At 53.9% G+C, this 70,135-nt stretch overlaps 1 protein-coding gene across 3 annotated transcripts; it reads left to right on the forward strand.

The window, feature by feature from the left end:
- Nucleotides 1-5,840: 5,840 nt before the first annotated feature.
- On the forward strand, nucleotides 5,841-57,196 carry SBK1 (SH3 domain binding kinase 1). Of its 3 annotated transcripts, XR_013760752.1 has the most exons (5): nucleotides 32,993-33,826; nucleotides 51,408-51,640; nucleotides 52,621-52,823; nucleotides 53,547-56,104; nucleotides 56,241-57,196. XR_013760752.1 is itself a non-coding variant. In XM_079121451.1 (4 exons), exons 2-4 carry the CDS (start codon nucleotides 51,415-51,417, stop codon nucleotides 54,372-54,374), a joined length of 1,257 nt encoding a protein of 418 aa, XP_078977577.1. In that variant the 5' UTR covers nucleotides 5,841-6,630; nucleotides 51,408-51,414; the 3' UTR covers nucleotides 54,375-57,196. The 3 variants fall into 3 exon arrangements, 2 of the variants coding, with proteins under 2 accessions (XP_078977577.1, XP_078977576.1); XM_079121451.1 differs by lacking the exon at nucleotides 32,993-33,826 and adding an exon at nucleotides 5,841-6,630 and having other exon boundaries at nucleotides 53,547-57,196; XM_079121450.1 differs by having other exon boundaries at nucleotides 53,547-57,196.
- Nucleotides 57,197-70,135: the final 12,939 nt, after the last annotated feature.

A 70,135-nucleotide genomic window follows, 5' to 3' on the forward strand; every position in this document is an offset into this window, starting at 1 on the left:
GTCCTCCAGCCCAGGGCATCACACATACTGGGCAAGTGCTCTACCACTAAGCTACACAGCCCAACTCTCCAAGTCAGAGTTTTTACAAACTTCAAGGAGCCATGGGGATCAAATTCAAATGGGGATTCAAATCACCTGGGAATCTTGTTAAAATACATTAGTGGGGGAAGCAGGTCGCTGGGGTTGTAACTTAGCTGTCTTGCACAAGGAGGTGCTGGGTTTGATCCCCAGCATGACATACACACAAATACCAAATGAGTTTTGATTCAGCAGGTCTGGAGTAGCTTCCAAGATTCTGCATTTCTAATAAGCTCCCAGTGATTGCTGATGCTGCTGGTCCATAGACTATTCTTTGAATGGCAAGAATCTAAGTAACATGCTAATACAGCTACTTCTTGACTTTCCATATTACTTCCTCCTTCTGAAAATGAAAACGTAGTTCTCTTATACCCTCGCCTTTCCCCTCCCACACACAGGCATCCTGTCTTCATCTTCCTGGTATGGTCATATATCCTTTTGGGTTAAAATGATTTGTAGTATTTATAAGATTACACCTTTGTAGATGATTCACAGTTCAGGTACAGAGGAGTCAATGATTACGTTCCCTTTCTTGTGCAACTCTTTGTTTTCCCTGGAGTTTGTTATTACTTCGACTTTGTTTTCTATTCGCCTTCATCAATGCATTTGCAAGACCTCCTGTCAAAACTGAAAATCTCCTCTCAGTAGATTCAAATACATCATATAATCTGTGTTTTTGAGCTTTTATTTTCCTGGTCCGATATAAACTCTTAGCTTTATACATTTTCTCAAATAAAACTACCAAGAGCCAGGCACGGTGGGTCATGCCTGTAATCCCAGCTGAGGCAGGAGGATCATGAGTTCAAAGCCAGCCTCAGCAACTTAGCAAGGCCCTAAGCAAATTAGTGAGAGCCTCTCTCACAATAAAATATTTGTAAAAGGGCTGGGGATGTGGCTTAGGGGTTAAGCACCCCTTGGTTCAATCCCCAGTACCAAAAATTAAAAATTAAAAAAAAAAAACCAAGAAATGGTTAATAAACCGTTTGCGGCAGAAAGCAGGGGAGCAGGGGGCAGAGCCTCAGTTATGAATGAATTAGACCTTCTTGACTGCTAGCTGACTCCCTTTCTCTCCTCCTACTTTTATGTTACCCCACCTCTGCCCCAGCTTTTAGCGCTGCCTGTGGCTGTGCAGTAGAAATGGAATCTCCAGTCTCCCTGTGGCTAGGGACCAGCTCTTGTTGATAGAAATGAGTGGGAATGAGGGGCAGCACCTCAGTATCACTCCACCTTTCCTCCTCAAGGACTAAAATGAGAACAGGATGTTCTTCAGGCCACTTTAGCCAAGAGGAACCTTCACCTGAGAAACAAACCCCTCCTGTGATCAGGAAAAAACGGTACCAAACCCCGTTAGGGACATAACTTCCTTTTTTCAAGATGGTATAATTCCCAAATGCTTTCTGGGAAGACACTGGCATTCCTGACCAAAGGTTTCTAGGAAACCAGTTTCCCCTCCACTTAGCTGTCAGGCAGGGCACTCGAATGATCTGGAATCAGACTTTTTTCTTGTGCCTCATCAAACAAGGACTATCTCACCACTCTCTATAAAGGGGAAGGACTCTCGGCACCAGCTGGGTTAGAAGCCTTTCTCCTCATGGCGAACCTGAAATAAAACTTTGCCATGTGCCGCTGAGTAATTTTTTAGATTTTTTTGAGTCGCTGTAAGGTGGGGCCTCTTCCTTACAGCAGCTTAGCTGCACCTTAAATAATAGAAAGAGAAATGTCTTCTCCCACTCACCCACCTTGGACTGAGAATTCCCCATGGGTGGGACCCTTTTCTCTCTGGGTATCTGGGCTCCCATGTGTACTGCCCAGCATCTTGTCCAGTCTGGAGTGAGCAGCCAGTCGGTACCGGATTTGAATTTGAAATGAGAGCCAGGGCTGGGGCTCAATGGCAAAGCACTTGCCTAGCCTATGCAAAAAAAATAAAAAAGACCGGAAGCCCAATAAATGAGAGCTGGTCATCTCAGTCTGGGCTTCTCCCTCCAACTACGAGCAAGCTAAGGATTCTGTCCCGGGTGACCAATCGGTTTTTTAGGGAAAAAATTGTAAAAATACTGGCCATACTTGGCTGTGCCAGGGGGGAAAGGGTCTTATCCAAGCCTCAGAGGGGAAAGACCCGCCCCAGAGGTGGAATGGGACCTTTTTTTTTTTTTTTTTGCGGTACTGAGGATCGAACTCAGGAGATATCTCCCCAGCCCGGAATGGGACCTTTAAGTGGTCAGTGGTTCTGTGCTCCGTGCCATCCTGGCATTTTAAGGGCACAAGCTCACACAATATTCTTAGTGATCCCACGATATGGGGATATGGAGGAACCTCAGTGGCTTTTGCCTGCCAAGTATTCCGGTGCGGGGGGGAAAGGGAATGGAGACTTGGACAGAAATAAGGGAGAACTGTGCATGGACCAAGATAACAATGTGTCAGGAAGTGAGGAGAAGGACAGACTCAGCCTCTGCACACCTGAGTCTGAGAGGGGAAATCCAGGCTGTGGGGAAGCTTAGGTGTCCGAGGGACTTCAGCCAGGTCTGCACCCCAAAAGCTCCTGGGCCTGATGTCTGCTGGGGCCTGGGTTGGGAGGGGTAGAGGCCAATGGGGCTAGGTAGAGGCCATGAGACCTGGCCCAGGAGACCTGGTGGTCAATACCCTTTAAGTCCAGACTTCAGGTTCCAGAGGGTCATAGTCCTAGGCTTGGGTCCCCACAGACATTCCTTCTAGGTAGCCAGAACAATTTCAGGCTATATTAGGTTTTGGAAACATTGAGAAATCATGTATGTTAAATGCTTACCTTGCCTAATTAACACTTTAAAAACATACACACCCATTGCCATGGCGTACATCTGTAATCCCAGAAGCTTGGGAGGCTGAGGCAGGAGGATTTCCAATTTGAGGCCAGCCTCAACAATTTAGCAAGATCTTGTCTCAAAAGGTAAAAACGGGCTGAGGATGTAGCTCAGTGGTAAAGTGACTCTTGGTTCCATCCCCAGTACCAGAAAGTAAATAAATAAAAATAATAACTCACACATACAGGACCATCAAGTTGTTCCGTTCACAAGATAATTACGGGAATCATAAAGGACACCAATTCAGGAAGTGGATGTGGTTTGAGATGAGATGAGTGCCTACTGAACATCTCAGCTCTCAGTCCTGCAGAGAAATTTTCATGCCTGAATATATAACTGCCCATAAAGAGAACATCAGAAATCTACCTTTAAAACTCTTCAGGAAAGTGGGGTTCTGGCCAGACTCCTCCACACACACACACACACACACACACACACACACACACACACGAGGAAGTTGACCAGAGCAGACCCTGAGTGGTGGGTAGGAGAAGACCCCCCGGGTTCCAAAACCCCAGGGCTGCGGGCCTGACTCCAGTCCCATCCAAAGCCGTCGGGCTACCCTGCCAGCGGGTACCCTGCCAGAGACTGGAGGAGCCACCGTCCCACTTGGAGGGCAGCAAGCAGCCGAGATTCAAGGACTCGGTCTCTCCATCGTGTTTGGGACAGAGTTTGAAGTGGCCTCATGACTCTAATCCTCCCTCCCCAGATTAATGGCAGAAGTGGGTGGTGGGTGGGAGAGGGAAGTGGAGTCCCCGCCGCCTGGAGAGCCAGCCCCCCTGCCACCCGAACAAGAGACAGACAGAGCTTCACAGCCACTAAGAATTAAAACCTATCGATTTTCCCCATTAGCTGGAGAACGCTATCAGAGTGCATTAAAACCCGGCAAAGCGCAGCCTCCTGAATAATTCACATCGGCAAATGACAGCCCATGGGGCCTGGGGGGGGAGGGGCACCTAGGGGCCACCCTGGCCCCTTCTGACCTCCACCCTCGGGAGCCTGGGCAGGGCTGCCCTCCTCTCCTTCCCCTCCCCTCTCATTCTCTGTCCTCCTCTTGAAGAAACGCCAAGTCCCCAGTGACCCATGCTGCCACTGGAGCAGGGCAGGTGGGACGGTGGGATGGGGTGCTGGCCCTGTGTCACTGCGGGACTCAGGGGAGCCCTTTTTGGGCTCGTTCTCCTCTGGGCTGTATGGGGACTGGACCAGCTGAGACTGGAAGTTGGTGGTGCTAGGGAGGAACCGACTGATCCGAAGCCACACAGCAAGTCCGTGGCACTAGAACCTGGGGCCCCTTGGTCATCTCCCTCAGTCTGGGTTATGAGGCCCCTTTGAACCTGGCAGGAAGAAAAGCACCCCCTTTGGGGGGAACAATTCAAAAAAGGTACCCCGCTAAGGGGACCAATTATATAAAAGCAAGCTCTCTAAACAGTCCCATTAGGAAGATGCACCCCTCTTGGTGAACCAATAGGAAAGGCACCCTACGAGCTATTGAGTAAAAAAAAGGTAACTTTTGGGTGGATTATTTTTTAAAAAGGCAAACCTCCACTCTGTCACCATATAAAATACAAGGCTTGGCAAAGCAGAGGTAGGAAAGACATCACCCCCACCTACTACCTGCCAGCATGTCCTGTACAGTGTGCAGCCTGAACAACTGTACATGGTGGCTCTGTTCCCATCTCCCAGCGTTTCTTGGCCAAGGAAGCACAGGCCTGTGCATCCAGCCAGTGGAATCCAGGTCAACAAATATAGACGGTTCCTTCCAGGCCTCTGTCTCCCCCGTCTCATATGCCTCAACTCTGACCCAAGTACCCACTTGCATCTTCCTCCACCTAGACTGTCTCCTCAGAGTCCTGAGAGGAGCAACTCTGGGACAAGCAGCTCCTAAGTCTCTGACCACATGGCTTCCATCTCTGTCTTCTTTCGACCTCATGGTACCACTCAGCCCCTGGAAAACCCTACTCCCCCTGCAAAGCCCACCCCAAAGATCTTTTCCACTCCTCACCTTCTCCCTCAAGTGCCAACTCACTCTTGCTTCTGGGTTTCAGCACCTGCTGGTCCCTATTTCTGGAATGTTCTCCCTCCAGATCTGCTTCCTCCTCTTCCACCTCATTCTCTGGCTGGTGGAAACCCCATCCAAGTCCCTTCCCAGCTGCACTTGTCACAGTCTGGATTTATGTTTCCTTCATCTCCAGGGGCTCCGGGGCCACTGTGAATGATCGTACTTGTAACTTGCAGCGGAGGCGAGCGGGGCTAAAAACCCAGCCTGGATCCCCACCGCAGGCTGGTGCTCCTGCACAAGGACACCAACGACCTCCGGCAGTGACTAGCAGACCTGCCAAGGGAGGAAGACCACCTGCGCTCTCCCTTGCTGCGTGCCCAGCACATAGCAGGTGCTCAGTAAACATCTCTCAAGCAAATGCGTTCCCTGCTCTGATTCCTCAATAGGCTCTCCAGGCACTGTATCAGCTTCATCTCTGGGTCCCACAGGAAACTAGCCATGGAACTGGACCCAGAGCTGCCAGTGGTGATTTTGGGGGGAATGTGGAGGAACTCTGTGAGTTGAGTGTGAGAGGGAGGCGGGGGGAGCCCTGATCACCCCAGGGGTGCCACCCTGAGCCCTCAGTCCCAGCTTCCTGAAGGGTCCCGGTGGTCTGGGAAGTCTGACCACGATCAGGGTGCGCGGGGCTGCGCAGGGACTCGCGGGAGGGAGGCGGTACTGGGGGTCCCACTGGGGCAGCCCTGCTCAGGGCGGGTGCAGACCGAGGCACCGTCCCTGTCTCCACGCTGTGGCCAGTGCGGCCCCGCCCGCGCGCCTGCTTGCCTCCCGTGCTCTGGCAGAGAAGGAGTTAACCTCCCGGCTTCTCAGCGTGAATGTGGAGCTATTAATACCCACAGCCTAGCCGGCCGCGGTCGCGAGCCGCCACTGCCACTGGAGCGCAGGGAGCGGAGCCGCGCGCCCAGGGAACCTCGTCGGGGGAGCCGCACCGGACTGCGGGGGCGAGAACTTTTCCTGGGGCCAGCGTGGACATCGCGCCAGCCTCACCCGGTCCTCACCCACCTTGCGCTTTCAGGTCTCAGCCTGATCTGGAGGCCACCGGTGCCACCCACCCCAGCAGAGGAGAGCGAACTTTCTTAGGGAAACCGTCCCTGCGCCTGCTGCCTGGATAGGGAGGAGCAGACAGCTGGACAGACAGATGGACAGAAGGACAGATCCTCTGCAGGCCTGTCCTCCAGTGCTGCCTCTGACAGACAGCTGCAGGGTGGGCGGCTGAGGGGCTGAGGGCTCCAGGAGGGGCAGGGAGGGGACCTGTGGCCACCTGCCAGCCACCTCGAGTCCAGGCAGCAGCTTCCCAGGCCCAGCACGGTGTCTGGAACCCCCTCAGGGGTCAGGACAGGAGCTCCTGTGAGACAGAGCCACGGGCTCTTCACCCACCGAGGCGACGGGCAACCTGAGCGAAAAGGCGCAGGTGGCGGGCAGGCAGGTGCGGGGCCCGGAGGCCGACAGGCTGCTGACCCTGGAGCATGCCGGCTCGGGGACCCCTGCCCTGGCCAGGGATGATGCTGCCGAGGCTGCCCCTGGCCACCCCTGCCCTGTCCTGGAGCTGCCTCCCGCCTGGCCCCTGGGCTGTGGAGCCGACGAGGTGCCCGCCTTCTGCCTGGTCTGCTTCCACAGGAAGGAGGAAGAGGAGCTGCAGGACGAGGTCCCTCTGCGGAGGTCAGTGTCTGCGGTGGGCAGCAGGCGGGCTGGGTGGGGACAGAGCCCTCGGCCTGGAGGTGCTGCCTGCCAGTCTGCCTGTCCGCCTCCACCATCCTGCTCAGGCTCAGCCCTGTTGTCACCAAAGCCTTCTCCCCGTCTCTCCCACCCTAGCCCCAGAGGGACCTTCCTGTCCCCCTCCATGGTCACACCTCTGCTCTGCCCAGGGCCCTCCGTGGCTCTCTGGTTCCCACAGGATGAAGTCCTTTGGCTGGGCGTTGCAGTCCTGGGGAGCCGGGCTGACCCATCCCCTCTCATCCCCCTGGGCTCCAGGGAAGCCCTGTCCAGGCCTCCCCTCCCGCCTCCTCCACCCGCCCGCTGCAGCCGCCTCCGCCGGGAAGGCCTCTGGTAGCCCGGGCCGCCCAGGTCTGACGCCTCCCTTTCTTCCCACAGACACTGGCACCCAACAGATGTCCAGCCTCTGTTGAATCAATAAGTGGAAGTTGTGTGTGTGTGTGTGTGTGTGTGTGTGACCAGGGTACAATGATGAAGGTGCTGCGCTCTGTGATCCGGTGTTTGGGGGTGAGTGTGTGTGACTGAGTGTGTGCACAGGTCTGTAGGTGCAGGTGTGAGCTCTGCGTTCCTGAGTCGGGAGAGGGGCTGCGTGCAGGCCCGTGGGGGTTCACAGCCTAAGGACTCTGATTATCCCTTTGCCAGCACTCCCCACCCCCACCTGCAGGGAAACCCAGCCTCCAACAGAGCGTGTTCCCCAGGCTGTGCCCACGAGCTCTGGGCATGGCTGGACAATTTGACAGGAGTCACCTCTGTCCCAGGCCAGGCCACCCAGCCTCCATCACCACCTGAGTCAGCACCGGCTTGGGTGGGGAGAAGGGCAGGTATGGGGCAAGTCGGGCGTCCCCGCCCCCGGCTCTGGCAGGACAGGAGGGCAGGGTGGAAGCTCCTGCAGCCTGGACGGTTTCCTCCTCAACTCCCTGTGTGGGGCCCGCGGCTCATATTTCCCTTCGGTGCGCCTCTGTCTTCTTACCTGTGAAATGGGAAGAAGCTCCCTGGCCTGGTTATTCACCTACTCTGTGATAGTGACTGGGCACCCAGAGAGCTGGGAGACTCAACAGAGAACTGGAGCCCTTGCCCCAGCACTCATGGGGTCACGGCCTGGGGTAGAGACACAGGAGTGGGCAGAAAGATTGGGTGCAGAGTGACAGGTGCCCAGAGAGCTGGGAGGAAAGGTAGGAACCATGAGACCCCTCCAGGTCTACCTCGAGTGCAGATGCTTGCCAGGTGCAGCGGCCCGCGCCTGTGACCCCAGCCACTCGGGAGGCTGAGGCAGGAGGATGGCAAGTTCCAGGCCAGCCTGGGCTACTTAGCAAGACACTGTCTCAAAATACAAAGGGCTGGGAGGTTGCTCAGTCACACAGCACCCCAGCGTCCAATCCCCAGGACCAGTTAAAAAAAAAGTGCCAAAGCTTTCCCAGGGGTGACAGACACTCGAGAAAGGACATCCACCCATACCAGGCTAACTGCTAGAGCGAAGGCTCAGGGCTTTGAAAAAGAACTTGGGCGGGCATAGACGAGGACAGGGTGGGGGTGCAGATCACAAAGGACCTTGACTGCTGAGCAGAGGACTTGACCCGCAGGCAGCCGAGCAAGCCATGGAGGGACTCGAAGGCAGACAGGGGCACGTTGGGGGCCCAACAAAGTCAGCTGTGCAGGCGCACTTACTGAACTCTGGACAAGATCCTGGTGACAGTAATGTTCGCGTGCATGGGCGCTCAGGAGGCCCAGGGAACGGATGAGTGAATCGCTGGACTCGCTCGAGGTGACTGCTGTGGACACCACTCCAGGCCCTGCTGAGTTTTGTGCCACAGGTCTCAGAGGGGATGGATGTGGTTTCCAACTTGAGCAAACCAGCATTTGGGAAGCTCCAGAAAGGGACAGGCACCGGCCCAAGGGCCAGGCAGCCGTGAGATCCTGCCCCCTCTTCCCTCCTCCCTCAATTTCCCACCCCCAACTTTGGGGACCTCTATAGGGGAGGCTCCTCTGCCTCCTGCTCTGGGGGTATAGCAGCCTGTATTTGCAAGAGTGGGTCTCCTTTCTAGCTGGTGGACGCTGGCCCTTTAAGGCCTAAGGAGGGGATACCGCCAGGCTGGGCTGGACAGAGTCAGTGACCACAGGTGCCAGGTGGTGAAGCTAAAAATACTGACTGATGTGGACACCCAGGCTGCCAGGCATACTGGCCGGAGGGTGGAGGGAAGCTCTGGAGTACTTCTCTGCGGCTGGAGGAGGAGGGGCATTGGGCAGCGAGGCTGCTTGAGGTCACCTTGGGGGCTCAGGGGCATCTGTGGCCGTCCCCAAAGACCCCCTTCCCACCTCTCCTAGCCTTCCTCCAGCCCTAGAGGGCACCAGGATTCACTCCTGAGCAGCCCGCTGCCCAGCGAGCAGCCCCAGGCACCACCTCCTGCCTCCGTGTGACCTTTTGGGCCTGACAGAGCTGGATTTTCTTGGCCACTTTTAGGGACAGAGAGGCAGTGAAGGTGCAGATGGTCGCTCTCTCCTACATGGGGTGAACTTGCCCCGAGGTCTCATAGGGACTGGAGGCTGAGGCCACTGAGATGAAGGCGAAGGAGACACACACCTCCTCAGAGGGGCTCAGGGCTTCACGGGGACAGAGGGCTCTCCCGAGAACATGCAGCGCAGTGTGTCATCACGGAGGCATGAGCACAGTGCCCTCGGCTGCTGCTGGGGGTCGAGGCAGCAACACATCTGCATTCGATGGAACTGTGTCGGCAAGTGTTCCCCGCGGTGTTCACCAGCCACCTGCTTGTGGTGAGGACAGCTCTCCCAACAGCAGCCTAGGCATGGCCACTGACGCCAAGTCCACAGGAGCTTGGCGGCAGGGAGATGACTCTGCCCCAAGTGTTCCTTCAAGGACCCAGGTTCCTCCCGTCTTGTGACTCTGTTGTCACCCAGGGCCTCAGAACTCACTGCTGGATCCTCTGCCTACAGCTGGCAGATGAAATAAGAGTGTAGATTGCACAGGAAGGTTTACATGAGCCAAACCTGAAACCGGCTTCTTCCACTTCTGCATGCAAGCATTGGCCAGAAGGGCTCCTTGCAAGGGAAGTTGGGAAATGTAGTCCAGTGACGACCTCAAAGGGTCTTTGAGAAAATGAAAAAGTACACATGAAAACAAGTAACTGGCACAGGATCCGTTCCTGCAGTGTTCATTCATTCATTCAGCAAAGTTCACTGTGTCCCTACAGAAACTGGACTTTGGAACTAGATGAGGAACTAGAAACAAGACCCTCCCTGCACCCCTGGGGCTTAACTCTAATGAGAGAGTCAAAAAAAAAAAAAAACACACAAGTAAACAGACAACTATGATCATCAAGGTTCAAAACCTGCTGTTGAGGAAATAAACAGGGATGGTACAGGAGACACCCACTTTGCACAAGGTAAACAGGGAAGGTAGGGACATCTGAGACCTGGGGAGTGGGAAGGAGCCAACCATGGAAAGACTGGGGGAAAAGGCACCCAGGCAAAGAGAACTGGGGGGTGCAAAGGCCCAGAGGCAGCTGGAGTTTGGTGATTGCAAGAAATAAGAGATCAGTGTGGCCAGGGCAGGGCAAATAATAGGGACAGTGACATGGGGTGAGTCATGGGGTGAGACAAGAATGGACCAGATCACTTAAGCCTTGTCAGCCACACTGAGGAAAATGGATTTTATCCTAGATGGGATTGGGAAACCTTTGGAGGCTTTTAAGTGGGGGAAGTGATATAATCTGATTGACATTTTAAATGATCCCTGGGGCTGCTCTGGGGAGAATCAATAGCGCTGGGCCAGCATGGACAAAAAAACACCAGCAGGGAGGTCACAGTGGTGCTGTGTAGGGAGGGGGAAGCACAGGCAGGGCCTGGACCCAGGGAGAAGAGATGTCTTCTGCTGTGTTTGAACCTGGTTTGTCCCCCTGAACTCATGTAGGCGCTTAACCCCAAAGTCTTATGTTAATATTAAGAGGGAAGTAAAGGAATTTGATGATGGTGTTTAGAGGTAAAACCATTGGGAAGTAATTAGATTAGGTCATTAGGGTGGAGTCCCCATGACTGGATCTTGATGACTTCATAAGGAGAAGGAGAGAGACCACACAGATCCGGGGAGATACACATGCACACCCACCATGATGTAATGCAGTCATAGAGACCTTCACCAGAGCCCATGCAATGCTACTTGGACTTCTAGCCTCCAAAACGGGGAGCTAATGAAAACTTTCTTCTTAATAAAGTAACTTGCTTCAGGTCTTTCTTTATGGCAATGAAAAGCTGACTAATTGCACCTTCTAAACATATTAATGAGACAAAGTCTACAGAATTTGCTGATTGGTTAGGGGAAGAAGAGAATCAAAAGTGAAACTGGAGCCTGGGGATTGGATACATATATGGATGATGGGAAGTTCAAGGGAGGGAAGAGATTTGGTGACACTCAAGAATCCTGCTACACAGACTTGGGGCACAGCTCAGTGGTAGAGTGCTTGCCTAGCATGTGTAGACCCCAGGTTCCATTCATGCCCAGCACCACAGATATTTTTAACTTGAGAAGTATGTTATTCAGCTTTCCCTTACTGTGGCCACCTGGGATAATAAACTTATAAGGAAGATTTATTTTGGCTCACAGATCCAAAGTTTTCAGTCCATGCTCCATTGCTTTTGGGCCTGTGGTAAGGCAGAGCATCATGGTGGGGAGTGCATGGTAGGACAAAGCTGCTCACCTCATGGTGATTGGGAAGCAAAGAAAGAGAGTTAGGGGCTGTGGTTCAACATCACCTTCAAGGGCATGCCCCCAATAGCCCAAATTCCTCTCGCTTGGCCCCGCCTCTTAAAGGTTCCACCACCTTTTGCCTGGTGATCAAACCTTCAACTTTTGGACCTTTTCAGGACATTCCAGACTCAAGAAACATGTGACCCCATAAGATGACATTGAAAGCCATGAGATCACACTGGCAAGAGAAGGGACAGAAGAGGCTTCAGGACTGAGGAACACCACACTGTTGAGATCATGTGGAAGAGAATCCAGGAAGTCAGCTGAGTAGAGCAGCTGGTGAAATCCAAGGATACATGTAGCCAAGGGAACCAGAGAATGTCTCAAGACAGAGAGAAGGAGCAGTCAATTGGCTTAAAAGAGGACTGGGGTCCTGGCTCATTGGTAGAGCACTTGCCTAGCATGTGTGGGGCCCTGGGTTCGATTCTCAGCACCACATAAAAATAAAATAAAGGTATTGTGTCCACCTACAACTAAAACAATTTTTTTTTAAATTGGCTTAAAAGATGTTTTCAAGGAAAACAGGAACAGGTTTAGTGACATAAAAGTCAAAAGTGACTTGGATGAGAACATGTCATGAAGGGCTAGAGATGACAGCAGGTCTGAGCAGTGACTTCTGATTAACGATGGTCTAACTTCTGTGTCCTCAAACCATATTTAGATCATTGTGAGTGAATTTTTTAACATAGGTGTATTAGCTTTCCATCACTGTAATGAAATACCTGAGATAAGCCATTTATAGAGAGAAAAGGTAGCTGGACTTGGTGGTGCATGCTTATAATCTCAGCTACTCAGGAGTGTGAGGAAGGAGGATCTCAAGTTCAAGGCCAGCCTGGGCAATTTAGTGAGACCCTTTCTAATTATGAAAAATGAAAAGAGTCGAGGGTATAACTCAGTGGTCCTGCACTTGCCTAGAATGCACAAGACCCTGGGTTTGATCCCCAGCACCACAAAAAGAGTGAGGAAGAGATGGGGAGGAAGGGTCTCCTTCTAGGGTACAGCCCCAGTGATCTACAGACCTGTCACTGAGCCCCATCTCTTAGAGGTCTCAGACACCACCCTGAGAACCAAGGCTTATTTTAAACCCATGGGTCTTGGGGGACAACATCCCAACTCTAGCTCTATGTTCATTGGTCTTCAATCGCTTCCATAACAAATCACCACAAACTTAGTTTCCTAAAACCAAACTAATTTGTTTCCCTACAATTCTATATACCAGATCAAAAGTGCTGAGCTAAAATCAAAGTGTCAATAAGCAAGGTCTTTCTGGAAAAACTTTCGGGACGCTATAAGGGAGAGTCCGTTTTCTTGACTTTTCCAGCTTCCAAAGGGCACGTGCCTTGCCTCTGTTGGCCCTCAACTGCCTGCGGACTCGGCAAGGTGGCATCTCTTTGGCCTCCTCCCATCCCATCACTCTCCCTGACCACAGCAGGGGAAGGTTTGAATGATTCATGAGATTAGATTGGTGTCTTAGTCCTTTTTTTGCTGCAATAACAAAATACCAGAGACTGGGTGATTTATAAAGAAGAGAGGCTTATTTGGGTCATGGTTTTAGAGGCTGGGAAGCCCAAGAGCATGGTGCAGCTTCTGGTGAGGGTTTTGTGCTGCTTCAACACATGTTGGAAAGCAGAGGGGAAGTGGGCGCGTGGGAAAGAGGCATAACTCGGGGTGACTCACTTCTAACAACCTGACCTCACTGTTGTGGGCCTTCCAGAGCAAGAACTCACTCGGGAGAGAAAGATATTCATCCCCTGGTGACCCTGACACTTCCCGCTAGGCCCCACCTCCCAGGGCAGGAATTTAGGTTCCAGCACGTGAACTGGGGGGACACATTCAAAGCATAGCAACTGGGGTTCACCTGAATAATCCAGCATCATTTTCTCAACTCAAAGTCCTTAACCTCAACCACATTCACAAAGTCTCTGAGGCCAGGAAAGGTAACAGAGCCACAGGTTCCCTGGACTCCGACGCGACTCTGCAGGGCTGGGGTCCTGCCTCCCAGGGCACCCCTGCGAGTGCCCCTCCACAGAGGAGGGGGCTGCAGCGGCGGCATTTGGGGGCATGAGCGTGTGGGAGCTGACTAAATAGATGGAGGAAGGTGCTCTTTACGTGAATTGGACGCCGAGAGTGGGCACGCCAAGGAGGCCGTAGATCCCCCAGCAGGCACCTGTGTTCAGGAAAATGAGAACAAAGCTGGAGCCAAAAGCAGGGGGATTGGTTTGAGAAGGGGTTTAATCCTCAGAGGTCCTTGTCCACCAGCACAGCTGGACTGGACGGTGTCCCTCCGCTCTACAGAGCCTGGAGGTTTATTCCCCAGAGAGGACACACAGGGCATCTGGGCCTGGGCGCTCTGGGCACCAAGGAGGGCAGCGTTTGTACCCCACAGGTGTGGCTGCTCCTTCCTGAAGCGGGGAGACCCCGGGCCTTCATCCCCCTTTGGGTCTCCAGAATCAGAGGGTCTGCTCTTGACTCTCTGAAGTCTCAGGAGGGCCTAAGGCGGCCCCTTCCCTCTCTGGATATATGAGTGATGAGTATTTGGTTACGGTTCTTCTGTTTCCTCTTCTAGTTCTGCTCCCTGCATAGTTTCTGTATCCTCCAAGTGGCCGTGTGTGTGTGTGTGTGTGTGTGTGTGTGCCTGTTGGTATTAGCTCTTTATTTTATTATATTATATCATCTTATCTTTTGGTGTTGGGGATGGAAGCCAAGGCCTCACATAGAGCTCTACGTTGGAACTACACCCCCAGCTGACAGTCTGAGTTAACCAAGAAAAGAAAATGCAGATACAGCGACCTCAGGGATTTCCCAAGGAAACGGCGCAGCCCGAACTCCCCATATTGAACCCCCAAGTCAACTGGCCACCAGTAGGTTTCTCATCAGCTTGCTTTTATAAATCATAGTTTTAAAAATTGAGATAGAGTCTACTTAAAGTGAAATGCAAAGGTCTTAAGTGATCGATCCGTTTAAGGAATTTTGACAGACGTGTACGTACCTGTGTCGCCCACACGTGGATGAAGGTAGAGAACGTGTCCATCGCCCAGAAAGTTACATCACGACCTGGTCCATCCAGCTCCCACCTCGCCCACTGAGGCGACCACTGCTGTGATTTCTATTGGCTTTTGAAACTTCTGAAGTCTGAGCAGATAACCAGGGAGGCACATCTGAGGAAAGGCTGCCTTAGAAGAGGAAGAGCCCAAACGCACAGAATGAGGAGGAGATGGCCCCTGCAGGGAAAACGAGCCTACTACTATGACTTCAGAGATCTAAGAAGAAATATCGAATGATGAAACGAAAGCTAGATGCTTTGGGGGCAGTGAGGGGCAGGCTAGGCGCACACCTCCAAGAATGAGCGGGGGAAAGAAAAAGGCGGGCTTGGAATGCAGCTCATTGTGGATCATGTGCTTAGCTGGCATGTGCCAGGCCATGGGTTTGATCCCTAGTATGTGTGTGTGGTGTGTGTGTGTGGAGAGAGAGAGACAGAGACAGAGACAGGGAGGGAGGGAGGGAGGAAAGAAGGAAGAAAGGGAGGGAGGGAAAGAAAACCTTTTGGAAATTAAGACTATCAGCAGAAATGGTAAAGGGTTGAAACGGGATCAGCAACTATAGTCTGTGGGCCAAGTCCAACATGTCTTCTGTTTTTTTTTTTTAATTTATATATATATATATATATAAATTTATACATATACACATATATATATTTAATTGTAGATGGACACAGTACCTTTATTTTATTGATTTATTTTTATGTGGTACTGAGGATCGAACCCAGTGCCTAACACAGGCTAGGTAAGTGCTCTACCCCTGAGCAGCCCCAGCCCATGTCTTCTGTTTTTAAATAAAGTTTTATTGAAACACAGCTACAGGTATATCTCTAGAGCTTATCCATACTGTTCAACTGAAACTTGATGCCCATTGATTAGTAGTTCCCTGGGTTCCTCCCCACCACCCTGGCAACTGTAGAACCAACGTCTATGAATTTACCTCGTGTAAGTGAAATCCAGCAGCACTTGTCTTTCTGTGTTGGTTGATATCACTCAGCACAAGGCCCTTCTCCAAAGTGTCCACTTCTGCAGAATGTTTTATTGTTGAATATTACAGTATTGCAGAATTTCCTCTTTTTTTTTTTTTTTTTTTTTCATACTGGGGATTGAACTCAGGGGCACTCAGCCACTGAGCCACATCCCCAGCCCTTTTTGGTATTTTATTTAGAGACAGGGTCTCACTGAGTTGCTTAGTGCCTCTGCCCTGCTGAGGCCGGCTTTGAACTCGAGATCCTCCTTCCTCAGCCTCCCAAACTGCTGAGATTACAGGCCTGCACCACCACACCGGCCAGAATTTCCTTCTTTCTAAAGGCTTCAAGGATTCCATTGTATGTACACGCCACGTTTCCTTTATGCATTCATCTGTTGATAGCGCTGGGGCGCATGCCTGTAATCCCGGTGGATGGGAAGGCTGAGGCAGCAGGACCACAAGTTCAAAGTCAGCCTCAGCAATTTAGCAAGACCCTAAGTAATTAAGTGAGACCCTGTCTTAAAATTTAAAAAGAGGGCTGAGAATGTAACTCAGTGGTAAACACACTTGGGTTAGATCCCAAAAAAGACACTTGAGTTATTCCCATGGCATAATTATTGTGGATAGTGTTGCAGTGAACACAGGGTCACTGATATCTCCTCAAGATCTTGATTTCAATTTTTCCAGGTAAATACCCACCCATGGGATTCTGGACCCTGTGGTAGTTCTGCTTTCAGTTTTTGAGGAACCTGCGTGCTGGTTTACACAGTGGCTGTACCACTTTGAATTCCCATCAACAACTTACAAGAGTTCCAATGGCTTCAAGTCATTGCCAGCACTTATTTTTTCTTGAAAATTGCCATTCCAAGAGGTGTGGTTTTGATGCACATTTCCCTGATGATTAGTGACACTGAACATTTTAAAAAATACCTATTGGCCATTTATACGTCTCCCTTGGAGAAATATCTATTTACATCTTTTGCCTTTTTTTTTTTTTTTCCCCAGTACTGGGACCTTAACCCATTTTTAATTAGCTTACTAGGTTGTTGTTTTGTTTTGTTTGTTTGTTTTTTGGTATTGGGGATTGACCCAGGGATACTTTATCGCTGAGCTATATCCCAGCCCTTTTTTTTTTTTTTCTCTCTCCTTAGAAAAAGAAAAAAAAAGTTTTATTGCTTTGCCAGCAAAGGAGAAACACAGGGGACTCCTGTCCCAGAGGCTGTGATTCTGCCCATCAGTAGGAACAGGGGGCTTTTAAAGAGGTGACTACCTGGAGTTGTATTCACTTGTTAATGTGGGAGACAGTCATTTCTGAGATCTTCTGGTGCTATCCCCAAAGTCTGAATTACTTCCTTCCTTTGGTGGGTGTGCACTCAGGGACAGGTAACTGTCTAGGATGGAGAAGAAAGTCAATCCTGCTTCCCCTCAGCTAAGCTGCTGAGGATCTCACTAAGTTGCCCAGGCTGACTTTGAACTTGGGATGTTCCTGCCTCAGCCTCCCCAGTTGCTGGGTACTCAACCATGCTCAGCTAAGTTTTTTGTTGTTGTTGTTGTTTTCTTTTTGCTATTAAGTTATATTTTTTTGGAGATCACCTCTTAATCAGATGTATGGTTTGCAAACATTTTCTCTCCTTCGCAGGTGCCCTTTGTGCTGTTGATGGTTTCTTTTGCTCTACAGAAGGTTTTAGTTTGATAAAGTCCCAGGTTGTGTTTTGCTTTTGGTTTTTAATTCCAGTACTGGAAATCAAACCTGCGACCTCGCTCATACCCTGCAAGGGCTCTGCTACTGACTTACACCTCCAGTCCTTTTTATTTTATTCTGATCAGGCTCTCACTAAATTGCCCAGAATGGCCTCAAACTTGCAATCCTCCTACCTCAGTCTCAGTCCCGAGTAGCTGGGATTAAAGGCATATACCAATTCACCTGGGTTCTATTTCTGGTTCTGTTACTTGCTTTTAGTGCTATGTCTGCGCATGAGTGTGTGCAGGAGCTTTACTCAAAACTTGGAAGCGAGCACACTGTTCTTCAATAGGTATCTTCACGTAATGGGCTGAGCAATCAAAGAAATGAGCCATCAGGCCACAAAACGCACTAGAAGAGCCCTAAGTGCATATTGCTAAGTGAAAGAAGTCAGTCTGAAAAGTACTGTGTGACTCCAACATTATGATGATGTGAAAAAACCAAAACCATAAAAACAAAAAAGATCAGTCTGCCAAGGACTTGAGGGGAGAGAGGCAGGGATGACTGGGTGGCACAGTGATGCTATTCTCTTATTTTATTTTATTTATTTAATTAATCAATTTATTTATTTATTTACTTAGGTACCAGGGATTGAACCCAGGGGCGCTTAACCCTGATCCACATCCCCAGCCCTTGCTTTTTTTTGGGGGGGGGGGGTGGGGAGGGAGAGTACTCGCTAAGTCGCTTAGGGCCTCACTAAGTTGCTGAGGCTGTCTTTGAACTTGCCACCCTCTGTTTCAGCCTCTTGAGTCGCTGGGATTGCAGGTGAGCGCCACCACAACTGGCTGTGATACCATGCTCTATGAAGCCGTCATGGTGGATCCATGACGGCTTAGGACATGCTATGACAAAAGCATAGGCTTTTGTCAAGTCCCATGCAAACTCGAACTAACGACAGTGCATCACTCCTGGTTCGTTAAGGGTAACGAGCATGCCACACTAATGCAAGATGTTAATAATAGGACCTGTGGGGGAAGGACTATGTGACAAACCTAAAAGATCTCCTCTTGGTAGATTCAACCACTTTCTGCTCAGTTGTTCTGTAAACTTAAAGCTTCACTGAAAAAGAAAGTCAATTACAAAAAGGGAAAAAAATCAGAGGATTCTACCCAGAGCTGTAACTGTTTCCACAAGATGTAAACATAACCAGTCTGATCGATATTACGATACCACTGTATTGTGGGGTAGGAGACAGGAAGTGGAAGTGGGCCAGAGAGGGAGAGGACACAAAAGAGCTAAATCCTCACCTCCCAAAGTGGGAAATTGTTCTGGAGAAAACATGGAGGTAAAAAAAAAAAAAAAAAAAAATTACTAATGATCAGTTAAAGGAGTTGAAATGATTGTCCTTAAGAGGCTGGAAAATGGCCAAGTTTGGTGGCCCACGCCTGTAATTCCAGAGACTGGAGAGGCTGAGGCAGGAGGATCTCGAGTTCAACGCCAGCCTCAGCAACCCTAAGCAACTCAGTGAGACCCTTTCTCTAAATAAAATGTAAAAAAGCGCTGGAGATGTGACTCAGTAGTTAAGCGCCCCTGGGTTCAATCCCTGGTGCCCCTCCCTCCAAAAAGCAGGTCATGGCCAGGTGTGGTGTAATCCAGCTTCTCAGGAGGCTGAGAGAGGAAGATCCAAGTTCAAGTCCAGCCTGGGCAATTTAGCAAGACCCTGCCTCAGAATAAAAAGGGCTGGGTGGTAGATGGCTTGCCTAGCACGTGCAAAGCCCTGGGTTCAGTCCCCAGTACGGCATGGGCGGGTAGGGGGAGCAGAGGAACCAAGAAATGGGGAGAGACGTGCGTCAAGGAGGAGACCCCAGGGCTCAGGAGGGTGCCTCTGGGGAAAGAACAAGGTGACCGCCCAGGAGGAAACGAGGTCCCTGCGCCCGTGTACAGTGCGGTTGGCCCTACGGGAAGGGCCCTCCTCCCCCAGCGGTGCCTGGGAAGAAGCCCCGGAGCAGGGCGGGGCCGGAGCACTTGTGCTGATGGAGGGAGACAATGGAAGAGAATCGGATCCATCTGTTTTCCCGGTGAAGTGGGAGCGAAGGCTGGCGGAGAGAGGAGGTGGGAAAAGAGTGAGCCGAGACCTTGCTGTGCGGCTGGGGTCTGCGGACCCACACTGGCAGCACCTGGGGCTGGCGAGACGTGCAGAGCCCCTGGCCTCTCCAAGATCCCTAGATTTATTCACAAGTGAAGGGGAATCTGAGAAGCGCTGCTGAGAGAGACCAGGAAGGAGCGACGGCAGGCAGAGTGGGGCTGCGCGCAGCGACGCGTGCCCCTTGGAGGTGTGCCCCTGAATGAGAAGGGAAGCCACCAGCCTGGCGTGGGGCTCGCTGAGTGCGGGCGGAGAGCGGGCTGGGCTGGTGCTGAACCGAGCAGGTACTCAGCAGCAGCAGCGGGGGCGCGACTGGCAGCGGTCCTAGTGTGGAGGCGGAGCCCGGGCGGGCTGGGTGGACAGTGGCAGGGGAGGGTGCTGGGTAGGAAGAAGGCGAGGTAGGGGTGGGTTGGCAGTCTCTGTGAGGTCAAAGAGTCTTCACACGCAGGCCTGGGCAAGCGATGAAGAGGACAGAGGGACAGAACAGAGACCGAGATTTCAGAGGGGCGGGAGATTAGGAGGTCCTTTGGCGGGTGCCAAAGGAGTGGAGAGCTTTAAAGGTGCCGCCAGGATGCCAGGGCACTGAGAGGCCAGCTCCAGACTGCTTGAGATCTCCCCCGCCCTCCCCCGTGAGCTCTGTACCCCCAAAGTCTAACGGTGGCGGGAAGGACACTGAGTTTTCTGACCTGGCTGGAGATTACAATGTGCCCCAGTTTGAGAACCCCAGTGTAGACAGAGACCCAGGTTCTAATAGAGAAAAAGAAAAACAGGAACAACAAGAAGGGCCACGGGGATGGCACAAATGAAGACCTTGAATTCGTTAAAGGGCCTTGGGTGGACCCGCTGGGTAGGGGCTGCAGGTTCAGGGCTGTGAAGAGCAGAAGATGGAAATGTGAGTGATCCAGACAGTGAACCGGGCTCTTCCCACCGCCGTCCCTTGGTCTGCCCTGCACTGTAGCAGATCGGCCACTAGAGGGAGCGCTGCGCTCACACAAGCGGGAACTGGCACCGCAAAGTCTCTTTCTCTGACAACTTCGGTGTTGGAAGTTGGGATTTTGCAGCCTCATACCCTAGGTTTAACCCCAGGCCCTCTACTTCGGGTCTTTGAACTTGGCCACGTTACCCAAAGCCTCTATGGCTTCATCAGTCATAAAATGGTCACACCAGGCTAGGTGTGGTGGCACATGCCTGTGATCCCAGTGGCTCAGGAGGCTGAGGCAGGAGGATCAAGAGTTCAAAGCCAGCCTCAGCCACTTAGCGAGGCGCTAAGCAATTCAGCAAGACCCTGTCTGTAAATAAAACATAAAACAGGGCTGGAGATGTGGCTCAGTGGTTAAGCAGCCGTGGGTTCAATCCCTCCATACCCCCGCCCCCCACAAAAAAATGGGCACAGCACTAATTGGTTCTTCTGAGCCATTCCAAGGATGGTTGAGAGGAAGCAGCACCAGAGTGAGAAGGCTGGTCTTAGTGATGATGGAGGAATGGAGGAGGTTTTGCCATGGCCGCTGCCTCCTGATTCTCTGCAGTCCCTCTGCCCAGCCTTGTCCCAGGCCAGACACAGGGAGAGAGATGGAATCCACCTCTGGGGTACAGGAGAGCCGGGAGGGAAGTGGCCCCGGAAGTGCCACACTCCCTCCTGCTGCCCAAGGGGTCACTGGCGTGCCCTTGCCTGGCAACCACGTCACCCATGGAGAAATGTCACTGCCCAGCACCCAAGCTGCTCCCTCCTAGCAATTCTAACTGGTCCTCACGGGGCTCCTGCCCAATCCAGCCAAGAGCCAAGCTATCAGCCAGACCCCAAGTGGCATCTACACTCCCAGGTATTGCAGCAGGCAGGAATCAGAGACCCGGAGCATGGAGGCCCCCTCAGCCCTTGGTCCCTCAGAAGGGTGACTTTCAAAAATGATTTGCTGATATTTAAAAAGCAGGTCATTGTGGTCTAAGATCCAGATTTCTACCTTCCCTGGAAAAATTAGAAGCTCTGAGAATCTGAGTCTACATTCCCACGAACAGCAGAGGATCCCTTTCTTGGTCCAGGGCTCTCCGGTTGACCTCTGTCCCTGCCCCAGCCAGTCCCCTGTACCTTCCTGGCCCCTGTGGGCATCTCAGCCTGTGATCCTGTTAGGAACTGCAGAAGTAGGTCCATGGAGGTATTTCCACATTGCAGCCACTGGGCCAGGTGGGGTGAGGAAGTGGGGGGAGGGCACCCCAGGAGGGGTGAGGAATCCTGGGAGCCAGACTGGGAGAGAGCACCGTGTCCTCAAATGCCCAAGGGACTCCATGGTCCAGGCGCCTGGTGCAGAACCCTGCATCCCCCATCCTCCAGCCCCAGCCTCCTGCCCTGTGTACCTGCCAGCACATCTGGGTGACTGAGAATCCTATTTGGTCTGACTGCTTCTCCCCGCTCCACTCCTGCCACCCTGGTCCAAGCTGCTATCTTCTCCCACAGTCTGGGGCCGTAGCCTCCTCCCTCTTGCCTCCCTTTTGCCTCCCTTTTGCCTCCGTCTTGCCTCCCTCCACAGTCTGTTCTCCTCACAACAGCCAGAGGGAGCCTGTTAAACCTGACATAGCCCTCCTCTGCTCGGGACCTTCCCACCTCACTCAAAATCAAAGACCTCACAGTGGCCCTAATGAGCTGTCTCCATCACCTCTCATCTCCCATGCTTCTCCAACCACACAGGCATCTTCATGGTCCCAGAACATCCCAACACACTCTGACCACAGGGCCTTTGCACTGGCTGTTCCCCCTGCCCGCCTCCGCCTATCTTCTAGGCTCCCTCCCTCACTTACTTCGAGTCTCAGCTCAAGTGTCAGCGTCTCTGTGAGGACTTCCCTGCAGCCACCCCGTTCTCTGCTTTACTTCTGCTTTTGTGCTAATCCCTTGAAGCATAATCATTTACTTATTCATCTTGTTTGTCGTCTTGCAGAGGCCCCATGAGGACAGATTTTTCTCTATTTTGTTCATCACAAACAGTGTTCAGCACACACTCAAGAAATATCTGGGGCTCGAGGTGTAGCCCAATGGTGGAGTGTTTGCCTTGGGTGCCGGGCAGTGACATTTCTCCATGGGTGACGTGGTTGCCAGGCAAGGGCACAGCCAGTGACCTCTTGGGCAGCAGGAGGGAATGTGGCACTTCCGGGGCCACTTCCCTCCCGGCTCTCCTGTACCCCAGAGGTGGAATTCCATCAGCTCTGGGTTCCCTCCCCAGCACCACAGTAAATAAATACATAAATAAACAAATAATCGGTAATTGAATGTGTGAATAACAAATATGTACAAGGAGGGCGGTAACTGTACCAAGCTCACGGCGTGGCCAGGAGGCTTTGGCCAGGTCACCTGGGTCCAGCAGGGTCAGTTTTGTGGGTATGCGGCCAGTAAGGAAGCGTGGGGTTTCCCGCTGTCTGGTTGGTGACTGGAAATTCTTCCTGGGTACGGGGGACTGAACCCAGGATGTCCCACTGAGCTACGCCCTCCATCCTTTTTACTTTTTTTGTTTGGAGGCAGGCTCTCGCTAAGGTGCTGCCGAGGATCTCTCACTGAGTGGCTGAGGCTGACCTCTAACTTGCCATCTTCCAGCCTCCACCTCCCAAGTGGCTGAGGTTACAGGTGTGCACCACCACACCTGGCTGATGTCTTGAGATTCTTAAATCAGTTCATCTTTGAATTTGTAAGTGTAGCCCCAAGGGACAGCAGAGCATGCGCAGTCAGCTCCAGCCCCACCCCACAGCTTCTGGACGGCCACTGCCCCTCAGGGGGCCTGGGTCGGGTGGATTATCCCTAGGTGTTCAGCCAGGTGGCCCAGGCTCCTGTGAGGGTTTGCACCTGCTCAGCTAGTTTCCGTGCCCAAGGGAGCGTGACATTAAATAGGAAATAAAGCCACCACAACAGACTGAGAACAACCTCGGGAGGAAAGAAAGGGCTTTTTTTTTTTTCCCTTCTGCTTTCGGAACAAGGGACTGTGCCCTTTGTTCCGTAAGTGACCCTGGTGGCAAGGGCTGGCACCTCACAGGTGCTGAGTGCTCTGTCCTGAGGAGCCGTTGGTGTTATTTAGGACTCCGCAGTTAGAACCAGGCCAACCAAGAGAAAGTCCTCAGGCTCATGGGACAGCTGGTGGCCTGCAAGGTGACTGGCGCCAGGCCTGGAAGAGAACATTCCCTGCCCACCCCATGACTCCGCATCCCAGGCCTGAGCAGCAGGCTGGGGTGGAGCCAGGTCAAGCCCCTTCCTCTTCCCTGGGCCCCAACTGTCCCCTCTGTGAGCTGGGAGGAGGACCTGTGGCCCCTGTCCCCTGGCAATGTTAGGGCAGCTGACTTTGCAATCCGAGCCATGAGAGGGGTGGGGTGGCTGCCAAGGTCCCCGACAAGTCCCAGGGTTTGTCGCTGTTGCTCTGAAGGGTCCTGGGGGGCTCAAATTCCATCCTCATCCTCTGACACATTCACAGGGATCTAGCTTGCACAGTTGGGGACTGGGTGACGAGAGACTCCGTGTTGACTTCGGGCCCAGGTGTCAAGACCAGACATGGCCGGTGAGGACTCCAGACCCTGCCGGCAACTGCCAAAGAGACCCCGGGGGTGGTAGTGGCCTCAGTGGCCTCAGCCCCCAGTGGTGGCCACAGACTTCCATAATGGCCTCAGACAAGCCCTGGTGACACCAGGGAGCCTACTGGCGTCTGTCCCCCTCCCTCCATCCTGGTTGAGCCCCTGTCTGTCCCCAGCCACTAGAATTCAAGCCATTCTCAGGGATCCACTTAATTAGCCAGGCTCATTAACTCCCACGAGGCCGCCCCCCCCCCCCCGCCTCCTAATTAACTCGCTTAATTAGGGCTTGCAGGCCCGCTCCGCCCAGCCCCCTCCGCAGCAGCCCCTGCCCGCCTCCTCCAGCCCCTCAGCCTAGTCCCCAAGAGCTGGGAAGGGAGCAGGTGTGGCCTGGGCACCCAAGCTGCCCGCTGTCCTTCCTCCCAGTCCCAGGACACCAGGACAGTGGCCTCCCCGGCAGCAGCCCATAGGCTGGAATGGAAATGGGGACGGGGAGGTGCATGCGGAGAGAGAGGGAAATGGGATCAGATGGAATCGAGGGCTCAAGAAGACAGGAGGCAGCCGGGCGGGGCTCGGACCAGGAGCGGGTGGGGACCTGACCAGGCGCCTGCGTGGGCTCAGGTCCCGCGGATTACAGGATCCTCACAGGCTCCTCCACTTGCATGTCTGTGATATAAGGTGGCAGCGCCATGCCAAGGGTCCTGGCGAATTTGAAGTAGTTACAATGTATACAGTGTTTCAAATGCAGCCTGGCACAGATCCAGGAACTAAATAAGTGGGTGGCGTGAATGGAAGCTCCTAGGGCGAGCGGCTGAAGGAGGGGAGGGGGCAGCCAGCGGTGCCATCTCCCAGGGTCTGGGGCTGCCAGGGACAGACTGGGCTGGAGGCTGCAGCTGGGTGGGGCTCTTGGTCTGGGGAGGGGAGGAGATCGGTGGCAAGAAGGGCTCGGGACGGAGTTCCCTTCTGCTCCAGGGGTGGAAGACACTGGCCCTGTTGGTGCAGGGCCTGGCTCTCTGGGCCTTGGTTTCCTCATCTGGAGGAAGGTTCTCTCCTGGTGAAAACACCTGTGCATCCTAGATGTCTACTCAGCCTAGAGACTCATGCCTGAGAAATGACTCAAAAAACATTTGGAGAGAGGCGCTCAGCAGCCCATCATCTCCCCTAGTACCCATGCAAAGACAGTAGGTGGCACAGGCAGCAGGCAGGATGCAGGTTAGACATCAGGTAGAACTTTCCAGGGTTGAGGAGTGCAAGATCTCAAAGGCAGGAAGGAGAAAGAGTATGTTCCAATTGCAGGGACTGGGCTCTGGGGAGAGATGGCCTTTAGAGCCCATTGTGGGGGAAGAGGTGAGAGGGGCCTGAGCACTGGTAGGGCCTTGGCCCATGGTGCTCCCGCTCACCCTGCAGATCTCAATGCAGCCATCACTTCCTCCACCTCCAGGAAGCCCTTAGCCTTTGTCTCTCTTTGGTACCCTGGTCAAGGTCAATTTTGTGTGTCTTGGTCTGATGAAAGTATGTCTCCCCCAACACTCAACTGGAAGCTCCCGCGGGCCAGGACGGGCTGTTTAGCCCATCTTTATCCCAGCACCTTCCTACCATGGGTGCCTCTGAACACACGCATGCCTTGGTGCCGAGATTCTTGGAGCTTCCACAGGCAGCCCCGGCAGCTGTCCAGCCTGCTGAGCCCTGACCAGACCCAGCTCCACCCGTAGGGACAGGAGCTGGACTCCAAGGACTCAGACCTCTTCCTGGCCGGGCTGAGCTTCCTCTGAAAAACCCCCTTACACAACCTGAGACGCTAAGGAAATAGAGAATGCGGGAATAGTGAGTATACAGAGCAGATGAGCCAATGTTTCACTTATTCCTGCATTTTTAAATGCTTTAGAAACCCGCATGTACACCCAGTGCAGCGAGCTTGGGGTCATAAGTAATAGAGACCCAAGTCTCTGACTTAAACACAAAAAAGAATTTATTGGGTCACAGAACTAAAAAGTCTTCAGGTATGGCTAGATCAAGGGGCACAAGCAATGTCAGCCTTCTGACTGTCTCCATCTCTCTGCTCTGCCATCTGCTGCGTTGGCGTCTTCCTCTGGGAGGTTCTCCCTGCTGGTGGAACTCCAGGCCTACACCCTGCCACCTTTCAGTGCAATGGAGAGAACCCATCCTATTCTCCCGACTGGGGGCACAGACCCATCTCAGAAACCATCGCTCTACCCAGGGGATGTTATCCACTGATTGGTGGGAGCTGGGTCACAAGACCAGCCTTAGAGTTGAAGGTAAGCCCCCTGTGGGGCCCCCTATTATCAGGACCCCTAATGAGTACAGCGGGCTATGACAGGGAGTGTAAATTCCCAAAGGAAAGCAGGGCTCTGTTAGCAGAGAGAGCAGAGAACGAGCTGAATAAGAGCCTCCGGCACTCCGCAGACGTCGTGGCAGGTCTAGGGCCTTGTTCCAAGCGCAGGGCGTTTGTGGCAGACCCACCCTCCCATACATCCTTGGCCGGCTTCCCGACTTCCACTTGCCTGCATCCTCATCTCTTTTCCAGAGCCTTCTGGCTTCAGCCTGCTCCGCCGCTTCCGCAGCCCCGCCCAGCAGCTCCAGTCCCGCCCCGCCCAGCGCCCCGCCAGCCCTTGTCCTCGGACCGGGTAACTCAGAAGCGTGATGGAAACGGTCTCTGAGAGGTCCCCAGCACACAAGTGACCTGCTTGCGTTTTTCCTGCAGCGCAGACTTGCTTGAGGACACACCCCCCCCTCGTCACCGAATTCCTGTCCCCTACCTGGGTTCACCTATCAAACGACTTGCTCCTGACTCCTTGTCTCAGGGTCTCTTTCTGAGAAACCCAAACTAGGACGTGATCAGAGCCAGACCCCGTGGGATGTGTGCTAGACAGCTCTCGGATCCTGCCAGGTGTCTGCAGCTCTCTGGGGTGACTTCAGTGACCCCTCCCATGGAAAGAGCTGGGACTGAACCAGCTCCAAGAAGCCCTGCCTGGCCAGGAGCAGTGGTGCAGGCCTGTAATCCCAGCGGCTCTGGAGGCTGAGGCAGGAGGACCGCGCGTTCAAAGCCAGCCTCAGCAGCAAGGCACTAAGCATCTCATCCAGACCCTGTCTCTAAATAAAACATAAAAAGAGCTGGGGTGTGACTTGGTGGTTAAGCACCCCCAAATTCAATTCCGGGTACAAAAACAAAAACAAAACAACAACAAAAACCTGCCTGGCGTCCAGAGGCATAATGATCAAGGGCAGCAGAGGTCAAGACCTATCAGATCTCATTCTATAACTTCCCTGGAGAAAGAGCCACACTCACCAGCCCTAAGGAGCGCAGAGACACAGGACCATCATGAGCAGTAGGTCAGGGTGGCGTAGCCAGGGCACAAACCATAGCCCATCCTCACACTTCTCAGAGTGCGGTGGATGACATCATCTTGGACCTTGCTTTAGAGAACAGAATCCCATCCTGGAGAAGTTCTTTCTTCTCTTCCCATTTCTTGTTAAGATCCCATTTAAGGGTTTGGGGTTGTAACTCAGTGGTAGAGCATTTGCCTAGCACACGTGAGGCACTGGGTTCGATGCTCAGCACCACAGAAATAAATAAATAAATAAATAAATAAATAAAACAAAAGTATTGTGTCCATCTACAACTAAAAAAAAAATTAAAAAGATCCCATTTAAGACTGGGGGTGTAGCTCCATGGTAGCATGCTTGCATGTGCAGGATCCTGGGTTCCATCCCCAGCACTGCAAAAATGTAAGGAAGGAGAAAGAGGAGGAGGAGGAAAAGGGAAAGGAGAAGGAGAAAAAGAAGAAGAAAGAAGCTGGGCATGGTGGCACACACCTGTAATCCCAGTGACTCTGGAGGCTGAGGCAGGAGGATCGCAAGTTCAAGGCCAGCCTCGGCAACTTAGAGAGACCCTCTCTCAAAATAAAAAAGGCTCAGGATGTAGCTCAATGACAGAGCACTTGTCTAGCGTGCGTGAGAAGAGAAGAAAGAAAAGAAAGAAGATCCCATTTAAAAACACTCCCACTGAATAATTTTTAATTGTTTGGAAAAAAAAAAAAGTGAAGGAAATTACAAGACCGTGTAAACCTGTGCACAGCTACCACGAGAATCAATGCTAACATTTTCTCATCTTTGTGTCAGATATTTTTACTAAAAAAAGACGAAACATGACGGAGAAGGATGAATTCCCATCACACCCCCTCCCGATCCCATTTCCTGGGTTCCATCCCCGGAAACAGCCACTGTCATGATTTTAGAGATATTCTTCTCGTAGGACCTGGCACACCTTCAGTGCAAGGAGCAGAATTCCCCACTCAAAGCCACTTCAAGTTCAGCCCAGCAGGTCGGTGACACCAAAGAGAAGCAGGTCTTTTGCTCTGACCGCCATCACAGCGGCAGTCTGCTGGCCACCCACAGTCACAGAGTTGTATTTCCACGTGGGGTGGGGGAGCTCGTCGGCAGTCTCTGGAACACTGTGCCTCTCGCTTCAGAAGACATTCTCCAAAAAGAGACTGGAGACTCGCCCCCTCCAGCTGCTGCACATCCTGGCCTGCCGAGCTGTCGCTCTCCGATCCCCCTCGGGTTCTGGAGAACTTCCTGGCTCGCCTAATCAGCAATAACTAGCTTCTGGAGGCCCTGGATGCTCCTGTGCCTGTCAACTGCTTCTGTACTCTGGCCCCAAATGTTATCGTTTCTGTCATCTTAAACCTGATCAGCTCTCAAAGCTACCCAGTGGCCAATGCTACCAGGGTCCATCAAGCTGTGTGGGCTGGTCACCAGTACCAACGTCTTTGGCGTACTGGTGGCCATTTCGGGGCAGGGGTTCTTCCTGGACAAGACTGTGGTCATGCAGATGAGCAGTCAAGAATGCCTCTGTCAAGACGGCTGTCGTGAGGAAGAAGAAGCATCACAGAATGCTCTGGGGAAAGCCCCAAATGCCATCATTTCCCCAGCATAGGGACCATCAATATGGCCAGTACCATATCCTCAAGGACCACTTTTACTACAGCTCTTGGAACAACCCAAACTCCATCTGAAAGGTTACCATGTACAGATTCTAGTGGACAGGGAAAGACTGCAATTTCTTCCCCACCCCACCCCCAACAGTGCAGAAACTTCCGCCACATCAGTGCATATAAAATGCAGCCACAGCTGGGTGCCGTGGCATGTGCCCATAATCCCAGCGGCTCAGGAGGCTGAAGCAGGAGGATCGCAAGTATGAGGCCAGCCTCAGCAATTTAGGGAGGCCCTAAATAACTTAGCAAGACCCTGTCTCTAAAAAAAAAAAAAAAAAAAAAAAAAAAAAAAAAAATATATATATATATATATATATATATATATATATATATATATGAAAGGCTGGGGGTGTGGCTCAGTGGTTAAGCGTCCCTGGGTTCAATTCCCTGTACCTAAATAAAAATTGTAGATGCAGCCCATAGGGATGGTGCATCATAATCAGAAGTGCCTGGGGTTTGTGGCCTCCTGGTTACTTGAAGCAAGCAGTCACTAACCTCCCAGGGGCATACAAATGTGTCGTCACTGTAAAGGGTTGTGGGCTCTGGACAGAGAAAATCTGAATGGAGATGATCTCTGTTTTCCAACTTCTCTTCTATGTGACTGTGGAAATCATGGCAAAGTTTGATCTTTGTGTTCTGCTATCCAAATGATGCCCATGAAGACCCCCTGGAAAGGCAGCATTGCTGGGGAAGCAGCTTGGAGCTGGCAAGATGGTTTATCCCTAGGTGGTCAGTGACCAGGACCCATAGCATCCCAAGCAGCTGCTTTAGTTCCTCTCTCCAGATGTGTCGTGTGGTTCAGTCCTCTGAGAGGCAGGCCAGGGTGGGGTCAGCAATTTGTTGGAGAAAGAGCAGGAGCTAGAGGGGACTGGGAGAACCCTCAGGTTGCACCAGACTCAGCACTTGGAAGAGAGAAGGACTCAGGCTGCGGGGCTGAGGACATTTTGACAAAGCCAAGGGGGAGGCCTTGATTCAAGGCTGCTCATTAGCAGGTGTCTGTGTCTCCAAGTAACAGGTGTGCTGTTGTTCCTTGGCTGGTATCAGTCCATGGGAAACAAACTGGAGCCTCTTTTGTGAGCCACAGATGGGTTTCATAGCTACTAACCTTGGTGCATGACTTTTCCTGATGTCTGAGTGGCACAAGTTCATGGTCGCCATCTTCCTCCCCTTGTGCTGCAGAGCAGTTTCTCGGACCCCATGATCCTCGTAGTACTAGAGATTGAACCCAGGGTCTTGCGCATGCGAGGCATGTACTCTGCCACTGAACTGCACTGTGAGTCTCTTTGTAAGAGGAAACTTTGAAGAGTTAGTCGAATAAACTACCGCCTCCTCTCCCCACTGCTGCAGTTGTCTGGGGACCCAACTGGACACTCACTCCTTCCCCTTCCACTACCCATTCCAGAAGTTTCTACCACCTTCCTATATCAACCTTCAGTCCTAAGGGACCCAAACCGTTGGTTCTCATAAGCAGCGAATCCTTAGATTTCACTCGTATCTCTGTCTGTTTCCACTCTAGAAAGTGGCCTGCCTTCTTCTGCCAGGACAGTGACTCCTCTTCTTGTCTGTTGACCGCAGAACACATAAAGTCTAAAGTTTCCTGGCAGCAGCCATAGTTTAAATATGGTGGGACCCTTGCCGTGTCTCCTGGCTATGGCGCTCCCTCTCAGCTCTGCAGAGTGGGAGGACAGGGTTTTATTTCCCACAATGCATTTTGGCAAACTTTTACTAATTGCATTGTGGGTCATCACAGCCCCAAGTGAGGGATCAAGGAAGGTTTCTGCAGAAGGGGCCTTGACTCAGCTAGCCCTTGATAACTGCGTTAGTCAGCATTCCGTTGTTGTCCAATACCTGACACGATCAACTGATAAAGAGGAAAGGTTTATTTTGGCTCACCATTTTGGATGCTTCAGCCCATGTTTTCTTGGCCTCGTTGCTTTTGGGCCCATGGTGAGGCAGGCAGTACAGCATGGCAGGAGGATGTGGCAGAGGAAGCTTCTTCCTGACATGGCTAGGAATGAGAAGAGAGAGGAAGAGCCTCCTGGCCCCCAATTCCCTTCAAAGGCACTCCCCAAGTTACCTAAGATCTCCCACTAGACCTCACAGAAAAGGTTTCTGCCACCTTCCAATTGCACCAATCTTAGAACCAAACCTTTGATGGCCTTTGGGGGATTTAAGATCCAAACAATAGCAGTAACCATGGCTGGGAGCATGTCAAGGCCTGAGTCTACCCCTGCCTTCTCCAGGGCTCAGTTTCCTGTATAAAAAGTACTCTCGAAGCTCTAATGTCCTGGGACTTGGTTGTTAGACACAGGATGACATTCTTTCCCAAATTCCTCCCTCTTCAGTTCCTCTCTAGTATGTACCCAATGACTCAAACCCTTATTAGTTTGGGGGGCACCGATGCCTTCCTTGGAGAGCATTAGAACCAAGCCAGGGTAGAATTTGACACAGGTAGGACAAGAAGAGGGATGGGGGGAAGAACCGCCACAGAGGAATTATTTGGGAGGATAATTTGTTTGGAAAACAAAGAAGAGAAAAATGTTCTAGATAAAGGAAACCAAATGTACAAAAAGAAGAGAAAGTAGATGTTCCAGAACAGTGCTACTGAGGTCAAGGCTAAATGGAGAAGAGAAAGCTCCTTCAACAGGGGAATGGCAGGCAGGCTTCAAATGCTAAGGGCTTTGAACGCCAAGATTCCGAGGGTAGATTTGATCCTGGAGGGAACAGGGAGTTCTGAAAATTTCATATAGGGGAGGAGTTTAATTCAATTTGCATTTTAAGGAGCTGATGACCACAAAGGACTTGCATTCTAGAAGCATGCAGGTAAGAAGAGACAGGAGAAAGACAAGTTAGGTACTGAGCAATATTTTCAATAGTAGAGGTTGCCAACCAAAGACTTGTAGATCAGATTTGTCTCCAAAGCGTAGTTCATCTGGTCCATTCAGTATTTCCGAATTTGGGGAATGCACCACAAACAGTTAAAAGTTGGAAGATTTTATGTTAGAATATGAATTTTCTGCTTTTCTTGAAATATCATCTGGCCACAGGCAGCCGAGGATCCCAGTTCAGATTATAGCCACCGCTCCCTGGCCTTTTGCCAGACCCCAGTTCCTTTTTGCAGTTCTGGATGGAACCCAGGGCCTTCTGCATGCTAGACAGGTGTTCTGCCACTGAGCTACATCCCCATCCCCTATCCAGTCATTTATGTGACCTATGTACTTGAGTTCTCAATCCCTGGATCTAAAAGTTCTAGAAATAAAGTGGTAAGGGCCGAGAAAAACTCCTAAGCACAGAATAAATAGGGGAGGCGGCTGGGGTGCTGGGGGCTTGCTCATAAAGCAGAATGTGCTGCAAGGATGAGAGGGAGAGGGACGAGGGCCTGGAAAGATGCACTGTCCCCATCTCATCTCTGTCCTCATCCGCCCCACTTCCATTCAGGCCACCAATTTCCGGTTATCATGCAGACAAAGCTCCTTCACACCCGGGTGGCTTTGCACATGCTGCTACCTCTACCTCTGCCAGGAATCCCCTTTCTTCCCTTCTGTCCAAGCCCCGGTCACCCCAACTGCATTCCTTGACTAGTCACCGCCGGTTTACAGCAGGGGTCGCGGCACCTGAGCTGTCCACAGCCCAAGACCCTGGTTTAAGACCTCATCCCTGAGCAGACTGTTCTCTGAGGTCTCGCTAGAAATCGGATGTGGGGGGATGGATGGATAGAGGATGATTGGGTGCATGGCTAGATAGATGGGCAGACAGGCGGATGGACAGACAGACGACTGAGTGAATTATCGAATTGGAGAACTCGGATTTGTTTTCCCTTCTTGAAACAGACCCAGGCTCCGCCCCACAAGCACTGACTGGGACAGTCTGGGGCAGTCTGGTCCCTCGGGGTCCAGGCAGCTGGACCAGGTGACCCTGTGAGACTCCCCCGAGTGCTTTGTAACCTCGTTCTCGCCCCCTCGTGGGCTCTGACCTAGAAAAGGCGGGTTGGGAGGATGGGGAGGGAGCCCACGGGCGCTAGGACCCAGCGCGGCCGGAAGGCGGGTGGGGGCGCCGCGCCGCTCCCCGGACGGGGAGCCTCTGCGCCCCGCAGCGCGCGGCGGGCGGGCGGGCGCGCGCGAGGGGAGTGCGCGTGCGCGAGCGCGCGCGCCGAGCGGGGCGGACAAAGGGGCGGGCGGCGGCGCGCGAGCCGGAGGGCGGAGCCGCGGGCCGGGCGGGCAGGTGCGCGCCGGCGGGAGGGCGGAGCCGCGATGCCGCGATGGAGCGCAGCCCGGGCGGGCACCGGCGCTGGGGCCCGAGCGCCAGGCGGAGCGCGAGCCGGATCCGCAGCCGGAGCCCGGGCCAGGCCGGGGTTCGGGACCGCAGGGCCGGGCTGCTCGTAGCGGCGGCGACGGAGCCCCCCAGCGGCTGAGGGGCGTCCTCCCAGCGCCTGCCGGTGACCGGGACCCTGCAAGCCCCGCAGCGGCGGAGCGCGGGGATCCCCCCGTCATCCGGCATCCAGCGAACCCCAGGAAGCGGGGGCCCCCCAGATCCAACGCCGAGCGACTTCCCAGCGGGGGAGAGCGGAGACTTCCTCTGTATTCCGAAGACAGATCTCCCTGCGGCTCCGCGGAGACTCCCCCTCTTCGGTCTGGGCCCCCCAAGACCTAGAACGCAGTGCTCCCGGAACGGGATTGCTGGAACCCCTCCCAAGACCCTGATCTTGCAACTCCACACCTCAAGATACGAAGACCCAGCTCAGAACTCCCCTAGATTAGGGGATCCTAATCCCCCCCAGCTCCGGTACACAGAAATCCCAGATCTAGGAACCCTCACCAGCAAGAAGCCTCGGGGACCCCCCACCCCCCGCAAAGCTCCGGGACCGGGGCGACTGAGCCCCTGACGGCACCCTTCGCATCCCGGCCCATGATTGTGGCGCCCTGAGCCCCCGGGGCCGGGCTGATCGAGATCGAGACGGCGCCCAGGCCCCCTGCCGCGGCGTCCCCGCGGCCCCAGCCCAGGTAAGTCGGACCCAGGTGAGGGGCGGCAGGTGAGTGGCCCCCGAGGTCCCTGGATCCCTGCAGGTGGGAAAGGAAGTATTGGGTGCGCGCTCCCCCTCCCCAGCGTCGCCATGGAGCCAAGGCTGAAGGACGTCTCTTTGTGTCTCGCTTGGAGGAGCCGCCCCCTCCTCCCCTCCCTTCCCCCACCCCACACCCTAACCCTGAGGTTTGGGCGCTGCTCCCGGGCCCCAGGAGGGAGTGGTGATGCAGCCCCTTGTGCGTGGAGAGGAGGGCAGTGGGTGGAGAGTCTCCTCAAAATCCTGAGCCTGGAGCACTGGTTCCTAGGTCCTGGGTGCATATACCCCCCACTCCCCCAAGGCCAGCCTCAGTTCTCAAGTGAAGTCCCCTGAGAGGAGAAAATATGGGGGTGTCCACAGGTGAGGGGGCCTGCAGCTTGTGGCTCAGTGATGACTGTGGCTTCGGTGGTGTCTTTGTCTGAGAGAGCAGGGAAGGGGTGTGTTTGAGAGAAGGAGTGGGAATCCCTGCCCACCACTCAGGCCACTCCCTGCAGGACAGGGAGGGGGCAAGCCCTCCCCAAAGTGAGGCTTATCTCTGGGGAGGAGAGGTAGTCTAGATGAAGAAGCCCTTTCAGGTCAGAGCACTTTTCTGTCCCCATATGTCCCAGGGACTGTAAACCCAAGTTCCTCCTCTCCTGACCTCCAAAACACCCAGGGCTAAGCCTAGGATTGGGTCAGTGTGTCCTAGACAGCCAAGAGGCCATTCCAGTTTCTTGATTTAGATTTCCAGGCAGTCTGCAAAGCATCCCCTGGCTCCGCCTAGGTGGTCCTGAACCCCAGGCCCTGCAACTCATGGGGAAGTGGGGAGCCCCCCTGAAATTCTGGATGGGAGATCCTGAGCAGGGGCTGGACCATGCCAGAGAACACTCTGGGCTGCTGGGATTCCCCCAGTCTCTTCTCTTGGAGCCCTCTGCAGGCAGGCATTGGTTGCAAACCCAGATGATAGGTGCAGGTAGGACCCTGGGTACCCGGCGCCCCCCGAGTAGCTCCTTTGTTTATAGACTCATTTGAACCTTAAGCTGGCACCTGTGCACCGTGCACTAGAGTCAGGGCCTTTCCCCCTTCATCCTGATCTCTCCTGGGCTGCTCCTGTTCCTGATCAGACCCCTGGGCAGTTTGCTTAAGCCACACTAAGCTGGACAGTGAGGTGGCCCTCACTGTCATCATTTCCAGTTGATCAGTTCTTGACCCCAAACCTGAGGCACCTTGACCCCCCTGCTTCTGCAGACGTGGGGACCCTGAGCCTGAGCGGTTTATGCATCTTCTCCCCCTCCACACTATCGGTGCCCCTCCTGCTTCCCCACCCCGCACACCTGCTGCTGGCCTGGACTTGAGGGTAAGGAAGGATGAGACCTGAAGAAGCGGAGTCTGGGGACTGCTTGCAGCCCCTCGTGCAAATTCAAGGACAGCTGAGGCAGCCACCCTTAGCACAGGCTGGGGAGAGGCAGCTGCCCTGAAGACTGTGTGACCTTGGGCAAGCATGTGGCATTTCCCAGAGAGGGTGACAGAGAGCAAGCCACTCTCTCTGCAGCCAGCCGGGCAGTTGTAGATAGAAGTTGGACCGTGAGAAGTGTCCAGGTGTGTCCTAAGCATCCGGGAAGAAGTTCGTCTGCCCTGGTGGGTTGGGGCCCTCGCCACACACTCACAGCCAGGGAGTGGAACCAGAGCAAGCAGGGTGGAGACCGGAGTCATTGACCAGGGGAACCACTAGGCCAGAGGAGGACAGGGAGGAAGACCTCCCCGCCTCTCCAGTCTGCAGTGGCTCCCCACTGAGTCCAGAATAAAGTGGCTGAGGAGTCCAGGCCGCTGCAGTCTGGCCCTGAACCACCTCTGGGACACAGTCTTACTCCTTGGCCTTCCCTCTCCTAGCCCATCTCCTCCATGTTTTCTAATTGGTTTTCTCTGTCCCATGCTGTGCTCCTGGCCTAGAGTCCCACTCTAGAATGGCCTGGGGGCAGCTTCTGCCTCCACCTCCCCTTTTGACCTGACCTGGGCTGGCACATCGTAAAGAGCTGAATTTGATTGGTTGGTGGATCGGTGGCTTGGAGACCTTGGCATGGGTCTGCATGTGCTGTGAAAGTTCCTTGGCACAGCCAGACTCTGACCTCCAGGAGACAGTGCTGTCTTGTCCCTTGTCAAGGCAGAGCCCAGCATATGGTCCAGCATGTGTTGTCAGCTACAGCTTATAGAAGCATTGAGTGGATCTGGTGTATTTTACATGATTGCATTTGCTATCAGTGCTTTAAAAAAAAAATGGAAGGTTTCATACTCAAATACTGATTGGGGGTCCTCCCGAAGATGTGATGTGGCAACCCTATGCCGGAGCTAAAGAATGGCCACTTTGTTTGCACCGGGCATGTGGCCCCGCAGAACGCCCCCGGCCTGTTCACTCATCTATGTGACCTGCTGGCGGCTGCTGCTGGCATCCAGGTCTGAAGGCCCAGGGCAGAGGCTCGAGAAATGTTTGCTCAGCAGGAGACCTTCTTCTGTGTGTCCTCTGCACACGTGTGTCCCCTGCCTCCACCTGCACAGGTTGGCATCTGCACAGAGCAGTGACCATCTGGGGTCTTTAGGGCTCAGCATAAAGTGAGCCTCCCTGCTCTGGTCGCATCTCACGCTGCCACCCCTGAGCTAGAGGCATCAGCCATCTAAATCTGTTTATTTTGTGTCACTTGCCCTGGAGCAAAAGTCCAAGGTTCTAGATCCAGGTCTTGCCAAGGATTCTCAGAGGAAGGCTTCTCTCTAGGCCTCCGTTTACCCATCTGTCCAGAGAAAATTAAACAGAAGTTCCGTTAGCTATAAGCTTCCTCCCATTCTGACTTCCTAAGACTGAGATCTAAGTTTCAGGCAGGCAGGAGGCTGCCTGGACGCAGCAGTTGCTCAAACACCCAGCATTCCCTAAACGTTAATGAAACTGATGGATGTTGCCAAGTAGATGGGCCAGGGGCCAGCACTGGGCCCCAGCCACTGGACGTGGCCCTGGAAGGAAGTGTGCCATCTTCCAGGACAAAGGTCTACAGCAGCCCGAGGTCAAAGTAGATGGCAGAGCACTGTGGTTGAGAGCACAGGCTCTGGACTCTGGGTTTGCACCTCATCTGGCTGTTGTGTGACCTTCAGCAAGTCACTTAACCTTTCTGGGCCTCGTTTTACTTATGTGTGAGATAGGGATAATACTTACACATAGGGCCATCTGGGGGATTAAGTGAGTGAAATCATGAAGAGGGCTGAGGACCGGATCTGCCCTGTAAAAAATGCTCAGAAACTGTTGGCACTTTTTCAAAGGGGCCTCGGTGATAGGGTGGCTAAGCCTGGAGGTCATGCTTCCTTGGGCTGGTCCAGGGAGGCAAAAGGCTCTTGGTGCTGTTCCTAACAGAGGGTAGGCATCTTCGAGAGTAACGTATAGTGCTTAAGAACACCTTGTTCTGCTCTGGGGTGCATGGGGTGGGGATGGGGTTCAAGGCTGAGGGTCTGGGGGTTCTCTGGACCTTGTCCTGGAGCTCAGCCTAAGGAGCAGGGTCCAGGTGGCCCAACCCTAGTTCCCTAGATAAGGCCCTCTTCACCCCCAGCCTCTGCTGTCCAGGCAAGGGCTGCCGGGCATTCTACTGGAGTGACTGCCGGAGGCTTCTGCCCCAGGCAGATGGGCCCAAGGCCAGAACCAGGACCAGCACCTCCTCCAGGCCCCCCAATCCCTCCCCTGCTCCTCCTGGATCTCAGGAAGTAGCAGCAGCTAGACCTGGAAGGGCCACAGCCGCCTCTCCTGCCTGCCCCCTGCCCCATCCACGCCATAGCTTGGCCATACCTGGAGGGAGGACTGGTGCAGACTCCCAGCTCAGCCCCACCTGGGAACCCTGTCATTGTCGGGGCTGGAAGGAAGCAGTGAAGGATTTTCCATGCTGAGCGCACTGTGCCAGGCCCGGAGGGCGTCTTCTCATTTAGTCCCCCGTGGAGCGCCCCCTACCCTCAAGCAGGCCTCGGAGCCCAGGAGGTCACCGCCTGGCTGGTGACCTTGGGCGAGTCACTCATCCTCCGAGCATTCCCTTCCGGTGTGGAATGGGGGCACTCAGGCCGTGGGCATGAGAACTCAGTGGTGCCGCAGGTGAGGCCTGAGAGCTGCAGGTGTCCCCTGCTTGAACAGTGCTCTTGTTTCTGTTGTACCCTGCTGGGTGTGTACGTGAGCTGGCCCAAGGCCCGGGACCACTGACTTCCCGCTGCAGTAGCTGTCCTTCCCTGAAGCTTGAAGCAGTCACAGGAGGGGCAGAGACTGTTCCAACTGCCTCTGGATGTTGGGATGGCCCCTGGGACTGGGAGACCCCAGGGTGGGTCTGGACAGGACAGAGCCACTCCTCCTCCTCTTAGTTAGGCCCCAGAGAGGCTGGCCCAGAGACGGCACGGCCCCAGCTCCCTCTCCCTCTAAGGCAGCGTCCCTGGTTCTGTGAGCATCCTCCGCCATAGTAGAAAGGCCCTTAGCTGTCCCTGAATATAGGGCTTCTGACTCTGAGCCAAGACCTTGCAGAGAGAGGACCCTCCCAGCCTGGAAGCTCAGGTGCCCGCTAGCCCTGACCCCAGGTGTCTCCAGAAAGGAGCCGTGAGGCCTGTGGTTGACTTAGTTTAGTGGTAAAAAGCATTCCAGGCCTAGCTGTGTGGCTTTGGGTAAGGTGCCTAACCTCTCTGTGCCACAGATCCCTGTCTATTTAAAAGGGGGTGATACCAGTACCTGTCTTGTAGGGCCATCCTGAGGTTTAAGGGAATGAATGTTTGTAAAGTGCTGTGAATGGCACCTCGTGTCTACCAAAGTTTTGCTGTTAATATTAGTACCCAGAAGCCCTGAGCAGAAAGAGAACACCAGCCCCGCTTTTAGAGGTGGAAAAATGGAGGCTCAGGGTCAGAGACAGGGCTTTATTCAAGTCCCCATATCTGCAGTTCAGGGAAGATTACTCCACCATTCATGCACAGTCCACAAAGCATGGCCTGTCAGGAGGACCCAGCAGGGCCTAGCCTGGGTTTGGCCACATTCTTAACATATTGTGGGGCAGGGAGGAGTCTCTGTTCTGGCTGGATCCTGGGGAGTCTCTGAGTGCAAGAGTTCAAGACCCAGGTCACTGTGGTGTGCCTTTACCAGTCAGGACTGGCATGTGGGTTGGCTTCAGGATGGGCTTGCTCAAGCCTAGGATTTAGAGTGCATCTCACTGAGAGTGAAAACCAAATCTGTTGTGGTCTTTGAAGCCCTACATGACAACAGCCACCCCCTCCACCTCCACCCTCAGGTGCTACCCCTGTCCCCTTACCCACCCCTGGGCAGTCCTGTCCCTGAGCACGCCTACACGGCCACCACTGACCTCCCCACGCTGCAGTCAGGAGAGCTCTCAGCTCTGTATCCACGTGCTGCGGCCTCTCAGCAAGGCCTCGTGACCACCTATCTATGGTGTCCTTCCCTGTCCTGCCTTGAGTTTCCCCCAGAGTGTCTCCCTGCTGACATTATCTTTTACCTACCTTTAAAAAAAAAAAAATGTGGTACTGGGGATTGAACCCAGGGATGTTCTAGCACTGAGCTAAATCACCAGCCTTATTTTATTCTGAGACAGTCTCGCCAAGTTGCTGAGGCTGGCCTTGAACTTGAGACCCTCCTGCTTCAGCCTCCTAAATTGCTGGGATTACAGGTCTGTCCACTGTGCCCGGCTCTTCCTCGTCTGCCACCAAATGAGAACATAAGCTCCTTGCACGCAAGACTGTTCTCCTGGCTCACTGATGTCTTCCAGGTCCAAGAACAGCACACAGCAGACACTCAACAAATATTTACTGAATGATCTGGTGCCAGACAGATAATCTCTAAGGCCCTTCCTAGCAGTGTGACCCAGGACACGTCACTTAATCTTTCCTTCTCTGGTTGCTCGGTTTCCTTAGCTGGAAGGGATATAATGGGAATAATAAATAGCTTCTCCTAAGGTTGTTGTAAGGTTTAAGTGAGTCAATATGTATACAGAGCACTTTGCTTTAAGTGGCTCATAGCGTTGGCTGTTATTAACTATTTGAACCTGCATCATTATTATGCTCATTGGACTGACAAGGAAAAGAAGGCACAGAGAGAGAGAGATCTGCCCTCAGCCTCATGGCCCGGCATGGTGGTGTCCAAGCCCAGACCACAGCCTGCTGGGGGAGACCACCCCCCCATCCCCCATCCCCCATTCCCTTTCTGCAGGAGCACAGGGGAGGGCAGGGGTGAGGGCCATGGCCAGGGAAGGCCCACGTCTGGGAGTTCCTGCCATCTCTCTAGCAGTCATGCAGCCAAGGCCCCTGCCCCGCCAGGCAGTGGCGGGGACCACAAGCCCTCTGCGTTCTGCCCCATTCCCCCAAGGCCTGGGCTGCCCACCTCATCCAGGCACTAAGGCTGAGAAAACCGCATCCCACAGCCCCAGGGGCTGCCTCTGCTCCAGGCCCTCAAGTAACTGGAGGATGAGGCCCCCCGGCCTCCTACCTCCCCTGGGGCCAAAAGAGGCTAAGCAGCCCGTTCAGCTCTGGGTACCAGCTGCAGGCTGGCAGTGTCACAGACTATTAATAGCCACCAAGGCTGTGCCCCAGGGAAGGGGCAGACTGTGCACCAGCTGGGAGGGGAGGGCAGGGGAGGCTGAGGCTGGAGCCAAACCTGGAGCCCCACACACTGCACAGGGAACCCCGGGCTGCTCCTGGTGGGAGGGCAGAGAGGAGCCATGTGTGGTCCGGCTTGAGACTGGGTCTCGAACACTCCCAGCTCCACTCGGTTTCCTCATCTGGGAAATGGGAGAGGTAGGTCAAATGATCATAGTTCCTTCTGGCTGGAGTGGGTTCAGGGTGAGATTTAGGAAGCCCAGATGGCCTCAGGGACAGAGTAGAAAACCAAGAGCACCTGCAGCAGCAGCCGCAGAACCAGCTCCCAGGCCCCTCCGAGCGTCTGCAAAATGCTCCTTTTGTTCTGCTGCAGCCCACCATGTTCACTGGGCAGCTCTGTCGCAGTGCTGGGCAAGCTGGGTCTTAGGCAGGTGCACAACCTGCCCAAGGTCACACTGCTAAGAAGAGACAGAGCCACAGTTTGCACCCTGAATGGAAGACAAGGAAGAGATTTGAGAACATTGTCCTCTTCTTCCTTTCGAACCAGAATAGAATGTTCGATAGGGTCTATACCTATGTCAAAGAACCTTGGGGAAGCAAGGGTCTCGTCTAGAGTCTGTGGGCACCTTGGGGCCCTGTCCTCTGGTTTCATATATAGAAGTGGGCACTGCTGCATGGGGACATTTCTCAGGGAAGAGGGTCCTGATCCTGAAGGGTAAGAACCGCTAGATTAGTCTTTCATAGATTGGAAACGGAAGAGGGGTGGCCGGGCTGCCTGGGGAGCAGTGGCAGAGCCAGAGCCTCTCTAAGCACCTTGCCAGCCTCCCTCAGGGTCCAGAGAGCCTGGCTGTAGGTCCCCCTCTCCCTGGCAGTGACGGGGAGAGTCCACGTGCTGATGGCTTTCTGCACTGGGGTAAACTAACATGAGGGGCAGGGACATCTTTCAGGGAAAGTGTTAAAGTCAGGCAGCCCGGGAGACCTCCAAGGGAGACCTGTTTTGGGGACCCAGAGAGGGGGCTTCACTTCCTCAGCTCAAGCTGGCCCACTGTGGGAATTCAGGCAGCTGCTGGGCAAGTCGCTCTTGTCTGCCCCTCTTGGGGACCCCGTCCTGTGCCTGGGTGGAAGCAGTAATGCGACCTGTTTGTCACTGTCCCCTGGTCTCCCTGCTCCCCAGCACACCTGGCTCCTTTTACTCCCCAGGCCCCTCAGGGTTGTCCCTGAGGAGGTCACCTTCCTACAGCACTTCTGAGATTCAGTGGCTCATTCCCTCAAATCTGCCAGGCACCGTGTCAGCCCCCAGGTGCAGCAGTGACCCACACTGGATGGCAAATTCCTGCCCTCTAGGTGCTTAAGATCCAGTGGGAGAAAGACACACAGTAGTTGTTGTACATCAGTAAATTATATAATGCATTTGAAAATGATGCATTCTGCTGGGGAAAAGGAGAGCAGGGTCTGGGGGTCTGGAGGGCAGCCCTGGTCAACAGGGTGTCCCCTGAGCAGAGTGTGGGGAAAAGGAGCTGAGCCACGTGGCCCTCAGGGAAGAGCTCTCCAGGCAGAGGGACCAGCCCCAGGCAGGACCCAACATGCCTGGAACAGCAGGGAGACCGTCGTATTGAGCAGGAAGGGCCGGGAAGAGAACAGGTCAGGGGCAAATTGGCATCAGAGGACCTTGGAATGCAGTGGGAGCCAAGGGAGGTACTGAGCCTGGGAGAGATGTGGCGCTCCTTGGCTGCTGTGACAACAACAGGCTCTGGGGGCTAGAAGGCCAGTTGGGAAATTAACTGTGGCGGCCGAGAGCCACTGCTGGCTCGGCCAGTGGGCATGAGTGGTGAGTGACCAAGTGGGCGCCACAGTGGTCTCATGGATTCTCAAGGACTTTATCCAAACGAGAAGCCTTTCCCTGCTTCAAGGTAGCACTCACCACTTGGAACTGCCCGACCTCATTCCAAAGTGACGTGGAGGCCCAGAGAGGATGAAGGGGCTGGTGGCAGCAGTGTGTTCCTCCAAGAAGCAGCCCGCTACTACATGGGGGCCAGGGGCACAATGGCACAGCTCCCAGCAGGGGGGTCGGGCACCTCCAGGTACCCCAGACACACCTGGCCTTCAACCCAATAGCCCTGTTTCTAGAACTTACCATACAGAGATACCTGGAAAATGACTTGTGTGCAGGCCATTGGTTTATAGTGAGTAGCAAAATGTCGGGCCTGACCAAGTGTCTTTCAGTGGGAGCTCAGTTAGATAAAGGGCAGCGTACCCAGCGTACCCAGCGTGCCCTGTCCAGCCACAGGCCCGCTCCCTACTCGCAGCAGCCCTCCCACGTCTGGCTCATGATCCTCAAGGGACGCCACCGGTCTTGCACTTTGGGGCTGGGCCTGCCTGGCGCTGTCCATACCCGTGGTGCTGAATGCCGTGGGGCTGGAGGGGGACCTGGGGCTGGAAACCAGAGACCAAGGGCTAAGAAGGGGAACGGATGGAATTTGGGTGAGTTGCCTCTCCCCTCTGGGCCTCAGTGTCCTCATCCGTAAAATGGGGTTGCAGTGGATAGGAAGTTGGCAACATAAATGGTGACGTTCACTCCATGGTTTTAGAGACAGTAAGCCTAGTGGGTAGGCTTCTGGATGTGCCTAATGATGCCTGATTTGAGTCTTGGCTCTGTCGCTTCCTGGATGAGATGATCTTGATCAAGGGACATGCCTCTGTTTCCTCATCTGTAATTTGGGAGTAATACTAGTTCCCATGTCAAGGGATGGTGTAAGAATGAGATGAGTTCATGACACGAGGCACTTGGCACTCGACAGGGCTTCCCTGGTCATTAGCTATCTGTCACTTTCCTCTCTGTGGCTGTCACCATCCGTCTCAGCCCTGCCAGCCTTTCTGTGCAGTGGCTGGTGCCACTCACAGCTGCTCCCATCTGTGCTGTGTGGGGGGCTGGGACTGGGCTGTCAGAGGGGACAGCACCTTGTCCTGTGGTGGTTCTGGCTTCTTGCCCGGCCCTGCCACTGACTTTCTAAGTGACTGAGCACAGCACTGTTCCCTTCTAGCCCTCAGTCTCTGTGTCTGTGAAATGGACCTAAAGATCCCTCACGCCGCCCCTGGAAAAATAATTATGTGCCTGCAGGGTCACATTCCGAAAAGCCAAGATATAAAAAGTTACAACTTCCCAAACACGCACAGAATTATTCAGCTCGCATTTGTCACATCCTGGCCAAGTGCTGGGAATAGCTGGCTGATGGGGGCAGGGGCTTGCTTTCAAGGAGCTCCTGGGCTTCTTGCTGGATTGTACCTACACTTTTCTGGACTCTTTAGGTTGGGGGTTCTAAAACCCAACGCAGGCAGGCTCCATTCAGCCAAAAAGGAAATACAATGATTCATGAAGTAAATGTTCAGGAGCGTAATTGGCTCCAAGTCACCAGAAATCCCTCCATCTTTCCTCTCTGCTTATCTCTTTATGGCCTCATGGTCAGGCAGACTTACCCGCTTGTGGTGGCAGGCAGCCCCCAGCAGCTGCAGACCCCTGTCCTCCAGCTTTGCAGCCCAGGGCGAGAGGGTGCCTCTGTGCTGAGCTATAGCAGAAGTCCTAGCACTTGACCTCAGCAGGTCATGTTCGGTCACATATCCATCTCAGGCAGATAGGATGAATCCTGAACCCCAGAGGGAGCCTACCCTCCTGAACCACACGGGCAGAGAGAGGCCATCACCAAAGAAAGGAGAGTTCCCGTCGAGCCAAAGGAAAAGCCCATGCTTATTCAAGAAACCAGTGAAAATGAGTGTCGGGGCCTGGACGGGGCCAGACCTGCTCTGCAGACAAGTGCTTTGACTGTAGAGATGAGCAGGATCAGAGGGAGGAGCCTGGAGGCAGGTGAGAGGACAAAGAAGGTGTTCAGCTGGCTCAGTTGTGCAGGCCCAGGGAGCGCAGCTCCTGCCCCTCGCTTTCAGAGACGCACTGTGAAGCAGGCGAAGTCACAGGTCCTCGGTGCCGGGAGTTCCAGCACAGGGCTGCCTCTTCACACGATCTTTGAATGATAATACTAACCCAGAGAAGGGAGGCGACCTACCCAGGGACAAGGGTCCAGCCCATGGCATCCTCCCCAGCCTGGCCTTTGTTAGGGTACCCTTAGTGTCTGCCCATTCTCAGGACCTAGGGGAGGGGAACTGGGCATAGGAACAGAGGATCTTAGGATCCTTGTGTGAGAATCAGAATGACCTGGCTGGCATCGCTTGGTCCAGCCTCATCCCCACTGAGTCCCCAGTAGATGGGCTTCCAACCCACTGCACCCCAGTGATGGGTAACACACTTTCTTCCTGCCAAGTCTTATTTTGAGTTGCTCTGCCTGGGTCTGGCTTCAGGAGCCTCACAGGACACGGAGTGTGACAGCCTGGGGTCTGCAGCCTCCCAGCGGAGTTCAAATCACAGCTCTGCTAATTACGAACTCCTCAGTAGCAGTCTTAGGCCACTTAGGGCTACTATAACAGGACAGGACCACAGACTGGGTAATTAATAATGAGCAGACTGTTATCCCTCACAATCCCGGAGGCTTGGAAGTCCGAGGTCAAGGCGCTGGCATCTGGGAAGGGCCTTCTTGCTGAGCTATCCCACAGTGGAAGGCATCAGGACAGGAGGAGAGGGCAAGGGGGACTGGACTCAGCCTTTCATAAGGAACATGTCCCCATAGGAATAGCATTAGCCCATTCATGAGGACACAACCATTATGTCCTAACCAGCTCTTGCAATCCCACCCCTTTTTTTTTTTTTTTTTTTTTTTTTTGCGGTGCTGAGGATCGAATGCAGGGCCTTGTGCTTGCAAGGCAAGCCCTCTACCAGCTGAGCTATCTCCCCAGCCCCAATCCCACCCCTTAATTAAATCTCAACATGGGTTTTAGAAGGGACATTGAAGCCACAGTCGTGCCCCTGTCTGGAAACAAGGATAGCAACAGCCAGCATCTACCTCCCAGGACGGTGATCATGAAGGGATGCAGCCCACCATGGTTAGCACTGCACCCAGCATGTGGTAAATGCTCAGTAAATATTTGGCTAGTGTTAGTCTCCTATAAAGCAGGGTAGAGCGGCTCTCTTCTCCACAGACTCTACACCCACCCCCACAGTTAGATTCTTGTCACTTGGTCTCAGTGTTGTCACTGTCGTAACCTCTGGCTACGTTCCAGGCATTTGAACGCACGGAGGTCCAAATCGCACCTCTTTTGCTTACTGGCTACATAACCCTTGCTTGGATTGGAGCAGTGCCGGTTGCTGCAATAAGTCAGCCCGGGTCTCCGACTGACCCGGCAGTTCACTTCTGGGGCACAGAACAGTGCGGACAGGTAATCCCGGTCAGCAGGTGAAGTCACAGGGGCTCCTCAGGGCCTGAGAGCCCACCATGTGGCTGCCTTTTCACAGTGTTTTTGAAGTATAATACCAACCCAGGGAAGTGAGGTGCCCATCCAGGAACAAGGGTCCTCCTGATGCCGGGGCCCCTCCTTCCTTCCTGGGACCCCATCACTCTAGGGTTTGGAGTCCTCTGCACCAGGCCAGCACCCAGAAGAAAGAATAGAGGAGCCTCCCACTCTGGAGAAGCCCCAGACCAGGGGAGACACTTTGGTCCACATCCCCCTAGGGGGACCCACCTCATGGCCACACCTGGATGCAAAGGAGGCTGAGGACGGGGCGCTCTGTGGGACAGCCACTTTCCAGCAGTGACTTGGTACTGCGAGAGAGGAAACAAGTTTGGTGGCCAGGTGGCTGTCTTCCATGGCAAATGGGCCTCCGTCCTTCAGCTATAAACGAGCGAGCAACACTCCATCACGGCCGCAGTCACCCAGCTCGGGCAGTTGCTAAGATCACTGAATTGCACGCTCCGATGGCAGCCTTGTCGTACAGAGTTTATTCCTCAGCGAAGCTTTTTTCAGAAAACACAGGAAGCTTCCTGTCCCTTCTCAGGGTTCTCGTGAGGACTCAATGAGTGAAACCTTGCCAAGCTGGCAGCACTCCGCACGTGCGCACACGTGTGTCTGCGCGCATGTGTATATGCTGTGTCTGTGTGTCCGTGTGTGCCCGTGTACACAATCGTGTGTCTGTGTGTGTCCAGGCAAGTGGGGAGCAGGGGCTCCAAGCAGGCCTGAGATGGGGTAGCTTCACAGGGTGACACCAGCCCAGCTGCCTGCCAACAGGAAATGGTAGGCGGTTCAGTCTTGCTTCTTGCTTGGGAAACCCTCCCCCACCACGGTGGCCCTCCCAGCATATGGCAGAGCCACCCCTGCTGCGGTAAAGACGGGGGCCCCACCTGCCCTTGCCCTCTCAGAAGGGAGATGGAGGGCCTCCTTCGGGAGCAGTGAGGACACCCCTCAAGGTGCACGGCCCAAGGAGGTCCCCAGGGGCCACACAGTGAGCCTGAGTGTGGGTGGATATGGCGGCCACTCTGCGGAGGGAGCTGAGGTCAGCAGAGGCTATGGAGTCCACAGCTGCTGGAGTCCCCTCCAGTTGCTGCAGTGACGATAAAGTGAGGATCCTGTCCCCTCAGTGCCAGCTTTGAACCCGCAGCTAAACACATGTCGTGCCTCACTCGGGGCCTGGGGTTCTCTGGAAAAGGAGGTGCTGTGTAGTGAGGAGTGGAGGAGCTCGTGCCTGTGCGGCCGAGAACGGCGCCCAGTGCCAGGCGTTTTCAACGGGAGCCATGCGGAAGGCGGGGCATCCTGGCCAAGACTCCGCCCTCTTTTGGTCCTCAGTTTCTCACTGGCTCCTAAGGGATCTGGGTGAGATGATTCCAGCATTCTGGCTCAGGAGGTTACGGTGGGTGAGGTGCCACCTGGAGCCAGTCTCAGCGTGTGGCCTTGGGTGCAGTATTTAGTCTCTCTGCACCTCATTTTTGTTGTCTTTGAAGTGACGGTGTTATCAATGATACTTACCTTAACTGGGCACAGTGGCACACGCCTGTAAACCCACTGGCTTGGGAGGCTGAGGCTGGAGGATCACAAGCTTGAGGCCAGTCTCAGCAACTTAACAAGACCCTGTCTCAAAACATAAAAAAGGGCTGGGGATGTGGCTCAGTGGTGGAACACCCTGGGTTCAACCCCTGATACCACAAAAATAAATAAATAAATGAAATGAAAATCATAAAAACAACACCTGCCCTGTAGGATGCTGCGAATCAGGCAAGGCAGCTCCTGGCCCCGCAGCGAGAGGGACAGTTGGTGCTGGTGGCACTCCTGCTTTCTTCACCATACAGACAAGTGAGCTGAGGCCCAGAGGAGTGGTGGGACCCACTGCAGGTCACCCAGCCAAAATGTGGCACACATTAGATCAAGGCCAGGGCTGCGGAGCCGCCAGTGCTGTTTCTGTCCCTGCCGCTGAGCCTCCTAAGTCACGGGTGGTAACTGGGTCAGAGGCGATGTGTACCTGGGCGGTGATGTGGCGGCAGGGACAGGCTTGTGGGTCGATTCCTTGTGGAGAACAGGAGAGGAAGGTTGGGCAGGAGGGCCCAGTTTGGGGACCCCCAAAACGGGCCCTGTGAACCACCGAAGGAAGAGCGGTGAATCTGATGCCCTGCCTCTGGGGAGCTCCTGGCCTGTCGATTGACAGGGGCACTGTCAGAACACACCCCCTCCCCACGTGGTCAGTAGAGTCCCTGCAAAAGGGACAGGGTGCAGGAACCCTGGGCTCATCAGAGGCAGGAGCTGGCACCTGCCGGGCATCAGGGAAGCTTCACAGAGGAACAAGGCCTGCATGGCCGGGACGTGACACGGGTGATAGAGGAGACTCTGGAGTGCTGGAGGAGACTGGGGGACACGAGAGCTGTGGCCCCCTGTGGCTGTGCCTCTGACCCAGTCCAGTAGAGACCCCAGGACAGCTTGGAGGCCAAAGGGCAGGGGCAAGCCAGGAGCCCAGCAGTCCCTGGTGTGAGAAGGAGGGAAGGCATGTGGCCACTTGCAGCTGCCCGTCAAGCTCCCAGGGCACGCAGAGACACCCTGAAGCCACTGGGCGGGCTGCAACCCAGGGGAGGGGGCACGTGTGTACACATGTGCTGTGCTCACAGAGGCTGTCCGCCTCAGCCCTGGGGAGTCCACACACCGGGAACAGGTCAGGAGAGCAGCCCAGCATCCCCCCGTGGATGGGGAAGGGTTCAAGGCAGAGAGCTGTCCACCATCCACAGAAAGGACCTGAGGAAGCAGGGCATAGTGTCGCACACCTATAATCCCAGACGCTTGGGAGGCTGAGGCAGGAGGATGACAAGTTCGAGGCCAGTCTCAGCAACCTATGGCGAGCCTTTCTCAACGTTTTTGAAGAGCTGGGGAATGTAGCTCAGTGGCAGGTCCCTTGCCTAACATGCACCAGCCCCTGGGTTCGATCCCCAGTGCCACACACGCACAAAGGCAGGGGGCCTGGGGCATGCCAGCCCACACAAAAGTAACCAGCCAGCCGTTTTCCTGAATCGGTCCTCTTCACCAAGTAGTGGATGTTTGCTGGGGCTTGGAAGAAGTGATCCCTGGCAGCCGAGCCCACCATGGGGAAACAGCACCCCCTAGAGCCCAGTTGGGGCTGCTGCAAAAAGACCCAGTGCTGTGCAGGCTAGAGCTGTGACCGCCGAGCTAAGACTTGGTGCCCTCGGGATTGGAGGTAGAGGGGAAGGGGAAGCAGGACCAGGTTTCCAGAGGCCTGGCACCATTCCTCCTTCTGGGGGTCTCTGGAAAGGGCTCACCAGGCTGCAGACTAGACCCCGAGGGCAACCATGTGGCTTTTCCAATGGAGTCCCCAGCACATGTTCTGATCAAAATAACCTAGGAAAGAAAAGGCCATAGCCCCCCGTGGGAAGGGGCTGTTAGAACCGGGTCTAGGAACAGAGCTGCTCCTGAATGGAGGGAGCAGGATCCCGAAGAACCAGAAGGGTGGAAGTCAAAGCTGGGGGAGGGCTCCCTGCGCCCCAGCCAGTCACCAGGATGGCGCAGATGGAGCTCCGCTTGTGGCTGGGTGGGAGGCCAGGAAGTTCCCTCCTGATGTTCCTCCTCTCCTTGCGAAGTGGGAGGCTGGGTCGTGAGAGGGAAGAGGAAGAGGCTTTGGGCCTGGGAGGGAGCCGCCCCTCCCAAAGAGCAAATGCAGCTCGAGGTCTAGGAACATCATGCCAGACAATTATGAAGTGCTTACTGTATACCAGGCACCAGGCCCTTCATATCTATTATTTTACTTCATATCTATTATTTTCTTTCTGCATAGAAAATAGGTGCTGTTGTTACATCTTTTTTGTAAATGAGTAAACGTAAGCAGAGAGACATTAACTAACCTGCCCAAGCACATCCAGCTAGTGAGTGGCAGATTTAGGATTCAAATCCAGGCTGGCTCACTCAAGTCTGTGCTTTCTCTCAGATGGAGCTATGGCGCTTGTCCTTCAGGGAGCAGAGGACTGGGGGTGCTGGGAATGCTGGGTGAGGCCTCTGGGATTAGAAGTAACAGGGAACGAGGCCAGGACGGAGGGAGGTGCGTCAGGAGCGCAGCTGATAGAGGGCGCGTACTGGCCTCCACTGCTGATGCGCACGCGCCTGCACACACGCACCTTCACGCATGCGCCAGGAAAAGGCCCGGCTCCCCTAGCCCAGCCCTCCCTACTTTGCACGTAAGGAAGGAAGATTCCAGAGTGGACACCTGGAAGACGAGGGTAGGGAGGGACAGGAGCTTGTAAAGGGGCAAAAACAAACTCTCGGGGTAATGGACACGTTCATTATCTTGATCAAAGTGATGGTTTCATGAATATGTATATGTCAAAAGTAATCAAATCATATGCTTTTAATGTTGGTTTATGTACATCAAATATGCCTCAACGAAACTAGGAAAATTAAGTTAAGTAATATAACAGGGAAAAAATAAAGGCCCTGGATGGGGTGTTAGCTCTCTATCACCCTATTGAGTTTCCTGTCACCCACTTGGAACCTTTAAGTCAGGTCTCCTGTCCCCAGCCCTAGGCTCACCCAGTGACACCCTGCTCCCCCATCTACACATTTACGTGTAGATTCAAGGACACCTGTCTATGTGGGGACAAACTCAGTAGTCAGGATTCACCCCAGCTTGCATGGACAACAAAGGGGTTTCAGGCGGTGACTGGAAGGGAGGAGTGGATCTTTGTGGGACAGGTACTCTGTCCCAGTGTCAGGGGACTGGGTAGGGCAGGACCCTGGGACCACAGCTGCATTGTGCCTGAGTAAGGTTGTGTTGTCATCTGTTGAGGGAGACCTAGGCAGTGCAGTGTGTGGCCATATCCGCACTTTCCTGCCACAGCGGGAGCAAGACCACATGGCTGAGGTGCTGGATTCCACAGCCCACCTCAGGCCTGCCCTTCCTCCATCCTGGCCTTATTTTCCCCTCAGCCCATGTCCCCTTTGATCGTAATATATAACTTGTGTGTTCTCTGTGTTTATTGTCCATCCTCCTTGGGACGTATGCGCTGGAGAGCCCGGATTTGTATGTGTTGGGTCAGTGCAGTGACCCCAGCGTTTCAATGTCCGCCTCTCAGTCAGCACTTGCTTCGTATTTGGGACTGGGGCTGGGCTGTGGCTCAGTGACAACCGAGCAAGCAGAATATGCGCACGACCCTGGGTTTGATGCCCATCTCCATAAAAAGCAAAACGACAAACACGAATGGACACATGCACATGAGTTCTATTTATGGCCATGCCATTATGTGACATAAATGTGTGCCTTGCCTGGCACTGGTTGGATGACAGCAGCAGACCAATGGACAAGGGTTCTCAAGGGCTAGTGAGGCACAGGGACCGACTCTAGCCTGGCAGGAGAAGCTTCTGGAAAGGTAACTCCACAGAGATGCTTGTCGCCCCCTTGTGGTCGTCTTGGGCCTGGCATGGGGCACAGGAGAGTTTCCTGAGTGCAAGGGCAGGCAGGAGGTAGGTGGAGAAGGGCAACCTGGTCTGATGTCACTCTTCACACTAAATCCCACCCCCAACAGGGAGAAGATGAGCGTGGGCTGCCCAGAGCCTGACCCTCCTCACTCCCTGCCCTGCTGTGGGCCGGGGACCACCCCAGGGCCCGGCACAGGTGTGCCCCTCCTCACTGAAGACATGCAGGCACTGACCCTCCGCACTCTGGCTGCCAGCGATGTCACCAAGCACTATGAACTCGTCCGGGAGCTGGGCAAAGGCACCTATGGAAAGGTTGACCTGGTGGCCTACAAGGGTACGGGTGAGTGTCTGCAGGGTGACAGTCATTAAGGTTGGTGGGGAGCAAGGAGGCAAAGATCACAGTCCAGGTGGAGGGATGAACCTGAAGCAGCCCAGAGAGGCGACTGAGCAGATGGGACAAGGAGAACTTGGGGCAGAGTGCCAGACTGGAGGGCGGGCTGTTTGGGGGCCATCTGGGTGTCGTTGGGACAGGTCTTGAACTAGGATGACACCCAGTCATTAGCTCCAGAGTCATCGAGCTTATCTCCTTGGCTTGAGGGGTCCCAGACCACACCTCACAGCTGGGCCCACTCAATCATAGGGGCACACAGCTGGAACGGGGTCTCTGTACCCTCTGAGGGCAGCAGGAAGAGCCCTGGACATGGGGTCCCCTGACTACTTGCTGGATGACCAGTGACCACCTTCCTGTGCCTACATTCCCTCTTCTAGAAAGTGCTGGGGGCGGCCTGTATCATGTCAGTGCTCTGTGGACACACGTGTGTGCACCCTCCTGGGTGACTGTCCAGACACTGTCAAGTACCTGTGTCTTACAGTGCCATATCTTCTTCTTCTTGTTCATCCATTTAACAAACATTTTTGCTGAGCAACTACTCTATGCTGGACTCTAGAGAGACAGCAGTTGACAAGATAGTTTCCTGTGTTCAAGGAGCCATGTTCTAGCTGGGAAAACAGATGCCACAAAGAAGTAGATAGTGTGGCAGCAGAACAGGAGAGCAGGGGCGGGAGGCAGTGGCCCTCCTAAGCACCTCCCTGTGGGGAGGGCTGCACACCCGGCAGTGGCCGGCGTGAGCCAGGCCCTGCTGCATGGCCTCAAGCAAGTCCTTTTGCCTCTCTGGGTCTGTTTCCTATCTACAGGATGGAGACAGTCTTGCCAGCTAGAGCTTTGTTGCTGGACAGGCTGTGCAGACAGACAGGTATGGGTATGTGGCAGGCGTAGGGTGCAGGAAGGAGCCTCACCACTGTCACCATGGCCTCTACCAGGCACAAAAATGGCACTGAAGTTTGTGAACAAGAGCAAAACAAAGCTAAAGAACTTCCTGCGGGAGGTGAGCATCACCAACAGCCTCTCGTCCAGCCCCTTCATCATCAAGGTCTTCGATGTGGTCTTTGAGACGGAGGACTGCTACGTCTTTGCCCAGGAGTATGCGCCTGCTGGGGACCTGTTTGACATCATCCCTCCCCAGGTACCTGAGATGGTGGCATAGCGAGGGGAGGTGGTCTTCAGGGTCCCCAGAGTGTGAGGCTTGGGGAGGAGTCTTGTTTAATCAACAAGTGTTTATTGAGTGCCTACTGTCTGTCAATTACTATTTGGGGATTGAAAGGTCCTGCCCCTCTCCTGGTGGGGCAGCACATCCTCCCTGACAAGCCAGATGACCACAGACTGAGATGAGCCCTCTGAAGCAGACAACCAGAGCCATGGGCTCTAGTCCAACGGCACCCTGCTCTGCACAGGGGGGAGGTCCACCTGGAAAGGAGGTGACCCTGGAGCAGAGAGAGTGGGGGAGGGTTCCAGGCCCAGGACAGACTCTGCTGTGCCAGGTGCTGGCTCAGGAGGCTTCCTGGAGCCTCAGTGTGGACATAGTAACCACTAAGGATCTGATGGACCCAATCAGAAAAGGGGCTATGGCAGCACTTGGTCTGTACCTGGGGCTCCATATGCCATTATTTGAACAAGTGTGGGGGATGAAAGCCACCTCTCCAGAGATGGGTGGGAAAGTGCCTGGTAGGATGGGGGAGGGTAGCCGGCACCAGGATCTGGGGCAGAGTCACAGGAGAGGGGCAGTGTCCAGTGAGAGCATGGCCATAGGGTCGCAGCGCAGGGAAGGGCCTGAAAGGATGAGGAAGTAGGGGTCTGGGCAGGCATGCGGGGTCACCACTTAGCACGGCTCTCCCTGCCCCGCTGGCAGGTTGGGCTCCCGGAGGACACGGTGAAGCGCTGCGTGCAGCAGCTGGGCCTGGCGCTGGACTTCATGCACGGGCGGCAGCTGGTGCACCGCGACATCAAGCCCGAGAACGTGCTGCTTTTCGATCGCGAGTGCCGCCGGGTGAAGCTGGCGGACTTCGGCATGACGCGCCGCGTGGGCTGCCGCGTGAAGCGCGTGAGCGGCACCATCCCCTACACGGCGCCCGAGGTGTGCCAGGCGGGCCGCGCCGACGGCTTCGCGGTGGACACGGGCGTGGACGTGTGGGCCTTCGGCGTGCTCATCTTCTGCGTGCTCACCGGCAACTTCCCGTGGGAGGCGGCGTCGGGCGCCGACGCCTTCTTCGAGGAGTTCGTGCGCTGGCAGCGCGGCCGCCTGCCGGGGCTGCCATCGCAGTGGCGCCGCTTCACGGAGCCAGCGCTGCGCATGTTCCAGCGCCTTCTGGCCCTGGAGCCCGAGCGCCGCGGGCCGGCCAAGGAGGTCTTCCGCTTCCTCAAGCACGAGCTCACATCCGAGCTGCGACGGCGGCCCTCGCACCGCGCGCGCAAGCCGCCCGGCCCCGGGGACCGCCTGCCCGCCGCGGGGCCACTGCGCCTGGAGGCGCCCGGGCCGCTCAAGCGCACGGTGCTGACGGAGAGCGGCAGCGGCTCGCGGCCCGCGCCCCCCGCCGTCGGCCCGGTGCCCGTGCCCGTGCCCGTTCCGGTGCCCGAGGCTGGCCTGGCGCCCCCGGGGCCCCCCGGCAGGACCGACGGCCGCCCGGACAAGAGCAAAGGGCAGGTGGTGCTGGCCACGGCCATCGAGATCTGCGTCTGAGCCGGCCCCGCCGCCCTCGGGCCAGGGCGCCGAGCACGCAGCCGGGCGGCTGGGGAGCAGCCCTCGGTCCGCGCTGAGCGGGTTCTGCCGGGCGGCGGGAAATGGAACAGCCGCAGCGGCGGCGGGAGGGAGTAGCAGTAGAGTAGGCGGCCCAGGCACCCGACCAGTCCAGCGGCGGGTGATAGAGCCACCAGGAGACCTCGCGCGCGGCCCGGCTCGTGGGCCTTGGCCCAGAGGAGCCAAGCCCCGCAGACCCGAGGATTCAGAGACCCCCTGACACTGGAAGCCAGGGAGCTTGCGGGCCAGACCCCCATACCTCCTTGAGCCCTGGGACCCCCTAAAAGTTGCTCCCGACCCTTTGCACCCCCTGGTAGATCATCCTACAGTTCCTGCCCTTCTGGCCACTCCTCTGTCCCTTCTGCACCCTGGGCACAGAAAGGGACTGAAGTGTAGGGCAGAGAAGGGGCCTTGAGCCCTGGCATGGGGCCAGGTAGTGGAGGATCCAGCAATGGTGGGCACGTCCTGCCCCTTTCCTGGGAGGCTGGAGGGAGAGGCCAAGCCCCTGGAAAATGTAGCAAAAGTCTGGATGTCACATAAGCGTGTGTGCGGGCACAGACCCCCAAGAATCTAGTACGCCCCTACACCCCCATTCTGCTGATGAGAACCCTGAGGCCAGGAGGGAGGGCCATTGCCTTGGCCACACAGCCACTGAGTCAGGGCTCTAGTAGACCTCCCCCTCTCCCTTATCCCCCCAAACTACTGTCCTTACACCTCTGGGGGACAGAGGGCTCCAGGGCAGGGGTCTCAGGGGCCACTACATCCTCTAGGGCAGGGAAGCCCAGGGCAGGTCCAGCTCCCCCGGCAGGAGCACCTGCTGCCTGCCACAGGACCCCCTCACAGACCCCCAGTCCTCGCTGCTCCAGCCGGACACATGGCCTGGGCTCCAGGAGGCAGCGAGTTGATTTGCATCAGAAATTTCTCCTAGGCTTCTCTGGGGTCAGACACCTCGACATTGCTCTGTCAGGCTGCCCCTCCATCTCCATAGTCCCTGGAGAAGCAGGGGTAGGAGTGCATCTGTGGGCATGGGGGGGCATGGAAGTGTGAGGGGGTGTGTGTGGGTGCGCAGAGCACACGTGTGTAGCCTGGTGCATCCCGGTGAGTGTGCGTCCAGACACCTCCATACCTACCCTGCCCAGCCCCACCAAGGCCTCCTCACCAGGCAGCTGTCAAAGAGGGCGGCCAGGCCTGCATTTTGACCACACCCCTCAGGGAATCCGGTGAGGAGGCACCTGCAGGTTGGTCCAAGCCCCTGGGCAGCAAAATGGAGAGGAAAGGAGCCAGCCTCAGCCAGTGCTCCCTGCCACCCCGCCCTCTGTGGAGCCCTGGGCTCGCAATAACCTCAATGGGTGAGGCTGCTCCCTCTGCCTGGCAGTGCCCCACTCACCAGCCGGGGCTGCCTCTACCAGGGTTCCTCCTGGGGTTCTGGAGCATTTGAGGGGACTCCTTGCTAGGCCAGGCCTGCTACATGAGACACCACCACCCTCTGGCCTGGAGTCCCACATCTCCACTCGCCCCTCAGTCCCATCCCGCAAAAGGGCTATAGGTTCCCCTGCCCTGCCCGGGTCCAGTTTACAATCAGTGTGTGGTCGTCCCAGGGCCTGGCCTGCGCCTCGATGCACCCGATCCTCGAGACCCCACCTCCCCCACGGGCACGGGGCCCAATACGCCAGGTAAGTAGCAAACCCCCTCCCACCAAGGGCCTCATCTCAGAGAAGGCCCCACCACTGCCCCGGCCGGCCACCTGGGCCGCCCACCTGGGCCGCCCAGGCCCTCCTCTCCCAGCAGCCACTCCTCCTTCTGCCTTAGGCCTCTCGACATCCTGATCTCTCCTGCAATAACAAGGAAGCGAGATTCCACAGTCCACGTCCCTCGCCAGACGCCCTCTCCCCCTCTCTGTTGAGATCCTGTGTGGGAGTTTTCTCCCTCGTCGTACTCTGTACTCGTATCTAGGATGTTAGAGCTCGGAGGGGACCGTAGGTACGTAGCCCAGTCCTCTCGTTTTCAGCGGCAGCAGCCAGCCTGACCCTGAGCAGGACTGGAACTGGGCCAGGATTCTGTTCCTGCCACCACCGCCGCTGCTGCTGCTGCTGCTACCGTCTCTGTTGGTCGGGTTTGGACCCTTTGCCCCTTAGGAGAGGTGTTGGTCACAGATGTTTACCTCAGTTTATGTCATTGTCGAAGAAACAAACAAAAAATAGCAAAAAATTAATAACATCGTAGACATGGAGACTTAGAAGAAAAAAAAAAAAAAACAAAACAAAAAAAAAACGCAAAAAATCCTCCCCTCGCGGTTCTTCTGTGAAGGTACAATGTGTACATGTGTGTGCGCACGTGGGTGTCTCTCACCCACCCTGGGTGGGCCGGGGCGTCCCGGACCTCTGTCCAAGCCCCTGTGTCTCCCACACTGCCCCCGTCCTTCGGTGCTTCCCAGAGGCCCTCTGAGCTGGCCTGTGGGGTGTGGGGAGCCCCGTGGATGGGAGGGGGCCACAGGCCAGCTGGAGGGTGTCCACCAGGTCCACTGAACAGAGCCCCAGGCTGGTAGCATTGAAGCCTGGCTAGGGACCTGGGGCAGGGTCCTGGGCGGACCCCAGCCCCAGAGACCCAGATTCACCACGTCTTGCCACCGCCACCTCCACCCCCACCCCTAGTATGTGTTTGTAAATACTCTGGCACCCTTTGGCCCTGAGAAGGTTTTTAAATGTGTTATCTACTTCTCTAATCATGACAATTGCTATAAAATAAACAAAAGTTTAGAAAAATCATCCCTGGGTGGTTGTGTGGTCTGGCTGTGGGGTGGCAGGGAACACACAGGGCCTCTCTGGAAACTGAAAGGTTGATCTTGATCAGTGCTCTGAGGTGGCATCTGCAGACCCGGGGCAGCCACCCCGGGCCAGGGCTCAGAGATGGGGGCACTGAGGACCTGATTCTGGGGATGGGCTGGGAGTTGTCCCTGGCTTGGTGTCCAGCTTCAGCTTGGAGCCCTTCAGACTGGGCAGGAAACAGCCAACACCCTGGAGAACAGAGCAGGCCAATTCATCTGGACACCCCTCAGCAACCATTTATTGAGCACCTTTGGTATACTGGCTCTGGACACAGCAGTGAGCAGGACAGATAGAGCCCCTGCACTTGGCAGCAGCCATCTAATGATGGACACGGACGTTACCCAAACAGAAGGCCAGGCACTGGCACTCACCAGGACCAGAGGGTTAGTTCTCGGGCACTGGGACTCATGCGGTGAAAGCTCAGTGGGCCACAGATGTGGCCAAAGGCCAATGGATGCTCTGAAGCTGGGCACATGGGGTGGTTATGAGGAGGTCCGTGATTCAAGGCAATGCAGGCTGATGATCTGCTCATGTCAAAAGAAGGACTCTGCAGGCAGCACCACCCCCCAGCCTGTCGCAGTAGCCTCTTTGGCTCACAGTCCCCTCAAGCTCTTCACGGGAGAGCAGCAGAGTTATAAGATCTGTCGCTCTGTCAGAACCCTCCACTAGCTCTTCAAATCAAAGCCAAAGTCCTCTCAGGGGCCCCGAAGTTCCCATGTGGTAGCAGGTCTGGTCCTCCTGCCTTCCAGCCTCATCCGGGCTCCTCTCCCAGCACTACCTGCCTCCATGCTGGCCTTCTGCTGCTCCCAGAAAGCCAAGCATGCTCTCACCTGAGGGCCTTCACCTTTTCCTTGGACTCTCCCGCCTCTCCCCAGGGCTCCCTTCCTCCTTCAGGCCCCTGCCCAAACGTCAAAGGTCTGGGATTGCGGGTCCTCATCCGACTTCATTACACACTGCGCAGGCGACACTGCAGTGCCATGTGTTTGTCATCCCTGTCTCCTCCTAGGATGCAAGTTCCATAAGAGCAGAGACAGGATTTGGCGAACTGCGACTCCCCACCGCCCCCTCCATGCCTGGTAAAGGGCCTGGTGCATGATGGGAACTTCGCCACAATTGATCAAATTAACAAACGAATACCCAACACTGCATTAGACAGACAAGGCAGGCTATCCACACCTGGAATCCCAGCAGCTTGGGAGGCTGAGGCAGGAGGGTCATGAGTTCAAAGCCAGCCTCAGCAACTGAGCGAGTCCCTAAGCAACTCAGTGAGACCCTGTCTCTAGATAAAATATAACAAAGGGCTGGGGATGTGACTCATTGGTTAAGCAACCCTGGGTTCAATCTCCCATACCAAAAAATAAAAACAAAGTTTCTTTCCTAAAGAGGAAAACAGACATTAAATAGGTTACATAATGATCTGTGACATGGGAGAAGGGAGAGAAAAAGAAAAAGAGAGAAAGAAATGGAAAAAAAGAAAAAAGCCACCCTGACCGGATCAGAAGCAGAAGGACTCCTATCCATGAATTTGATCTAGGATATGTTAAAGAAAAACTCATTTCAAAATGTCTACCACCGTCCTGCAATGGTAAGGACAGACACCTGGGGGCAATAGTCCCTTTACTTGAACAGACTGGAGCGTGGAGAGGAAATCTACAAATGCAAGCAGCATAGCCTGGTGGGTCCCCCAGCTTGGTGTACAAATTAGCACCTCTTTAGGACTCCCAATGTGTCCAAGAATGTCAGAATTTACCACTAGGGGGCCTTGGCTTCCTGTTGCTATGGCTTCTGTCTCTGCCACTCTGGCAACATCACCACCTAACACACAAAGCCTTTGCCCCATCGTGCTAATAGCTTGATAAGAAAGGTTTGCCAGCTTCACCCACACACTGCATAAAAACCGGACAAGTTTCTTATAGGCCCCCTGGGAGCTTTCATTTAGCCTGGGTCCCCTCCTCTTGATCATGGCAAGTTCCCTCTTACATGAGCTCAGTGTCCTTCTCTGTCTGTGGTCTCCCATCTGGACTAACTCAGTCCATCAGAAAATTCCAATAACATTGAACTTCAGAAGGAGAAAAGATTGTGATCTGGATTCCTTTTTTCCCAAGATGCTCCTTGAGCTCTATGCAGATTTTCCTCACAAGCTCTCCAAGGCAAGGGATATTGGAAGGAGCAACCTCAAAGGCCCCTTTTTGCCTTTTGCTCAGCACAATAGATGCCCCCTCAACTTAGATTCACATCAGTGAGGGGGAGTCCCTGAACAGCACCTCCCTCTCAGAAATGTCAAGACTATATACCATCTAGTGCCTGGTTTAGGATGGAAATGTGGGTGGAAGAAAAGCCATTTAGAGGTATTTACTGGCAGCTGAGGGAAGGAGATTGTTCATCACCCAACCTTGAGTTAGTGGAGCTTTGGAGCAATCAGGAATTCGGGGGTTTCCATTTGGAGCCAAAAATGGGCAGAAAGAGGACAGTGACTCCCGAGGCCAAGCACATATAGTGACAGTCAAGAAATCAGCTAGGCACTGCCTGACCCAGGAGAGGGGGACCCCACCTTGGGAGTCCTTAGAGATCATGAAGGGCTTGATTTTCCTTGGTATGTAGTAAGGGGACAGACTCCAGGCATTGGATTCTGATCTTAGATGGAAAGGCAGGAGGGTTGCAGGAAGTGGAGGATTTGGGATCATCGTATTCCAATTAGGGTATGGACCATGAGATGCTAAGAATACTATAAGATGGGCCAAGGTGTGTGCTTTGGTGGCTCAGCACTTGCCTCCCATGTTCAAGGCCCTGAGTTCAGTCCCCAGCACCACATCACCACCATCATCACCATCATCATCGAAGGTATAGTGGATACCTACTAATTTTATCTATTCAGCATTTAAAATGCGTTAAAGAAAAAAAGAGAGTCACAGGAAGACTCTGGGTAGTAAGGGATACCAGAAAACTGAGAGGAGGTCTAGTTTCTTGGAAAGTGAGGGGGTCACAAGTCTATCCCTGCATCCTGCTGCCCTGGAAGGAATCAGAGATGGCCTCTTGGCCAGCTGCAGACTGACATCCAGCAGCCACGCGCCCTCTGGGGTTTCCAGGCACCTCATGTCATCCCAGTCTCAGAAGATGCCTCTACCTCCTCTCTCCCCTCTGCTTCCCTCTGACCCCAGCTCTTGGTGTATTTCAGCTCAATTCCTAGTCCGGTGTTGAAAGGGAGAGACAGGCGACTTCCCTTCAGTCACCTGGGACAGCAGTGGGGAAACAGGAGTGTTTCTTTCTAAACAATTCTCTCTCGTGAGAGTCACACCCGAGTCATGGAGCTCCATGGATGTCCTAGGCCCCCAGAACTCAAAGGGTCTCAGAGCTCTGCTGGCTAAGGCCAAACTGTCCCAGTGGTTCTTAACCTGGCTGCTTATTAGCATCACCCACCTGGAGACTTATTAAATACCCGATAGAGGAACAAGATATGAGGAATCAGCCGAACAAATTCAGAACATGGGGTCTTCTCTGGACAATTAGTCTAGTCTCTTCCCAAAGTAAAGAGTAGGAGGCAAGAAAAGATGAGGGCCTGTTTTGCCAGTGTTAAGCCCCTGGTTTGTTAAAACGTATCTGGGCCCCTGGTTTGTTAAAACGAATCCTCTGGGGTGAGGCCTATGAAGTTGCATTTCTAACAAGTTTCCAAACCACACTGCAAGGACCCATTCCAGACTAGAAGAGTCTAAGAAGATGCAATAACCAACTGCAGTGTATAAACCTGATTCAGAAATCAAACATCTAGCCAGGTGCAGTGGCTCATGCCCGTAATGCCAGCAGCTCAGGAGGATGAGGCAGAAGGATCACAAGTTTGAGACCAGCCTTAGCAATTTAGGGAGTCCCTAAACAACATAGTGAGACTCTGTCTCTAAATAAAATATTAAAAAGGGCTTGGGATGTGGTTCAGTGCTTACGTACCCCTGGATTCAATCCCTACTACCAAAAAAAATCTATAAAATGCAATTTGGGAATAATTGACTTCATTTGAATATAGATTCAAAATGAGAAGATTATTCTTAATTTTCTTGGGTATACAATAACATGTGACTCTGGGGGAAGACATTTTTATTTTTAGGCAATTCATGCTGAAGTATTTAGGTGTTCAGAAAAAATATGGCAAAGTGTTAATGGCTGCATCTCAGTGGTGGCTAACCACCACACCATCATTCCAACTCCTCTGGTTTGAACACGCTTAAACGTTTTTTTAGTTGTAGATGGACCTTTATTTTATTTATTTATCTTTATGTGGTGCTGAGGAGCGAACCCAGTACCTCACACATGCTAGGCAAGCGCCCTACCATTGAGCCACAAGGTCAGCTCCTGTGTTGGGCTGTTTTAAAGGTGAAAAGCCAGGAGGGGTGAGGGAGAAGGACTGCGTGACTACGGCTCAGCTGGGCGGCCAAGAGCCAGAGGCCAGGCCCCACAACACCAGCCCCCTGGGTCCTGAGGGTGTGAGGAAGCCCTTGAAGGTGTAAAGCAGGGTGTGACATGATCTGATTTTATGGATGACTTAGAAAATGCTCCATGGCCAACCACTAAAGGGCTGCTAATGCCTACACCAGAGAAGGATGATTATCCAATTAGAAACCAGAAGCCGCTTCTTATGTGAATAGCTGATTGTCTGAATAAGCCGAGATGCTCTGGTTCCCAAAAGCTTTGTGAAAATAAACACTCTTAATCATTTGTAAATAATTATCATAATAGAGATCCCAAGGCACCACCCCGAACAATTAGACCCTATTACTTCCTGGGCACCAGGACCTGGTCACAGACCCTCGGGTGATCTTTCTTTGTAACCTGCAGCCCTAGGGCGATCAGCGCCAGCAGGTCTGTGATGGATCAGCCCCTGGCTGCCCTCCTAAACACCAAAGCACCCAGCTGCAAGGCCTGTAATCGGGGTGCTCTGAGCCACAACCACAGACAGACAGACCTAGTTCCAGAGGACCCAGGCCAAAGAAACTTGCAATCTTGGAATTTCAGAACCTTTGCTTTCTTTACTTTTCCACTCCATTGACTTCTCCATTCATGTCAGTGATCAATATACATTGTAAAGAATTAAAATCCAGCCAGGAACAGGGGCACACGCCTGTAATCCCAACATTTCGGGAGGCTGAGGCAGGAGGATCACAAGTTTGAGGCCAGTCTCGGCAACTTAGCTAGACCCTGACCCAAAATAAAAATAAAATGACTGGGGGTGTAGTTCAGTGGTTAGAGTGCTTACCTAGCATGCCTGCAGACCTGGGTTCTAAGCTCAGAATTGCCAAAATTAAAGGTGAAAAGGACTAGGAATGTAGTAAATAAACAAATGTGCATACCAGCATTTAAAAAATATGTTCAGTTGGATTAAGTGGTTTACAAATTTTATCTTCTTGGGAAAAAAATCGCTACATCTCGACTGAAGCCTTAATCTCTGCTCCAAGATGAACAGACTGCTCCCAGGCCTGTTGTCCAACATCATCTTGGGGTCTCTCTCCTCTGATCCTTCCCCCAAGTAGTCCCTTCTCACCTTTCCTGGGTTGGCTCTCTGGTTCCTCTATAGCATATATTTTTCTTACTTGGTTTTCTCCCGTTTAGGAGGAATGCATTGATTCACCAATAAATGATGAATACAAAATATGTTTCTTGGGACTTTGCAAAAAAAAAAAAAAAAGTGATTGGTTCTTGCCAGATTGATTTCCAGAATGCCTGTCTCCCGCATGTCCATCTTTCCAATCTGCTACAGTTTGCATCTCCACCAGCAATGTACAAAAGTGTGCTTCCTGATTTTCTCTTACCTGAGGGGTATAAAGTACTCTCTCATTTGTACTTTAATTTGTGTTTCCCTGGTGACCAGCGAAAGCAAGCTTCTTTTATTTACTTGTCATTCGGCTCTGCTTCTATGTGAACTATCTTTACATACTCTGGCCCATTTTTTTTTTGGGCTATTTGACTTACTGCTGTCAATGGTAAGGACTGAACCCAGAGGTGTTTTACCACTGGGCCACATCCCTGGACCTTTTTATTTTTTATTTTGAGATAGGGTCTCACTAAGCTGCTTAAGACCTCTCTAAATTGCTGAGGTCGACCTCGAAATTGTAATCCTCCTGCCTCGGCCTCCCAAGTCGCTGGGTTTACAGGCGTGTGGCAAAATGCCCATACTATTCTTCTAAGACTTTTATTAAGCCTTTAGTTCATCTGTGATTTACTTTTGCATATGTGTGAGATATTGATCCCATATTATTTCTTTGTTGTACCAAACTGGGGGCCTCGCAGGCGAAAGGCAAGAGCTCTGCCATTGAGCTACCTCACCATCCATGATGCAATTTTATTTCTTTATTCTTTTCAAACAGTTAGCTGGTTCCTCTAGCACCTATTATTAGGTATACTGCCCTCTTCTGACTGAATCGAAGTTCTCCTTTGGTTATGACTTAAATTCCTATTGATATCAAGATCCATTTCTGAGCTTCCGCTTGGATTCCCTGACTTGTAGATGTTTGACATTTCCTGTGTGGAGGTTTATATAACCTTGGCTAATGTTTAAAAGGCCCCTAGTATGGGCCTCACACGAGTTGGCAAGGACTCTATCATCCACCTACATCTCTGCCCTCACAACACGCTTTCTTTTCCAATGCTGGGGATGGAACCCCGGGCTAGTGCACGTTAGGCAAGCACTGTACCTCTGAGCTACACCCCCAGCCCTTTTTATTTTTGAGACAGGGTCTCCCTAAATTGCCCAGGCTGGCCTCAAACTTGCCTCCTGCCTCAGCTCCTGAATAGCTAGGATTACAGGACATAGGCTATCCCACTGGATCTATTTTCGTTTTTTCCACTTCCAGTCAGTGATTTCTAACAATACCAAATTATCTCTTCTTTTTCAATAATGAACATTTCATTTTTTCCACTTTGGTGTATTTGCTAGAAACTTTAAGGCACTGTTTTGTTTTGATTTTACAGGAAATGGCATTAGTATTTAGAATGATGTTTACCGTTAGATATTGGGGAAGAAGATTTATCATATTTAAGTTGTTTACTTTTATTTCCTTTTTTCAGTTTTTTAAAGAACTTTTAGTTCTCCAATGACTTCTCAACATCCACTGATAGTACTTTGCTATTCTCCTTTAGTGTGAAATACACAATTATATTGATCAATTACTTGATCATTCCCAAAATAAACCCTATTTTCTTCAGGTATGTTATTCTTTAGATTTACAGTTGTGCTTTTTTTTCTTTTCATTCTATTTTTTTAATATTTTATTTAGAGACAGAAGTCTCACTCAGTTGCTTAGGGTCTCACTAAGTTGCTGTGACTGGCTTTGAACTTGTGATCCTCCTGCCTCTCCATCTGCTAGGATTACAGGTGTGTGCCACAGTGCCCAGCTTACAATTGGTTGGGTGTTTTTTATTTGTTTGTTTGTTTGTTTTTGGTACTGGGAATTGAACTCAGGGGCACCCGAACACTGAGCCACATTCCCAGCCCAATTTTGTATTTTATTTAGAGACAGGGTCTCACAGAGTTGCTTAGTGCCTCTGCCTTGCTGAGGCCGACTTCGAACTCGAGATCCTCCTGCCTCAGCCTCCAGAGCTGCTGGGATTACAGGCATGTGCCACTGCACCCCACAGCAATTGAATTTTAAAGTAACATTTTATTTAGAAAGTTTGCATCAAAATCATAGGGAGATTAATCAGCAATTTCCTCTTCCTGGCTTGTCCTTTGCTTTTTATGTTCTTGTAATTTGTTTCTTGGTTTGCTAGGTATCCGATTTTCACATTTAGGTCTTCATAAAATAAACCAGAGTCACCATCTTTCTCTGTGGCCCAGTAGAGTTTAAGTAACATTGGAATCACCTTTATTTTTATCACCTTATCTGACAGTATTTCAATTCATCTTTGAAATCAATCATCAGGAACTGGTGCCCGTACGCACCGTGTTATACACACAAAAATAGTCGGCAACCTAAATCTAGGTCAAGAGGCACAGAATGAAGACCTGGGAGCCGAGTCACGGTAGGTTTCTAACTTACTCGTCCATGTCACCAAGGCTGAAGGGCAAGGGAGAGGGAGAGCGCCCCGGCCTTCTCCTGGGCTGACCCCTGGCACAGGCGCAGTCCAGACCTGTTACTTGCAAAGAGAGGAGACGCCAGAGCCACTTCATGGCTCTTTTCTCCTTTGCTCGAATAGAAACGTGCTTCGTTTAAACACTTGTCATTTTATGGGTGGGTGAAGCTGTGCGGGCAGCAGGGAGACAGACTCTGGGGACAGAAGCCCAGGGCAGTATTTGAAGACCGGCTCTGCCTGCTGTGTGGCCCTCAGTGACTTAGGTACCTGCAGGGAACCGGAGGGCTCTGTTGTAAAAGAGGCTGGTGTGAGGTTTAAATAAGCAAAAGGCCTCAGAAGGGCTGTTTCCTTCTCTCTCTCTCTCTCTCTCTCTCTCTCTCTCTCTCTCTCTCTCTCCTCTTTTGGTAGTGCGGGTTGAACCCAGGGGCACTCTACCTCTGAATCACTGAACTACATCCCCAACCCTTTTTATTTTTTCAGTGTGGAGATAGAGTCTTGCCACGTTGTGGAGGGTTTCACTAAGTTGTCCAGACTGGCCTCAAACTTGAGATCCTCCTGCCTTAGCCTCCTGAGTTGCTGGAATTACAGGCGTGCACCACTGCACACCATCCACCACAGGTCTTTGAGGTGAGGAGCCCCCACATAAAACACAAGAGGATAGGTTTAGTGCTGAGATGTGGATGTGGGATTAGCCTGATACAGAGAGAAACTGAAGCACAGAGAGGGGAAGTTACTTGCCCAGGGTCACGCAGCTATGGAGAAACAATGCTGGAATTCCAACCCAGGTCTTCCTGACTCCAGGCCTCCCTGTCCCAGGGTCTGTCTCCCTCTTTCAGAATCTGGAGGACCCTACCAGCCCTCCGTAGCCCACTGTACCGGCAGCTTCCTGAGAGGGCTGTGCACCACCCCCATGTCCCCGCACCTTCCGTACCTGCCCCCGCATGAGTCACCCACCAGAGCAAGAATGAAAGAACCCACCCCTCTGGGGGAGGCCTCCATGAAAGAGCACTTGGGTTCCCATCTCAGTCACCACTTCTCTTAGTTCCCACCCCTCCCCCCGCTGCGGGGAGCCGCCTGTGACACCTGCGGTGGGCTGGAGCCAGCTGGGCTGGTGAGGGGGGACCACACACCTGATCTGAGGTGGCCGCAGGGTGACCAGGCAACACCAGTCCCACCAGTTCTCCTCGCCCTGAGAGAAAGCAAAGAACTTTCTGGACAAATGCTGCCTGCAGGCTGTGACGGCTGCCTTCTAGGTCCCTACACCCAGGCCTGCGCCAAGCCCTCCGGGCCTGGGAGGAACACCAAGTTCATCAAAGCCCCAGAGGCACCGCTGTCCCTATTTTATAGACCAGGGACTGAGGCTCAGAGAGGGCAAGCCATTCTCCCAAGGTCACAGAGCAGCACAGGAGAAGGCCAAGTGCTGCGCCCAGGCACTCAGTGCCCAGACAGACCACAGGAGGCTGCCTGGGGCTCCCCCTCCACCCCAGGATCCTGCCCCTTCCTGGCCCTGCTGGGGACTAACATTCCGAACATCCAGCCAGGCAAGGCTGGGCCCTGTGCTGGGTCTTGTCCTGCCTCTTGGGCCCAGGCCAGACACGGCCCCTGAGGATGGCAGGCAGGGGCGCCTTAGGGAAGGAGTGGGGACACCAGCTCTGCCCCCCACACGAGTCCCAGGCTGTGGCACCAACACAGCCCACAGCTCCCGGCAGCCCCAGTCAGCCTGGCCACCCTGCAGACCTGCACAGGCAACAGCATTTCTTGGAACACAGGGCTGTCGCCTCCTCTGGGGGGCCCCCTGGGATGTGACCGCTACACTTAAAGCCCTAGTGGCTCGCCCACGTTTGAATCCCAAGTTTGCTACTTCCTGTAACCATGGTCAAATCACGGAGCCTGTCTGAGCCTCAGTTTACTCATCCACGGAATGGGGCCAATGACATCTCCAGGGGTCACAGAAAGGACCGAGGAATTAGCCGGCCAGGTGCTTGAGACGTATCGCTTCCCGCCAGGCCCACGGTGATCTCGAAATTCACCCAGTCCCTTAATGGCACCTGGGGTCCCATTGTCTCTGTCTCCCTCCCCTCTGGACCGAGGGCTCAGGGAGGGAAGAGAAGCAACATCCATATTTCCATTTTTGTTCCTGGAGCCCAGCAGAGGATCACAGGACCTGTCCAGGGAACGTCTCAAAACATCCTTTTTTTTTTTTTTTTAATGAAAGTTCAGGGAGCTGCAGACCTGCCATTGAACCCCGGCTCCAGCCCCTGACCGCTGGGCAAGGAAATAGGGGAACACCAGGACCAACAGCGAGGATGTCAGGGAAAAGGCCGAGGATGGTCGCCATGGCAACTGACCCCTCCCTCCCTGACGGTCAGGCTGGCTGAGCCCCCCCCCCGGCCCCCCGCAGTGACCCTGGGGAAATCAGCGAACCTCAGCAGCTTGGTGCTCTTGTCGGCCAAACCAGGAAAGCAACACGAGGGGCCTCCGGCACCCCCGGGGATCACCCGGGTGCAGCACTTAGCCGGGCTGCCGGCAGCTGGCATAGCTGGGTACACAGGGACAAGGGCCTGGGTCAGCCCGACTCCACACTGGGCCATGTCGCAAGGAGCTCTCCTCAGGGCCCCTCCTCATGCCATTCTCAAGGCCCTGCGGGCGGCTGAGCCGGTCCCCTGTTCCTGAGCCTTGTGCAGTGCTGGACACGGAGAAGGTGTCTTACAGTCCACAGGACCCGGCATGGGAGGGAACGATATGACCTGTTTTTTTCAACTCAACATGATTTTTTTAACTTCGACCCCCACCACATCTGAACACATCTGATCAGGACACGTTCTGGTGACTGCAATCCCAACTGGCGGCTTTTCAGGCACACTGAGGATTCTGAGACCCAGTCACTTTGCGGTGGCCACTGGTGCGCCTTGGTCCCTGGGGCTGCAGGCTGGAGCTGGCTGCTGGGGGGAGGGGAGGGAGCGGGTCTGCTGGTGGCGCTCCTCACCTCCCACCTGCCTCAGCGCCCTGGTGGAGGGCAGGCGGGAGCTGCGGTTTCTCTTGCAGCTTAATGATTTTCTCTTCTGTTTTTTTGCTGTTGCTAAGGCTCCTCGGGTCTCCTGCATGATGCTGGATTAGGCGCCAGCCATCAGTTTGAAGGTCAAGTCCTCCCAGCTACTTTCTGCATCCCCGTTGGAGCCTGCAAAAACTTCTAGAAGGCCTCCACTCCAGGCACAGTCCGTGGGCTGCCCCACCCCCATCCAGAAATGCCCTCCCACCAACTCTTGACCCTGTCAGATAAAACCTAGGACAACAAATTAAATTTGCACGTCAGATAACCAACCAATAAGGTTTTCTGTAAGTACGTTCCAAGTATTTTTATTTGCCAAACCAGGTGGTCCACCCCGGGGCTGGATTTGTCCATAAAGATTTGATCCAAGCTGGCTACAGTGGCACACGCCTGTAATTCCAGCAGCTCGGGAGGCTGAGGCAGGAGGATGGCAGGTTTGAGGCCAGTCTCAGCAACTTAGCAAGGCCCTGTCTCAATCAAAACAACAAAAAGGGCTGGGGATGTGGCTCAGTGATGAAGTGCCCCTGGGTTCAATCCTGAGTACCAAAAAATAAAAAATAAAATAAAATTTGGCTCAGCAAACCCCTTCCAGGAAGAGGACTGTTGGCCTTCCTTTCCCTCAAACCTCAACTCCTTGGGAACCTTAGGGACCTTCTTTGTATTCCCTCTGCACCCCAGGCTGTCTGTCCCCTGGACCAAGGAGAGACAAAGGAGGTCCGCTCCAGAGCCTCACACCTGCGGGTCCCTTCCACCTCCTCATATCCTCCTTCTGGCAGGACGACTGGCCTCCCCACGTGGCCGAGCTCCCAGGCTCTGTCATTTCACACCTGCACTGTCCTTTGAGCTGGCGGTTTGGGGCCTGGGCTTCATTCCCAGCTGCATCTGTGGGAGGTGGTAAGAAACAGTACAGAGTTCGACATCTCAAACTACCAGCCCGCCGCAAACGCAGGCTCCGCCAGCCTGCCAGGCCGCCTCAGAGAACCAGCCCCATTCAGATGAGGACCTGGAGGCTCAGCGGGGTGAGGGCCTGGCCGTAGGTCACACGGCTGATGAGTGGTGGGCCAAGAGGGGTGACTCTCTCCAGGACCCCAGGGCTGCTCAGGGCAGGCCGCCACCCTCACGGAGACCGGGGGTCCCTGAGGCGTCCTCACACAGGAGCCAGAGCAGCAGCCTCCTGGTAAAGAGGCCACATCCTCCACCGCCCCCCCTCCCCCGCAGCTGGTGGGGCCTCTTGTGACATTTCCTTTTCAGGGATCAGCCACTGCCATGCCAGGCTGGCAGAAAGGGAGGAGAGGCCACCATGAGAACTCAGATCTGGCTAAGCACGGGGGACTCAGGAGTGTGGGCCACGGCTCACCCAGGTCCTGGCAGGTTATTTCATGGCTCCAAGCCTCGGCCGCCTCATCCAAAAACTTGGGTCAAGAATGCTTTCCACGTCCCAGGCAGGGCTGGAGGAAGAATTCAAACTGGTCTAGGAACGCCTGTAATCCCAGTGGCTTGGGAGGCTGAGGCAGGAGGACTGCAGGTTCGAAGCCAGCCTCAGCAACTCACAAGGACCTAAGCAACTCAGCAAGAAAATGTCTCTAAATATTTTTTAAAAGGCTGGGGATGTGGCTCCGTGGGTAAGCTCCGTGGGTAAGCACCCCTGGGTTCAAGCCCCAGGACCAAAACAACAACAGCAACAGCAAAGTGGTCTCAGGGGTGGGGGGTGCGGCTGAGTGATAGAACAGATGCTGGACATGCACCAGGCCCTGGTTTTGACCCCTGGCCTTCCC

The sequence above is a fragment of the Sciurus vulgaris genome, assembly GCF_902686455.1.
Source record: "Sciurus vulgaris genome assembly, chromosome: 18".
NCBI lineage: Eukaryota > Metazoa > Chordata > Mammalia > Rodentia > Sciuridae > Sciurus > Sciurus vulgaris.

Coding starts and splice junctions, on each gene's coding strand:
- SBK1 (XM_079121451.1), top strand. CDS start 51,415: ATGAGCGTGGGCTGCCCAGAGCCTGACCCTCCTCACTCCCTGCCCTGC. Junction 51,641..52,620: donor GGTGGCCTACAAGGGTACGG/GTGAGTGTCTGC, acceptor GGCCTCTACCAG/GCACAAAAATGGCACTGAAG. Junction 52,824..53,546: donor TTGACATCATCCCTCCCCAG/GTACCTGAGATG, acceptor CCCCGCTGGCAG/GTTGGGCTCCCGGAGGACAC.